At 30.6% G+C, this 72089-nt stretch overlaps 9 protein-coding genes across 18 annotated transcripts; 6 read left to right on the top strand and 3 right to left on the bottom strand.

The window, feature by feature from the left end:
• Positions 1-24947: 24947 nt before the first annotated feature.
• On the bottom strand, positions 24948-33585 carry LOC132948655 (WASH complex subunit 5). Of its 2 annotated transcripts, none has more exons than XM_061019225.1 (21): positions 33243-33585; positions 33002-33195; positions 32590-32692; positions 32332-32523; positions 32059-32270; positions 31609-31834; positions 31392-31532; positions 30407-30554; positions 30197-30333; positions 29621-29738; positions 29413-29532; positions 29112-29347; positions 28550-28801; positions 28299-28481; positions 27938-28245; positions 27202-27364; positions 26980-27082; positions 26487-26670; positions 25766-25995; positions 25526-25682; positions 24948-25259 (listed from the first exon to the last, which is right to left on the bottom strand). In XM_061019225.1, exons 2-21 carry the CDS (start codon positions 33106-33108, stop codon positions 25097-25099), a joined length of 3483 nt encoding a protein of 1160 aa, XP_060875208.1. In that variant the 5' UTR covers positions 33109-33195; positions 33243-33585; the 3' UTR covers positions 24948-25096. The 2 variants fall into 2 exon arrangements, with proteins under 2 accessions (XP_060875208.1, XP_060875207.1); XM_061019224.1 differs by having other exon boundaries at positions 33002-33199; positions 33345-33585.
• Positions 33586-33724: 139 nt separating this feature from the next.
• LOC132948656 (mitochondrial tRNA methylthiotransferase CDK5RAP1) lies at positions 33725-38970 on the top strand. 3 transcript variants are annotated; one of them, XM_061019228.1, is made up of 10 exons: positions 33725-33812; positions 33890-34209; positions 34308-34544; positions 34626-34839; positions 35094-35239; positions 35301-35506; positions 35571-35855; positions 37548-37697; positions 38557-38694; positions 38785-38970. In XM_061019228.1, the coding sequence occupies exons 2-10, from the start codon at positions 33948-33950 to the stop codon at positions 38887-38889; spliced, it is 1743 nt and encodes a 580-aa protein (XP_060875211.1). In that variant the 5' UTR covers positions 33725-33812; positions 33890-33947; the 3' UTR covers positions 38890-38970. The 3 variants fall into 3 exon arrangements, with proteins under 3 accessions (XP_060875211.1, XP_060875212.1, XP_060875210.1); XM_061019229.1 differs by having other exon boundaries at positions 33730-34209; positions 34308-34511; XM_061019227.1 differs by having other exon boundaries at positions 33731-34209.
• Positions 38971-40057: 1087 nt separating this feature from the next.
• Positions 40058-42369, top strand: LOC132948908 (ras-like GTP-binding protein Rho1). Its single transcript, XM_061019598.1, has 2 exons — positions 40058-40173; positions 41423-42369. Exon 2 carries the CDS (start codon positions 41429-41431, stop codon positions 42290-42292), a length of 864 nt encoding a protein of 287 aa, XP_060875581.1. The 5' UTR covers positions 40058-40173; positions 41423-41428; the 3' UTR covers positions 42293-42369.
• A 1721-nt stretch (positions 42370-44090) lies between these two features.
• LOC132949449 (FAD synthase-like) lies at positions 44091-49409 on the top strand. The gene is made up of 6 exons (XM_061020344.1): positions 44091-44219; positions 46834-47254; positions 47320-47522; positions 47670-47811; positions 48960-49081; positions 49173-49409. The coding sequence occupies exons 2-6, from the start codon at positions 46895-46897 to the stop codon at positions 49309-49311; spliced, it is 966 nt and encodes a 321-aa protein (XP_060876327.1). The 5' UTR covers positions 44091-44219; positions 46834-46894; the 3' UTR covers positions 49312-49409.
• On the top strand, positions 44114-46810 carry LOC132949448 (tRNA (guanine(37)-N1)-methyltransferase). The gene has a single exon (XM_061020343.1). The coding sequence runs from the start codon at positions 44114-44116 to the stop codon at positions 45458-45460; it is 1347 nt and encodes a 448-aa protein (XP_060876326.1). The 3' UTR covers positions 45461-46810.
• LOC132949443 (integrator complex subunit 7) lies at positions 49103-52564 on the bottom strand. Its single transcript, XM_061020332.1, has one exon. The coding sequence runs from the start codon at positions 52247-52249 to the stop codon at positions 49403-49405; it is 2847 nt and encodes a 948-aa protein (XP_060876315.1). The 5' UTR covers positions 52250-52564; the 3' UTR covers positions 49103-49402.
• A 3431-nt stretch (positions 52565-55995) lies between these two features.
• LOC132949445 (malonate--CoA ligase ACSF3, mitochondrial) lies at positions 55996-59751 on the top strand. Of its 2 annotated transcripts, XM_061020340.1 has the most exons (9): positions 55996-56168; positions 56250-56371; positions 56891-57099; positions 57172-57480; positions 57764-57920; positions 58009-58209; positions 58269-58414; positions 58881-59111; positions 59171-59751. In XM_061020340.1, exons 1-9 carry the CDS (start codon positions 56166-56168, stop codon positions 59563-59565), a joined length of 1773 nt encoding a protein of 590 aa, XP_060876323.1. In that variant the 5' UTR covers positions 55996-56165; the 3' UTR covers positions 59566-59751. The 2 variants fall into 2 exon arrangements, with proteins under 2 accessions (XP_060876323.1, XP_060876324.1); XM_061020341.1 differs by lacking the exons at positions 55996-56168; positions 56250-56371 and adding an exon at positions 56625-56779.
• An 821-nt stretch (positions 59752-60572) lies between these two features.
• Positions 60573-65508, bottom strand: LOC132949446 (glucose-6-phosphate isomerase). The gene is made up of 10 exons (XM_061020342.1): positions 64977-65508; positions 63703-63796; positions 63170-63361; positions 63025-63105; positions 62132-62347; positions 61824-62063; positions 61433-61759; positions 61163-61367; positions 61014-61080; positions 60573-60927 (listed from the first exon to the last, which is right to left on the bottom strand). Exons 1-10 carry the CDS (start codon positions 65105-65107, stop codon positions 60804-60806), a joined length of 1677 nt encoding a protein of 558 aa, XP_060876325.1. The 5' UTR covers positions 65108-65508; the 3' UTR covers positions 60573-60803.
• Positions 65509-65876: 368 nt separating this feature from the next.
• LOC132949444 (terminal nucleotidyltransferase 4B-like) lies at positions 65877-71861 on the top strand. Of its 6 annotated transcripts, XM_061020335.1 has the most exons (12): positions 65877-66244; positions 66773-66922; positions 67143-67211; positions 68005-68383; positions 68445-68615; positions 68707-68824; positions 69057-69293; positions 69362-69508; positions 69569-69750; positions 69835-70039; positions 70109-70253; positions 70321-71861. In XM_061020335.1, exons 4-12 carry the CDS (start codon positions 68034-68036, stop codon positions 70551-70553), a joined length of 1788 nt encoding a protein of 595 aa, XP_060876318.1. In that variant the 5' UTR covers positions 65877-66244; positions 66773-66922; positions 67143-67211; positions 68005-68033; the 3' UTR covers positions 70554-71861. The 6 variants fall into 6 exon arrangements, with proteins under 6 accessions (XP_060876318.1, XP_060876317.1, XP_060876321.1 ...); XM_061020334.1 differs by lacking the exon at positions 66773-66922; XM_061020338.1 differs by lacking the exon at positions 67143-67211.
• The last annotated feature ends 228 nt before the right edge of the window (positions 71862-72089 follow it).

The raw sequence follows: 72089 nt of genomic DNA, 5'->3' as shown, positions 1-72089 counted from the left end.
TGATATAATATCATTGTATAAGAAAAACGATTCTGAGCGAAAACAGTCAGTCAGCCTATGATATTACCAAGTATATTTGATGATATTATTGTGAATAAAGTAATTTATAGATAACCTATTTACGTGGAGTCTTGTTTTAAATTTTCAATCCTTAGCCATAAAAGTTAAACATTTTATAAATTTTTAACCACAAAATAATTAATAAATTATAAATTTGATAAATGTTGTCAAAATTTGAACTTTAAATGCTTATTAAAAAAAATTGTGCCTATGGATTTTTAATTTTTTTCATCTGCCTTTGAAACAATAACCTAGGAGCCTTCTATTAAATTTTCAAGCTTTTTTACTCAACAGATAAAAATTTATTGATATTTATAGAAAAAAAAACTAAAAAAATTGAAAACTGACAACGTCCGTAAACAGCTCAAAAAGAGTCAAAATATTTTCAACATTTTATGGTGTATAGAAAATGCTAATATAAACATTCAGTCAAAATTTCATGTCCCTACGGTCATTTGTTTTAGAGTTACACCAAAAACCAAAATCGATTTTCTCGAAAACAGATTTTGCGTAAAAATTCCCGTTTTTCCTTAATTTTTCTTTCGTTTTTCACGTCGCTTGTGAAAACTACTGGGAAATTTTTACTTTTGACGCCCCAAAGTACCAACTAGATTCACTTTCCTATCAGAAAAGTTACTATTGAAGAAAATCCAAGCACTTTTACTGTCCTAAAAGGTGATGACAGATACAAAAAAAAAAAAAAATAAAAAAAAAACATACATCATTGTAAAATCAATACATTCATCGCTTCGCTCAGAATCTAAAAAATGCTCAAAATTAATACCAATTTAGGGAGGGTAGTTCTTATTTCTAATTGCATAATGTGACATTAAATTGACACTGTGACGTACAACAAAACCAGGCTGTCGGCTACTGCATGTTAATATATTATTACGATTGAACTCGAGATAACGCCCACTATACAGAAACCAGCAAAAAAGAATGATATCGAATAAAAATCTAACCATAAAAAGGGCCAAGTCACCCCGTCCCCAAAAAAAATCTGCCTATCAAAGTAATTGCTATAGGTTCTAAATTGTGGCCAAGTTTGCTGCTCTTTATATTTGTTTATAGATACAGTGACGCATAGGTACCTACATTTATCTCCTGTGGCCTATCAGTCCATCATAACTTTTATCGTACGATCCTTCTCTATTTATCTTAAACATTAAATGGGTAATACATGTATATATATATACGCAGTAACTATATATTTACATTATTTCAATGTAACTATTGTAACTTGTATTTATACATACTTTTTAGGGAGTAACTTTCAATTAATATATTATATAAGTATATATTAGACACCTATACTATATTATAATATATTTTTTATTGTTTGCGGTTTTGTGGTATTAATACATAATATTATGTATAATATAAATATACCAGGCTAATAACCTGGCTATTATATCTACCACCTATATAGGAATATAGGAATAAACGCCTCGATAAGTAAACGAAACACGTACTGGCCTGTGATGTGATAGTAGGTATATAGATATAAATAGTTACATACATCAGTACATCACCATTCCCATAAACCAATTATATATTTTTATAATAATAATATTATCACGCACAGCGACGAGTGACGTTAAACTGAATAGTTCAGTGACACGACTGGCACGATATTTCTATGTATAGGTATTATATTTTACGACCGATTATACATATATAATAGCATCGTAATATGTATACTGGCAACAGAAAATCTAAAACACAGACAGTAATTTTTTGGATGAAATAATAGCGTGCTTCATTTGCGCATCCCATGATTTTTTTTTATATACTAAACCAACAACGATATGGGTACACCATGATGGTACACAACACCAGCCAATCGGCTGCAACTATATATAATATGTAAGACCTAGGTATTTAAAACCATGAAGCATAATAGGCACACGTAATGGTGCATTTTTTTATATTATGGCCAGAATATAAGAATGATTCTACGCTCAAATATACACTAAAATTGAAATATACAGGTACCTATATAGGCTATAAAGCATCAAAACAACATAGATGTAAAAATGAATTATTATAAAAATAAATATAAACTTTAGTACCTATATAATATACTATATTAGTTATCTACATCATATTATAATATATACTTATTGATGTATAATATATAACTAACACTATATACAATATACGTACAATTTGCAATTTTCTATGACCATTTTTTTATTCGCCACTAATCCACAGAAACGGACCATCTGATTGTGTTGTATTATTTTGCATTTTTGCAGAATTTATATTATAATATGTATTATTAAGAAGGTACATAATATATAGCATGGGGGGACGAGGTGGCCGAGTGGTCTAACGCGACGGATTCGGCACAGCCGGTCCGAGTTCGATCCTCGACCACTGGGCGGCATTTTTCTCCGTGCAAGTCACGGTGTCCGGAGAACAAGTGCCGCCATCCCCCCACCCCGGGGCACGGCAGAAACCTACGGGTGCCCCATTAGAAATTCTGCCAAACACAACACACACGTGTACCAACCTACCCAATATAAAACCTACCAAACCTACCCAATATAAAAAAAAAAACCTACAGTGCCCTCCCCACACCCAATGGCCTATGTTGCCGCGGGTTACCCAATAAAAAAAAAAAAAAAAAAAAAAAAAAAAAAAAAATATATAGCATGTATAGTTGATTGCTAAAATATTCATATCTTATAATATTGCTGGAGTACCATGGAATAGGTTATCAAAAACAAGTTCACGGTGGAAAGTTGCGTCATCAATGTTAGGTACATATATATATACGCGGTTTTTACTCGAAAAGTCGAATAATGATTTTAGAGATTAGCATATAGTCATATAGAAGAACTATAGGTATACATTTCAACACATATTGTTGGAACCACTGTATTTTTATTGAATTCATATTTATTTGGAATCGTAATCCGTGAATTTTAAATATATAGAATATGACGGAAACGAATTCGATTGGAAACGTATTTTTATGGAGAATATTGTGTTGGAAACATAATATATCCATAGAACTTTATAGTATACTGGATAATATTTTATTGAAATCGTATTTTCCCAGCAACGTATTTTCATGAAAAATATTTTGTTAGAAATGTGTATTACTGGGTTATGGTTTACCGCGGTTCCGAAAAAATACATTTCCAACAAAATACGATTATGAACTTACACTATTATGACAAAATACGATTCCAAAATAATATCTTTCGATTGTTTACTTTCCAAACGCATAATATTTTTCTAACGAAATGTGTTTCAAAACCAATACTGCAGTTCCAGATAAATACAATTCATAAACGATTTTTTCCGAAGTTTATTACATACCAATCAATTTTATTTTCCAACTTAATAAAGCACTCTATACTATAATAAATATGTAGGTACCTACTATTACATATCTATAGGTGTTCGACGTGGTAATAACCTAAAATAGCTAGTGTCCTACTCTACATGTGATATAGTACTGCACCGACTGTCAATTGAGTGATAGGTTCTTACATAATAATATGCATATATGAATACATTATACACAATATATTGTAAGTCTAATTTCATGAACATATACACGTCGTTTTACCCTATATGGCTATATCTATCTAATGAGTTGTCACATTCTCGTACGAATTTTTGTTAAGCCAAGATAAATTACTATATCGCTATATTTAGGTATAGATGTAATGTGTAAATGTGTAACTACTGTAACAGGTAGGTATATTTGCACAATTCACGCCTATTTATTAGCTGGCACTGAAATCCACTAAGCAGTAACTCAAAAAACTTTTTCAGGAAACAATTAAACAGTTTTCAATACTAAATGAGTCCGTTGAGCTAGAGTAATATTTTTTTTAACATTAAAAAAATGGTATTATATTATCATATTCTTTATACGAAGAAACTATTGAACCCAAAAAAATAAATTTACATAATTATTTTGAAGGGTTTTAATGATCTTATATCTGTATTACTGCATATTAGCTTAGATGAATCAGTAATAAGTAGGTAGATACACGTCTTTTATTGATATAATTCTCACAATAATAATATTATCTGTTCAAAGTGATGTATTAATATATTAATATATGTGTTTTAAAAAGTAAGAAAAGTAGTAACTCCGTAGTCCATAGATCACATTGCAGATTTTTCTTCTAGTATTTGGACATATAATTATACTGCTTATATTAATTGCTTTTGATCTTAATAAATTTGTATGTGGGTACATATTCTACAGACTACAGTTATTTTTTTCAATCACACCAAACTATCAAAATCAATTTTGTCAAAAACTTGCGTCTTGCTTAAAAATGTCCATTTTTCCTTAATTTTTTTTTTGTTTTCCTCGTCGCTTTTGTAAAATACTGGAATATGCTTTAAATAACCAACTAGATTCACTTTCCCACTAGAAAAGATACTGAAGTTAAAAATCAAAACATTATTTCAACTATTAATCGTGCATGTAGACAAACACAAAACAAAAATCATTATTGTAAAACCATTATGTCTTCATCGTTCCGCTCAGAATCATATAATATAATAATATTATTGTCATCAGTACTTAACTGTTTAATATTAGAAAATTATGTTATTGTAAATAGTTAGGTAGTTAATACAATTATCAATGCAATAAGTCCATATCTTAAAATATTTATTGTTTTTATAAAAAAATAATATTTCTGGTAAGTTAAAGTTTTTTTAAAATTACATAATCAAACTTCAAATAATTTTCCAATACAATTTGTCATACTGTTTTGTGGTTGAAGATAACTATTGCAAAATTACTGTACCTATAGTCTGTAAACTACCTTTTAAATATTAAAACCGCTCTCCTGTACAATATAGGTATACAATTTTTGATAAACGGCCCTCTTATTGTACTGACAGTAAGATGTTACTAACATCGTATAGCCCACAAGAAATTTTTAGTTTAGGCACTGAACAATTGGTTTAAGTATTCGACGACAAACCAATTCGCGCGTGTATTATAATCAGATGTAGAGATTGATTGCATAGTGTAAAATTGCTTTGTTTATATTTAAATATTAATTGAACGTTTTGTTGACATTGATTTGCCTAACTGCCTATATATCATTGTATGATAATCTGTTTTCAAAAAAAGCACCCACAAAAATTTGCTGCCGCCAAAAAAATGCTGGCCGATGAGGAAATTGCCTCCGTGCCCCCCCCCCCCTAAATACGCCACTGATGTTAGGTAATATTTGGGGGACTAACTGACTATAAGCTCTGCAGCCTCAAGTCTCCCCATCATATTTACACCCATGACGACAGCGCGTACCTAAATAGGTACAAACTTTAATGGGAGCCGGTTGAAACAGTCAATATATCGACAATTTAAAATGTCGACGGTCGAACAATCGACAAGTGATGCAAAATCTCGACAGGTCAGTTTGTCGTCAAATTACATTAAAATAAATATATAAATTATGTAAATAAAAAAAATATTATAGGATATAAATAAAATAAAATAGTATAATAGGATATAAATTATAAATTAAAATAAAATGTATGACAATATGTCAATATGTCGACAAATTAAATTAAAATAAATATATGAATTAGGTATGTAAATAACAAAAAAAAAAATACTATAGGATATAAATAAAATAAAATTATAATGTAATATGCTTACAATATTATATTCCTCTTAAAAACTCAATAACTGGAACGTATCACGTTTTGGATTCTATCCTCTCGTTACTATTTATTTTATCATTATCTGTGTATACAAAGCTATTACCGAGTATTCAGTATCCAAAAGAATACTGTTCACTTTAATCTCAACCATTTACTAAGAAGATCTTCTTCACCCGATCTCAACGTTAAACTATAAAATGTAATCTTTTTTTTTTGGAAAATTTGTACTTGTTGATATATTGACCAGTCGACATATTGTACTTGTCGATGTTTCGTACCAGACCCAACTTGAACAATGTAAATCAAAAAATGCAGCGTATCTATATCTATATATGCGCGAGCCAGTGAAACTATACTTGATACGATAGTATTATAGTGCTATAGTGGACGTCGGTAAGTGCAATATCACAGATAATATCGAAAATCCATTTGTACATTTTGAACAATTTTATAAATATATTTATACGTTTCTCATATATCGTCTTAAATGAAAATTGCAATAAACGATTTATTTACATAATAATAATATCAGTCGCTCGTCCGCAAGTGTGATGATAGGTACGGTTATTACTGTTACATTCTTTGACTATAATATTGAGTCTCAAATAATCGAAAAAGTAGTTATATACGTATAAAGTTGTATTTAAATATTTATTGAGTATTAACAATTGTTGGCAATTGCCAAATATTATTATCAGCAAAACCATCAGTCTTGTTTTTAAATATGTATACATTTAGTATATACAGAATACCTCCGTTAATTTTCATAAGTGTCACTACACTGGTAAACCATTATACGTGACACGTTCACGTGACCAAAAATCTCAGTCTATTTTATTGAGATTTGCAATTTAACAAAAATACTGTTGATTAACTCACACGAGCGCATGTTCAGTGGGGTACATTATTCTGTTGAAATAAATAAAAATAAAAATATACTTCTTGACAAAAAAAAAAAGACACAATATGTTGTTTTTGGAAACAATGCGAAGTATATAACTTTATTATATAATTTATAGAGAATTGCGAAACAAAATTAATAAATGACCAAAAAATGGCAAAAATACAAAAAATAATTGTAAAAAAATGTATTTTGGTATTTATGACTTTAACTTTTTTGAACCGAACAAAATATTAACTACAGAAATGAATAATAATGAGATAGAAGAGATAGAAAAAGAAAAAAAAGAGCACCAGACAAAACACGACAAGCTTAGGCGAGTGGTACGTGAACACGTGATGGCGAAGTGATTAAGGCCACTGCAGGTCACCTCTATACATACGTCGTCCCGCGGGCGGACGAGTGCAGTCGATGGCGCGTTTGCTAGCGGGTGACGACCATCGTGACGGTGCGCGAGGTCCGACCGCGGGACGACGTATGTATAGAGGTGACCTGCAGTGGCCTTAATCACTTCGCCATCACGTGTTCACGTACCACTCGCCTAAGCTTGTCGTGTTTTGTCTGGTGCTCTTTTTTTTTTCTTTGACGATGAGACGGTTGCGGACGGGCGACGGCGATAGGGCGACTATAGTGCGTGACGACGATGTACGAGTGCTGCAGGAGACGAGACTGTTGTGTCGAAGACGATGGTGACCAAAAACACTGAGTGAGCGAAGACTGCAGGTGCTTGCGGAATCGGCGGCGCGCGACTCGACCGGCGGGATTACCACTGGACGAAAAATGGAGAGAATCGGTGCCGTGTACTATACCTGACACTCTACGTGATTTTCGTCTTGGCAATGCGCCTCGGCCGCGTCTACTTCCATTGCCGCGCCGAGGAGTCGCACACCGCTGAACCCTGAAACGTTAGAATATAATATAGTTTCCGCGGGTCCGACGATGCTGACGTCCGTGTTCCTAGCATAATATATAGGTCCATCGCCCACCCGTCGTGCTCAACGGTCTCCGCCGCCGCCTTTACGAGTCGCGTCTTATTCGTGCACGCTGCAATCGTCGTCGCATTGCAGCTACCCGCCGCCGCCGCCGCCAGACGGTGTCGTCTCGTTCCGCGGGTGACCTGCAGCAGAGAACTGATGGGCGCGGACTTACCACCCCGGACACGGTGTATAGTGCTCTTTCACATACCACTCCCCGCGTCACCGCTGTCTTGTCTGGTGCTCTTCGGCCGGGGCGGGGGCGGGGGTTCGGGATTCTGCTGGCCGCTATTCCCGTCGGTGACCTGCACAGCAGCGTATAACGGACGTCCAGCCCGTTTCACGCCCTTCCACGCCGTGGATACGATAATAATATATGCTACACAACGCGTCTGTCCACGTCGCGGAGACGCGTCCGTTTTCTGCTGTGGCCCCCGGAACGATAGACCTCCGGGTTGTCCCGATGTCGTGCAGGTAGTCACCGGTGCCGCCGGCCCGACCCCGCATTGGTTCGGATGATGTGCAGGGGCTGCGCCTGCAGAGATTCGCCCAAAGCTACGGCAGCGCCGACAATCTCAACCACAAAGTCGTCCGGCATGTTTTTTAAACGCCTTTTCGATTATGTCTCGTCGTTCCGCGGGTGACCTGCAGAGAACGTATGGGCGCGGACTTACCACCCCGGACACGGTGTATGGTGCTCTTTCGCGTACCACTCCCCGCGTCACCACCGTCTTGTCTGGTGCTCTTCGGCCGGGGTGGGGGGCGAGGGTTCGGGATTCTGCTGGCCGCTATTCCCGTCGGTGACCTGCACAGCAGCGTATAACGGGCGTCCAGCCCGTTTCACGCCCTTGATACGATAATAATATATGCTACACAACGCGTCTGTCCACGTCGCGGAGACGCGTCCGTTTTCTGCTGTGGCCCCGGAACGACAGACCTCCGGGTTGTCCCGATGTCGTGCAGGTGTTCCGCGGACACTTCCGCGTCGCTGCAGGTAGTCGCCGGTGCCGCATTGGTTCGGATGATGTGCAGGGGCTGCGCCTGCAGAGATTCGCCCAAAGCTACGGCAGCGCCGACAATCTCAACCACAAAGTCGTCCGGCATGTTTTTAAACGCCTTTTCGATTATGTATGCCCCGCACATTTCGGGTTTCGTCGGTTGATCTCGTTCGTATTGGCGTTCGGCTTCGGATAACAATATGCACGGATGACGTCAGTGGCGGTAAGTAATCCCTAAGGATTTCGTCGTCGTACCCACAGAATAATAAGCCATCACGAAAACGTTGTGTGTGTATAATGCGCGTTTGGACACGGAATTGCAAACAATGAATACGAAATTACAATTTCGTCCTAAGGTTTCAGCGAAAAATACAAATATTTCGCAGACGACGGGTTGTTATTATTCTAGCCAGCGGTTCTACAATATGATTTGATCGATCAGCGTTAAGATTTCGGGCTGTTTATTTTTTTCAAACCCTTTATTATGGATACCCATATATGTCCCTAAACAGGGTGTACCGTGTACTGTTAGGATATCCTCATTAGCCGTATAGGGGGACTCGCCACCCAGACAAAAACTGGTTTTTTGCCGTTTTACTTATACACTAAAAATATTGTTCATAATCATGAGATTAATGAAAACAAAATGTCGAAAAGTCAAAATATTCATAAAAATAAACTCTATACAATAATGGCTATCTTCAATTGTTTAAAAATAAAAAATAATAACTTTTTAACTTTTTAACCAAAAAACGTAATTAAATTAAAAAATAAAATATGTGTAGACCTTGTCTCTGTGAGTCTAATAAAAAAAAACAGATTTATGATAATATATTTATTATCTCAGGAGATATTGCTATGGGTAAATCCTCGATGTACCTATATACTGTTAGCCGTACATACAGCCCCTATATTCTTTCATTAATTATTTTGCTATCTATTTATATATGAACTTCTTATGAGAAAAATCTTCATTTTTATTACGGGAATCGATAGAAAATTAAATAATTGGTCCCCCACCCCCAAAAAAATTATTTTAAATATTCATCGTATGGAGTGAACAAATGGGGGTAATCCTCCTATCATAATTTTGAAAAAAATATTTATATTTAATATTTTTTAGGTACTTGTATACTTATTTCTATAAACATATAGATCAACATTTATTATGGGTTTGTGCAGATTGTAAATTTATCTTGTACCGGCTACCATAATATACAATTGTATTACAAAAATGTTCAGAGAATTTATTGTTTAAATTATATGCATGGGCATATCATATACTTAATAGTATTATGTACCTATATTTAACATATACCTACCTATTTTTTCAACATATTATATATTGCATTGAATGTGGTTTCGGTATGGCTGTAGCCTCCTCCCTTATATATATAACCAGACTGCTGACGTAAACAATGCGCCTAAATAAATATTGAAACTATATAAGGTATATATCTACTGAAGTATTTATATTTAATATAAATACTTCAGTAGATCAGCATATTATAATAATAGTTGTTTGATTGATATAGATTATAGATATATATAATATATTTAAAGTAAAGCAGGTACAATATATAGGTTACACTCATGTATACGTAGGTAGGTACCTATAAGTAGGTATTATACTGTACCTATAGGTACAAAACATAATTTCATAACGAATTCTATATTATTACCTGTAGATATATGATTATATATATATATATATACCATTATTGGAGCATATACCTACTTGTGTGGGGGCGATCCCCCTACCCCGTGGGCCGGCCCATAGATCATTGCTGGAAGGCGGTTGTAGCGTGGGCGGTATGAACAATAATATAAATCGGTTTATTATGTTTGAGAAATGAACAATTTAGGTACTTACTATACTTATAGATTTCTACTTATTACGTATATTTTAGTTATATTACCCCTCCCCCGACAAATGTCCGAAAAAGGTTCAGACAAAGGTCACTAACAAATGAAAATTATCGTAATATAACGTTATACAGACAATGACAATTATTCTAATATTATTATTTATTATACATTTAAGGATGTAAAAATAAATGTACAGCAGTCCAAATTAAATGGTTCGGAAGGATAACCAGGACTAAGATTTTTATAAAATGTACATATTCTTGTAAAATCGATGCAAAAATAGTAGTAGGTAGGATACGAAATACGTGTTTGATCACTTTGATGCAATATTTTTATTTTGCATATTTTATACATATAAAGTTGTATAAAATATAACATGATATGGTAGGTTTATAAGAGGCTATATATACCTATAGGTATACTTATTTCAGATTTATTTAAAACAATTTACCTATGTGTTTTTTGTTAAAATTTACACGAATTTCGTATTTTTCATCATAATTGTATAAATTTATTGTTTAAATGTGTTATAAATTATAATGTGCAACAAAAACTGCACCGATGATGATGTCTAGATTATTTAGATTTCAGATTACTGACGCATACCTATCTATTATCTGTTTTACTATTGAATTTGTGGTGATTCGAGATAAAGTAAGTACCTACCTATTAATCGTCAAAATTGAAGTGTGCTTATCGCAGTGATAATATAATAAAATGGACCGACAAATGTGGAAATATGCCCATAAAAGTATTTATGCGTTGACCCCATTAACCAACGTAGGTAGTGAGTCCACAATGGCCAGTAGACGATTTTTTCCTATGCGTTACTAGATACGTGAACATCGGGAACAGCCTGTTCGAGTCCAATATAGCCAATATAGTCAATCCACCGCTGGTTCAATAAGCGGCGACTACGTAAAGCGGCAACCGCATATAACGGCACGCTCGGAGCGCTTCGTAGAAACGCAGTACACGTTTTTCCGACGCGTCCGCATCGGAGTCCGCGCGCCTGATAAAATGGAACACACCGCGGCGAAAGAACGGCAACCCTGTAAGACGAAACACAACATGGCGGTGAGAACATGCCGCGATCTGCAGCTGCGGTTGCCGCCGCCGACAGGGTATGCCACGCACACGCACACGCACGCAATATTAATAATAATAATAATAATAATAATAATATAGTCGCGGTGTATAGACGTTCTATATAGTTGTTGCGGCGGCGGTGGAACAGCTATTGTATAGTCGAACTGAACAGCAGGGCCCCCACTCGTCCACCAACTGCCGCCACGTCGCATAATATAGCGATGTACCACCGCGCGAAATGCTTGTGCGTGCGTGCGTCGCCGTTGATATAGGACGCGGCAACCTTGAAAGGCTCCGGCGGACGGCCCGAGCGAGACGGGAGAGAGCGAGAGGTTCGCTCGTATAGCGTCGCGCGCGCGGATGATGCGACGTTGCCGCTGACTCCGTTCGACCGCTTTGCGCGCGCGCGTGTGCATTTATAGGGTGCGGCTACCCTACCACCGCCGCATGACCCAGACACCCGCTCGCCCACCCACCCGTTAGGCGAGAAAAACGACGCGGGCTGTGTCGTACGCACGCACAAGCGCATTTTTCCAACCACCGCGCGCACATTACAGTGTTGCCAACTGCTATCGGACGCGCGCCGCGCCGGCGCGCACACACGCACACGACTCAACAGCTCCGTGTTTCACGGCTGTGTGTATCAAACTATCAACGCCGCCAACGTCGCGACCACCGCCGCCCTGACACGCACCGACCACCAACCGCGTGTTGTCAGAACGAAAATTAATAACCGCGTTTTCGTACATACTACGCGTCCTTTACAGCCATATAAGCGAGCTATCGGAACACGATCCTGTACAGTTAACTACAATATTGTATACCCAACGTTAATGTGACGCATTGTCGCAGACCGCAGAATATCGTTGAATAGGTACATTGGCTAGGTGGCTAGGTACCTACTTAATATAATATGTATTTTTTTGTATTTTATCGGAACCCGTTAGATTATATGAATATACTTATTAGGTGCAGTGGCGGATTGAGTTTCTGAAATTCAAGAAGCAAGTCTTATAACATTGTACCCATACCCTCCAGCCACCTACTAAATGTACAAGCGTTAACACCATACTTAACCGGTATATATACCTATATACCGGCTATATCACAAGTCCTCAATGTAAGCAAATTTTCCTTGTAGATATACGCACCTATACCTCCTATCTACCTATATAATTAGATACGTATTTACGTATACACCTAATTCCCATAGAAGACACGTCATACACATTCCTACTCATGGCCATATAACACATGGCCCTTTTTGGAACAAGAGGTTCATGTAGCCGGCGGAAGGTATATACATATATATAATCTAAATGTCCCCACACACTGCAGCAACAGAGCGGTCAAATGTGTCCGCGGGCACAATTTACCGCCACCAACAAGACAAGATAATTTTACCGCCATCACCGCTGCAGTGTCTAGGGGACCTTAATTCCTATGCCACCCCCGCGGGTTAAAATAATCGGCTGCAGTCTACAGATTCCTATATTATATTATGATCTGTATGACTGTATTCAGTAATCACTAATCTGTATATACATATACATAGGTAAGTATATATATAACAGTTATACAGGTGTACAAGCACTGTACTTGAAGTACAATTATTACATAATTTATCATGTACCCGCAGGATAGGCACCTATATATATAGTACCTACAATGACGTCGTTAATATGATTTAATTACTACAGTTAAATATGAGTTTCAGCAAAGGAATATTTTACATGGGCAACACGGGCAATAGGTTCCACGGCCTTAACAGAAAAAAACATTTAACTCAAAAATTCTAACCAACCCAAGGTTACGATATTGTGCAGCTTGAAAAATGACATATAATGCCCTATAATCTATTTATGTCCTATATAGGATAATTACTATAATATTTATATAATTATATATTATCTCCCTACTATAATACACGTCTACACCTATATATCCACGGCTATATGTATACCTACTGGCTGCTGTAGATATATATTTATATTTCTGTAGGTTACCTATATATATGTACGTAATAATATAATATATAGACGTTTTACCGCTTATTATAATATAAATGTCTATCTCTATTTATTTAACAATAAATGTATAGGTATAGTTCTCTATAAACAAAATACTTAAATATTTTTCGTAGACTAAATAATATAATAGCTAGGTACCTATACGCAAGTCTGGTAGTCTGCTGCATGTATGGTGATCGTGATAAACGCGTGTTTTTATATTAGGTAGGTATATGTATAATGTATATTATGTATTATAGGTAGGTACTGATGCTGTGCACTATGTGTCTATATAATATATGTACCTATTTGGTGTGGAATGTACTAAGTCAAAAAGTCGAAAATAAATAAAATTGTTGCATTCATTATCATCGATAACCAATGTCCGCGCAAAGACTGAAATGTATGTTATACGTACATCGCGTATAGGTAATTATGTAAAAAACTGTAATCACCTACTATTAAAACAATACCATAATCGTAATAATATTTTATGGGCGATGCCTATATGTCCCATAATATACGAATCTATATATTTAAATAGTATACGCTGAAAAATGAATAACGGAAAAGTATTATTTTTACATCATAAAAATATATTGCACAACAATATTAAAATTTGGTATAGTGTATACTAATAGCGTTTCATAAAATGGTTTACCGACGTCTGTAACGTAGCCGCCGCCACCGGAGGTGTCCGTGTCGGTGTCGGAACGTTTCATTTTGCGGGGCGTCGATCATTGGTCGACCCGGCCGACCAACGGCCTGTATGACTGGGCGCGGCTGGGCGGAGTCTATCGGTGCACCGGGCGCGCGGTGGCGGCCGAGCCTGCGCCAGTTCAGCGACTTAAATGTATCCCCTCCGCATTCGGCGCGCCTATACGTATCGAATACATAAAAACAACAACAGCAAAGGGTTCCCAAAACGCGCGCGCTACGTTTTTCGTCGTAGCGTCCGGCTACTTTATAGTTTATCTACAGTGATGCGGTATATTGGTATAATAAATTATTGTACCTACATCGCATATTATACCCGTCACGAGAGGGTGTGTATTATATATTGTGTGACGTGCATCACGTTGGTATACAGACAGTGGCGTAGCCAGGGTTATGGAATTGGAGGGGAGGGGGGGGGGGGTTAAAAACAAAGGTTTCTTTTACAATTTTCATATATAAATAATACATTTATTAGGGGGGAAAATGTCAATGGTATATATATATATAAGTACCTATATAAGGATGGATATTTTATGCATTTCGGAATGTAAAAAAACTTTTTTATATAGGCAACGACGCGTATATCTTCTGCATATTATGTTAGTATAGTAGTGTATACTAATATAGGTACTATTATATAGATTACTATGAACCTATACAGAGTGTAACAGAAAACCTGACAAATAAACTAACATTTATTTTAATCAATATTTAAATTTTTTATTTTTATTTTTAAAACTGAAAATAAAAATTTTAAATCTGATATAATAGATATATTATAATATTTTTGGAAATATTTAAAATGGGTATATTTGTTAATCTAGTTTTTATAAAAATGTTGATTGTAATTGATTGATTGATATTTAAGCCATGTAGTTTATTTTTTAAACATTTTTTGCATGAAATTTTATTATTTTTGTTTAGTTAAGTTGATCCAGTCGCGAGTCGTAAAAAAAATTATAAACTTTTTTTAAATATTTAATGAGAATCTTTAAACGTATACCTATTTAATATTAGGTACTATATATTGTTAAAATAATCTAAATAATTTTGAAAAAGTTATTACTTTACGTTTACAAATTAATGAGTTTGAAATTTGACATTTAAAAAAATCATATATTTTCATACATCTACTTTCAATTATAAAAGCAAAAAAAAAAGCGGATAAGTGGATGTCGCTCTACTATACAGTGGGTTACAAGTGGGTCAATGTATAATTTAAACTTAAATTCAATGATATATAATATCATAATTATATTATATAAGAAAAACGATTCTGAGCCGCGGAGACTGTTTGCCAGTCTGGATATTTTATATAGTTATGATTTATTTATAGGCTGTAAAAGTTGAATTAATATTATAATATTATTATTATTTTTATTCGTTTCTACGGTGATAAGTGATAAACAAATAGTTATAGAAATTAAAATCCCGTTTTTAGCGGTTTTTCGTAATTTGTCAGTGGTTTTTCCCGTGGCATTAAATAACTGTTGAGAAAATCAAAAAATTACCTCTTAAAAGTACATATACCAAATTGAAACAATTTGCTAAAAGATAAGATACTAGGTATATAAGTTGAAATCTAAGCACTCCTACCTGGTAGAAATCTTGTATACAGAATTAAAAAATAAAAACCATTGTATAAAACCACTAGCTTCCTCGCTCCGTTCAGAATCTAAAAATAAAAATGTTATATAATTATAATACGTGTAACGCACAAGTTAAAAATGTAAACATAAAAAAAAATTAAAACATTGATTGCGTAGCGTAAAAGTTATTTAATTTGTCAGGTCTTTCCTGCAGTTTGCAGTATTTACAGCTGCAGGTCTGCTATATAATATAATATATATATATATAGAATATTTTACCTATGATTTTTACCTATACCTATATAGGTATAAAGTATACATACGAGTTGAATACTTAAATATGTATAAATATATATAATTGTATTTTGTGTTTTTCTTACATATTATATTGTTCGCTTGCATAACATTTTTCAATAATTTATTTTCGCGTGTCATTATTAATAATTCATAATTATAGGTACCTATCTATATCTATGGCTATATAATATATACGCATGCAGGTGTATTTTGTCTTAGGCCACAAATCGTTATTATTATTTCATATTTGATTTTTCACATGCAAAACTATTATGATAGGTAACGAAAATTAGTACGTATATAGTCATCTATATATTATACAGGTATATCCAAAATATATAGAAGAAAAAACAATATTTGGAGTGACGGCATTTAAAGGTATGGGTATATAACCTAACTATAACAAATACTACATAGATTAGAATACGGGAAGCTCTTAGATTTGCTAGGGGACACTGTAGCGCTCCAAATTATAGTAAGTTGCCTATAGAAGCCCCTTAATATTTCTTTTTTAGACACTGATAACTATTAACTGATCAGTTAACTGATCAGTATTAACTTATCGATAAGTTATTAGTACAAAAGAACAACTACTTAGCTTTTTTCTAATTTTTAAATTAAGTCCAATAGTCCATTAGCCTTTAGGTACTTAATATTATATAGTGTTATTAGTGTTAAAATATAAAAATATATACATAGTTTATAATAAAACGTGCAATACATCATTACCATTTACCTGTATCAAATGGGCTATATGGATTATGGACACTGGATTACTAAAACAAGGTTTATTTCATAGAGTAATACTTGATGGTTAGCTTATTGTTTTTACAATAATTTGATACAGTTCTACACGGTTATACGGGTCTTAAGTTTTAAACATTTTAATGATATCGATAGTTGTGAAAAAATTATTATCTAATTATCACAAAATATATTGATTATACTAACTAAAAAATATGTACAGTGAGAAATTTGTGACATAAAGATTAATACAAAATATTATTAAAACAATATAAAAAATGTAGGTACCTACTAAATATTTGCAACAGTGTACACCATCATTACAAGTCATAATATTATGTACAATGTACAAATACAAAATAATAAAAGAAATAGAACTTAGGTATGAGAACATTATAAAATATGTATGAACAATATTTTTATATTTATGATATAATACGTTAAATTAATAATTAGTTGTATAATATAATACAATATAGGTAAAATATGGCGCCAAATTATTTGTATTAGTTAACGAGTAGATAAAAGCGATAAGGAGAAAGGGGCTGAATAGGCAATCACATACATTTTGGAGCGCTATGACGCCAGCAGGTTTCTACAGAGCTTCTCGTATTATAATCTATAGTATTTGCCTATAGATATAACCGTATATATAGCACCGCCGGTTACATTATTATTTGTTGTAACGTTAACATGTTTTGTTTTTGTTTCCGTCAATAAACGATGGGGGGGGGGGCGGAGGAGAAGCAATGCCAACAGCAGTTTCTCCCCCAGTGGTCGGTTAGGTTAGGTTAGGTTAAAAACTACCTGACCTGACCCATTAGTAGGTATGTATAACAGAAAATAAAAATGTATTTTGCGTGTAAATGTAAAATATATTAGAAATGCAAATTTATGTATGACGTATAGGTAGAAGGTGGTAGGTAGCGGGCACAACTACAAGATACACTGCAGGTTGGCCCTATAGCTGTCTTTTTAGTTTTTATTCGGCACCTGTATTATGCCAGCATTGAGTCAACACTGGCTGCCAGTACTGGTGTAGTACTGGATACAATTTCGGCCCGTACTGTGCCTGTAAGGGCCAGCCGACTTTTGGGTAGCCAGTAAATGCGCATTACTGCGCCCTTTGTGAGTGTCGGCGTAAGACGTAAATTTCCGGTTGGGTATGGCTATATACCTAGGTATAGGTACTGCAGAGTAATAGGGATAATTTATTTAATTATACAAAGGGTATACCCCGGTTTCGCGCGGACACGGATAACATTGAATTGAGTCCCAAATATTGAATTGAGTCCCGCAAATACTTTTGGGTTATCGGAGTTGAGTCCGACCAATATTTTTAGGTTGTTCGAGTTGAGTCCCTTCAGCCTATTAGCGTTACCCAGGAGACACCACGTTGAGGTTGGCTGAGTAGTCTCCCAAAAAATGTGTGTGATTGTATTTTTTAATCATAATAATAATAAGTATAGAGTTAATTAATTAAAAAATATTAAAAATAATAATTATTATGTATGATTGCATAGGTACACTGTTTTTTTTAATCATATAATAAATAATAATAAGTAGGTATAATGAGTCAATTAAAAATAATAATATTTTGTGTAATGTAATAATGTTTATAATTAAATAGTTGCTGGTAAAAATTTAAATGATACAGATTTTAAAAAGTCAAATCTGCCAATTTGCATATTTATGTATTTGTTTGTCTGCTCTCGTAAAAAATTTTCTTTTTCTAATGTTTTTTTACATGGTCTTTTTGCTTCGCTTCTTAGTTTTATATATGTATCGGACTGTATTCCCAGAAGAGTGTCCACAAGAATAAAAATATTTGGATGTCCCGAATGAAAAAAGGCATTTAATTTTGCATGAAAACTTTCACAACTGTTAGTGGTCCGATTAGTGGTTGCTGAAAAATCACTCCAAACTTTGGGGGGAAACTGTGCAACATCATTGTCAACGTAGTTATTTAAAATGTAATCTGTAAAACTATCAATTTTTTCGTCATCACATGGTCAACAAGTAGTTATGACATTTTATCTATACGGACTCAATTCAAAGATATTAAGATAATACCCTGGACTCAATTCAAACACATAAAAGTAGCATGGACTCAATTCAATATCACCGGCGGACACACGTATACGGTATAGCAGGCTATAATAGTACTGCGCATCTATAGATACATATATAATATGTATATAATATAAGGGTGTCGGCATCTTGTTCGTGCCGTTTGCGGTCAATTAATTTTTATCAACCAGAATATCAAATTGAAGGTGCTATAATCTATATATGATTATAAAATAATATTATACATAGTATATAATAATATACATATTTATTATTTTATAATAAAAATGTGTTGACATGGAAAGTTTATAAAGGTGTATTGTTATTGCGGATATTATATAGGTACCAATTTGTTGCTATTTGGACATAATTGGTTGTTTATGGGTATCATATAATTATTCGTTATCGATAACATTTAATAATTTAATATAATAAATTATGATTTATAATAATAAATAATAGTATATTATATAATATTAATAATATATGATTTAATTTCAACTATTTGCGCATTGCCACGTATTTGACATACTATGCCTACAGTCTGCATGCGCCAAACAGTAATACTCTCTCGTGGGCCGCAGTATACATACTGATTACTGGCCACAATATACACTATAGGTACTACCATATATAGTTTATTAATTATTGTATAGGAAACAAATAGTTTTTTGAAACCCGTCATTAAGCGTTTAGATTTCGTCCTGTTCATATAGTTTTCTATTCGCCGTCCGTTTAACACGCCTTATACACTGTAAGATATGGACGCCACTAACGCCCAACAACGAGGGTCGATCCATAGTTGACGTTCTAGATTTGGCAGTGAACCTCAAGATCGCGGTCGGGTCACCGATACTGCGCCGCGAACACGCTGCAGAGAAGAGCGTAACCGGTCGTCGCCGAAATACGGAATTAACTCACCCGTATACGTGCCGCAGGACTACGCGCTTATCGGCGGACCGTCGTCGGAGCCTGCTGCACCTCTTCGCGCGACATCCAACGCAGACGGTGAAACCTCGTCGATTGACGCGCTGGACGTGGCCGTCGATCGTAGGATCACCGCGGCGGTTAGGTCCTGCAGCAGCTATATACCGATACGGCGGAGCGAACATTCCTCGCGGTCGTCTCCCGAACTGCGAATCCATCAGTCACCTGCAGCGTGAAGACTGTACCGCCGGTACCTGCTGGATTCCCGGAATACCCGGCAGCGCGGTCCGCTGTCGGTCGGCGGAGGTCTGCCTGGAAGAGGACCAAACGGTTAGTTTGGAAGTCGTTGGCGAACATGGCACGCCGCGGTGTTCGCTTCTGTCGGACCTTCGTAGACGTATAGAGTATAATGTTCACACCAACATTTCAACCTCTCCCCCATCGCCACTGTCCCCTCCCCCCCACCATCACCCTTAAAGCTTGTAATATTATCGTGCGCGTTCGGCCGTCCGTCCGATGTTTTTCGCTCCCGCGTTTGCGGCTGTTGGTACGCGCGCCGTTTTCCGCGGCACGCGTACTAAAATTATACCATTTATCTTGTTTTTGTAATTGTGTCGACCAATTATTTACGTTTGTTCCGGACGACAGGCCCTAGGTTTATATCATTATCATAGTTCATTGGAAATTATGTATATTATTATATGGGACTCCTGTCTAAACAAATATGTATTATTATATGAGACTGCTGTCTAAAAATTATGTATTATTATATGAGACTGTTGTCTAGAAAAATAAAATCTACCTATGTATCACATTGCGTGAGACTGTTGTAAATATATTACTTAGCCATGGATTTATTATTGTTTTGTATATGGTAATACGATTACAGATTGCCGACACGGCGTGATGGATGATAAATAAAACCTATATATTACTATATTAGTATGTCTTTGTAGTTGAAAAAAATGTTTATACAGTGTACCTAAAATAGTATTGAAGTCATAGTTGATCATCACGATTATTTTGGAGTATTTAATATTTATATATTAGTATTATATTTTGGGGGTTATTATATTTTAATTTATTTCATTTTATTTTTACGAACAAATTGGCGTATAATAATTGTCCCTATATCTTTATGAAATAATTCGTATATTATATAACCTGCAACCAAAGACAACCATATTGATATAAACAAAAAAAAAGTTACAATTTCCACCGCGGTGAATCTTAAGATCCCTCTGTTTGATTACCTCTTTAAAATATTAATAGCAGAAAATCCTCTCTTATTGGACATCTAGATGATTAAAGATCACTATTCCAAATATCAATTACATACATTTTGTATTCTTACAACCCCTTATTTTTCCCTTTAGGGGCTGAATTTCCAAAAAACCTTTCTTAGCAGACACCTATAAATCATAATAGCTATCTGTGTGCGCCAAATTTCAGCCCGATACGTCCAATGGTTTGAGCTGTGCGTTGATAGATCAGTCAGTCAGCTTACTGTTTTATATACATACAGATAATATACAGCTTATACAGGAGTACAGGACACACACACACACACACACTGCATGACCTGGCAAACCGAACCTATAATATAGCCATATAGGTAATATATGTGAATATTACATGGCTTCGACTACAGCTTTTAAGGTTTCCGATAAATTACTGAATGCTCTATAGAGTATATATATACCTACATAACGGCATAACGCACTAACATGTATATTATATACATAGGTACACCTAATTGAGTATCTATAATGGCTAATAGGTAAATTTAATATATACGGTATACGTATAGATAGATATTATAATATATGGCAGTATAAACTAAACTAAGTTTTTAACAGTTTTTGTATATAAATAATACATTTATTATATTGGAAAAATGTCGATGGGGGGAGGGGTGGGGAGTTAAGCACCCTGCAAAATCTCCCGTGGCTCTGCCACTGATAAGTACTAACAACCACACTTTTTACTGCATCATACAAGTCATAATTCATAACCATAGAACATAGGCACGAATTTCATACTATACCTATATTTTATCAAAGAAATAATGCATTTCGAACGGCGCGTTGCATATTAGTATATGGTATATACCTACCGCCACAAGATATTTCAATTGTCACATTCCAGCTGCATTCTTCGGCGCACCTTACTGCACGTTATAATATAGGTATAATCCTATTGCCTGTTGCCTGTATATAATATATTTATATATACATACCTAGCGTACCAACCTATATAATATTACGTATATAAACGGTGAAACTGACTGTACCTACCTATATTACTTGGTTATTTTATTTCTATAGGTACATAGAGGTACTTAGTGTAGTTTATAAGATTGATGATTCAAATGATTCAATGTAGGTATAGGTAATATCTTATACAAGTGTATTTGACTATACCTATATAGGTTTGTATTTGAAATTAAGTTTTTAATCATTGGCCATCACTATATGTATAGTATATGCCTCCTGCTACTTATATATCTATATACAATGTATATGAAACACTGCTGAAGAATAGTAAATTAATAATATTAACAAAAATACTGCTATAATACGAGTAAGTTAAATAATTGGGTACAATTTTTATTTAACTTCTATAGGTTCATTATATATAGATATATAGGTTCATCGAATTACGAAATTATATTATAATAATAATTGACGCAATTGTTAAGAATTTCAATTTTAAAGCCGAAATACAATTAATATCATTATATTTTATGAGGTACCTACCTATAGGTTTACATACCTTTAAAAACTATAGACTATACATTATTGTATACCCATTTGGTTGACCTACCTATATATTCATTTTTATCTCATTGTTATATTTCAAAATCAGCTTAGCCATAAGCCATTATTATATAGCGTACGCAGGATTTTAGTTCGGTTAGGGTTTTACCTGAGTAAATAATTTACATTGTTTTTTTCTTAAGAGTTTTTATAGGTATAATTGATTATAACAAATTATAGTTGGTCTCAAATTTAGACACTTGAGTGTTTAACCTGGACATCTGGTCATCTATAGAGCCTCTTCGGGTCGTCATAAACATGTTAATAATCGATGGACGATGTCACGATGATACACCATATACGATGATTATGGCAGACGTTTAGCAATGTTCTGAATCAGCCAAAAAACTATGATTATCGACGTCTTGTCTTAGTCATATTTAACAGATTTTTTTTTTAAGGTACCTAACTATTAAAAATGACCAACAATTGATCGACTCTGTGTGTTGAAATGGTGATAAATAAGATTTTTTTATAAAAGGAAGAAATTTTAGGGGGCCCAGACATTGGCTGTAATCGGGAGGGGGGGGGGGGCTCAAGGGGACTTAGCCATCCCAAAAGTCCGTCAAGCTATAGACGTATAGTCAAGCCCCCCTCCTTTTTTAGTTTTGTAGGATCGAAGCTCCCCCGCTCACAGTGATGTTAATAATGTTAGCCCCCCTGAAATTTTAATGGATTTCGACCTATATGGGCCCAGAACCCTTACCCCTGCGTACGCCACCGAGCTTAGCACTCACGGACTCAATTAGGTAATAGGCATAATAAAATATATTTAATAGGCATGTATCATAGCTGCCACTGACCACTGTAGGAATACAATAATACAATATACTCGTATTACGTTATTTTTGTATTATTCGCTATTGTTTGGCATAATATCTTTGATGTGTATTGGTTAAAGTGGGTGGGCCAAGTTCATGGACGTCATGAACTTTAATAAAATATGATTTCCGTCTTTCACGATGAATTTTTAATTAATAGATATGCATACTTTCAATGATACAAATATGTTTCAAGGAGTAGGTACGTACCTATATAAACGAATATATATATATATAATCTGAAATATTCCTACGTCCTAGCCACTCCTAGCCCCTAGGTACCTATATCCGGCTAAACCAGCGAAAAAATAAACCTATAGACCAACCTATATTATGAAATATATCAATATATATATATGCTATATATTATTACATTAAACATATAATGGGTATTGAATTAATTTAAAGATCCAAACATGGTAAAAAGATATAGGTATATGTATATCGTATGCATATAACTATATAAGCTATAATAGTATATTATATATAGGTACCTTCCTACCATTAGCTATTAAGATTCAACATTTTAATAACAAATAAAAACTTATATACTTTTATATTAACGTCACACTTACCTATATATATGTACATCAATACATAGGTACTATAGTACCTACCTATATTATATAACCTCATGTTTAATTATTATAGGTATATTAATTATAGTATCAGGTATAAAATTGATCAAATTATTTCAAGGTGCGTAGTCAACTTTTATTATTTTATTATTATCTAAAATAGTATTATTTATTCACTTTCGTAACCGTAAAGCGATTTCAGTATTTCACAAATAAAAATTGATGATTGGGGGATTTGAATTATACATGGGATTCTCAAAAAGTTATTTTCTACGAAAAAATTAGTGCAGCAGATGGTGCAGCTATAGATACGTAGGTATATCATATATCTCTCTAATATATAAAATTCTTGTGTCACAGTGTTAGTGGGTCACACTCCACCGTAACGGCTTGACCGATTCGTATGAAATTTTCTGTGTATATTCAGTAGGTCTGAAAATAGATCGTAAAGTATTTTTCACTCTCCTACCACCCATCCGGGGAAGTGCTCAAACGGGGGATTTGAGATTTACGGTGGAAATTTTTGTTTATAAACGGTTGCTATTGGTTATAGAAGAAATAGTTAGTACCTAGAAATTAGTGTTTATTATTTGGTTGCCATTAGTTAATGCAAGCATGCATCATATCAAATTTTCGCACATTGTCTACTTGATATGATGTTGCACATTGTCCGCGATCCGACGTAGGTAGTGGGATTGCCTAACAGGGAGGCCAAGTTTCACTCAAAAGGAGTTGAACAATCATAACTTTTTAAAAAGCTGTAATTTTTTATGGGCAACAAAGTGCGCGGTATCAACTAGTATGTATAAACTAATTACAATTTCAAATAAAACATCATAGTTAACATGTAACTATAAAAAATATATATTTTATTTTAATAAATTGGAATAAACAATGTATAAAATTACAATTTATATGGTAACAATTATCTTTTTACCTTAATATTACAATGCTAAATGCCTATTTATTATAACTATTACTTCATTGATAAATTCTTCAGATGTTCAAGTGTATCAGTTAAAAAGTGTGGTACCATTTCTAAAAATATTTGCTGATTTAATTCTCCGACGAAAATAAACCTTTCTACATAAAATTGAGTGACATAATATTCATTAGGTATTTCAAGTTTTTCAATTGATCTGTCGAACAAAATATAATTAAAAAATTAAGTACCTATATTATTATATTTTATACACACAATGATATTTTTAAATGGAATTTTTTTTGCAAAAATTAATTTATTCTACTGTACTACTAATGTATAAATAAGATAAATTACTCTAATAGCCAATAATATCATAAAATATACTTGGAAATATAGGCTGACAGATTGCCTTAAAATATTTATCCACATAAAACTAAAAACAAATACATAAATTAAAAAAATTTAGAACATAATACATACTTGGTACAGTGGTTAATGATTGATTTGATGTATTGAGCTAAATACTCTAAATATTGTGTCGTTATGTCTGGATGAAATTGTTTTAGGAATGTCTGCACACCTATATACAATGGAGCACCATCAACAGGATCTCCAATTTTTTTCCACATCAATAAAGCTTTAATGAAATTAGATAAATATATAAATAGTAATTAAAACTATTTTTTACTGTTTTAATTAACAATTTTAAAATTATCCAACCTAAATTTTCTGTATATTGTAGTTTTGAGAATTGTGAAATAGTTAATAAAAATGCAATTAAAGATATGTATTGAGTAGTGTTTGTAGTTATATAAATTTTTAAGTATGGATTTCCAATTCCTGCCCAATCCAACATTTTACTCAGTTCTGGTAATAGTGGGTTGTCATCAGCTGGGTATGGTTTGTTTTCTGGGTCTCTAAAATGTGCTTTTACTTCATTTAATACAGCTCTAAAATAAAGTAACATTTTATTAGATAATTTTATTTCATAATATTAGAATGAATTGACCTATTATCAAATTTAAATGCAAAAATATTATTTTGGATATTTCGAGAACTTTTATTGATATAACAATTTTGAATTGCTCATATCATATTACATTGTTCAAAATTTAAACATTAATAATAAGCTATGAGATGCTAAAATTAATTGCCTTTCCTTAAATTTGATAATTGGTTATTTCAATAAACATGAAAGCTAACAAAACAAAATTGGTTTTACTGAACGCCTACTTGCTGTATTGTAAAAGATGAAGATAATTCTTAAGATTTATTACCATAAACTTATAAGTTATAAACGTACAAAGTAACACATACGTAGGTGAGAAAAATGTAAATTTCAAAAATCTTCATTTTTGTAATAAACTAACAGCTCATAATTTTAGTATAATATACATAGTAATAAATTTATATACGATCATAAAACAAACAATAACATTACTTGTTCATTGCTTCTAAACAATCAAATAAGTTTCTAGCATTTAATTTACATGAAACTTCAAGTTCAAAAAATATTTGCTTGCGTATGATCTGAAGCTGTCCAATTCTCATGATAGAATCCAAAATAGTAGGTATTATTTTTTGAAATTTTGAGCAGTGTTTTTGATATGTCTTAACTGGATTACCTAAAACAATATGTTATACAAATTAATAATACAAAAATTTCTACCAATTTATGGCTCAATTTCAATTAATTTATTCAAGTAAGTTGATGCTCAATTCTATTTGATTTAATTTATTGTCTAATGTTTTTTTTCTAATATTGCATAATTTTTTATATATTAATAGTTTATGTCATTATAATAATAATGAATCATACATATTATTATATACTTTTTAAAAGTAAATTTATATGATAGTATGTATAAAGACAAATACTGTTTTTAAGTAAATTGTATTTTAATACTAATTATTTTATTATTCTTATTTCTTACTTATAATACTGCCATTTGAAACCAATTCTTTTGATATTGTACCAAGAATTTGTAACCACTCTCTATCTTTAATTATGTTTGTATGTAAATAATCTAACAGCTTCTAAAATTATTTAAAATAATAATTTATTAACTTCGCAAACGTTAATTTGATAATTAAAATCATTAAAACAATAACAAGATACAAATTAAGCAAAAATAAGCATTATATTTATAACCCACCTTAAGTTCAGAAACTATCATAAATCCAATGAGTTTATCTAAGCCAGTAAGTCCACAAACGTTTATTGAGTTAATTATATTTGAATAAAATCTTATATTAATAATCTCCTCATTTGTCTTAAAATCATACCATGCTGTAGTTTGCTCTTTATAAACAGCAACCCTATGAATAATATATTATAATAATTAGTTTGATTAATAATCAGCAGGACTCAGATTTTAAGGCACTATAAAGTACCATGATATAATTACATTTAATAAACATTGAAATATGCACTAATACATTTAAAAATATAGAGCAAAAGGAAGTTTTTTATTTATATTAATTATTAAATAATTAATTTCTATTAGATAATAATATGTTAAAATAAAATTGTTACAAAAATAAAATTCCCAAATAAATAGGTAATCGTCTTAAACTTAATTGATCATTAAAGCAATACTTTTCATAATTATCCAAGAAACAGAACATTATTTTGTCTTTTTAACTTTCCTAATTAAATACAATTAGTGAAAAACAGAAAATAAATCTGATATTGAACTCAAAATATCAAAAATTTCTTAAAACTGAGAAAATATCACTAAATAATTTAGTATTTGGAATTGATGATGTATAAAACAAATTATTAGCTTACTGTTTGTTTTATGTGTATTTCATAATATTTATCGAATTCTATAGAATCCGAATCCTGATGATTAATATAACTAGATAATTTTACTAAGATAAATCATTTACTTTGGATCAGTAATGCGAATCAGTTCTCTAGCAAGCCGGCCAATAAATGTCATAGATTGACCATCACAAGGCTCAAATGACGGAACAGGTATAACTTTACTCTGGTAAACGCTTTGCCAATCTAATATTTTTGCACGCATAAAGCTATTACATTCCATTTCAACATTATAGCCAATGATTCTACTTAATTCTTCTTGCCATATCTTTAAGCCATAAATACCAATGTAATCTTGTATATACTCAAATGAACGACGGTAACCAGCCATAGTGTTACTAAGAGCATCAAGTTTAGGTAATAACTCACTAGTCTGAAACAATTATTTGATTAGTTATAGCAAATTCAACTTTTTGAAAAATGTACCTTAGCTTTAGGGTTGAATATAAGACCATTGTGGAGGGCAACTGCAATGTGTTGAACTAACTCTTTCCGAATTCCATCTTCGAGAAGTTGTTTGGGATCAATTTCCACAACACCAACTAAGGTGCTTTTCATACATAATACACCTTCTGTCAGCACAGACACAGCATTAGTCAGCTTGGCTACCTACAAATATTTTTAATAATACATTTATATAAATATAACATTTTAACAATTTTATTTTATTATTTTACCTCAAGTCTTTCATCAAGTTGTGCATAATCATTAAGTTTATCCTTTTCTAATCTAGTAGGTATTTCTTTAATAACATCTGTTTGTAGAGTAGCTATTTTAGTCATATATTTGAACATGGTCTCAGGAATTATATGGAGTACTTTACGTATGTATTCTATTAACTCATGTGAATAATATTTACTAACTGACATTAAGTTTTCACTACCAGACTGATTAATACGAATAAGAGGTACTTCCATACATGACACTAGCTAAAAATATAAATAACATTATTATTCAACACATTGAAATTTAAAAAATCATTATTATCATAGTTACATATGTTTATAATTTTTATATATTATATACTAAACAAATTTTATTGAAAGTAAATTCATTTTTCCAAAAATTTGATAAAGATATCATTTGATTTCAGTCAGAAAAAATAAACTAGTATTTGGTTTCCTCTAATGTCTAAAGACCTTACCAAAAAGTTGGACACATGCTTAAAATGCTCTCAGTTACAGAGTATTTTCTATTTTGAAACTAAATTATTGAATCAATACTTATAATAATTAATACCTTTAAAAATGTTGCTCGAAGTTTGATCACAAATGAAGGTTCTTCTTTTATTGTATTTTGCATCAAACCAGTGAATCTATCAATATGATACCAAGCATAACTAAAATCTCCGATGATTTGAAGATCTATTAGGACATTATCTTTGACACTTATCGTTTTCATCATTTCACGAAGATAATTATGTGTATCTTTAATAGTTTGACTCACTTGATAATTATTAGCAAGTTGATGAAATTCTATTAACAATATAAATTTATAAATACTTGGCAAATTATGTATTAACTATGAAAATAATTAATACCTTGAACCTCATCTAGAGCTTTGATTATTTGGGTGATTTTTCTACTAGTTACAAGTTCATCTTCCATAGAAATTTTTTCAATCTGTTTCCCAATATTAATAAACCAAATCTGTAAATTTTCTTTTAAAAAATATTATAATAAATAGTACAAATATTTTAAGATATATATAACACACAATTCTATAAATATTATATTATATGTTATTACCATTTTTTTTTACACGTGACATAGTTGTTAAACCCGAAAAGATTTCTGATAATTCATTCATACGTTCAACACAGTCATCTTTCCGTTTAAGCCATCTAGCCTCTTTTTCATCCAACAACTAAATGAAAAAAAAAAATACAAATATCAAGTTAATAACATTTATAACACCTAAAACTTTCATTTCTTTCTTTAAAATAAATTACAATCACATAAAGTACCATATTCTTTGCAATTGGCATGATACAAATAAAATGTTTTCCAATTGAACAAAAGAACAAGATGAATAAGATTTATTTTAGCTTAAGAAACACCTATGATATATTTTAAGAAATAGCTTGGAATGCTTGTTAAAATAATGTTTAACAACTTTGATGATAATTTGAATGCCATTTCAAATTAAAATACACTTTCTCCAAACAACTCAAAATTGGTATCAACATTTTGCTACGAATTTGCTACATTTTGCTACACTATTTTTAGAATTTGCTACAGAATGAATAAAATTACTCTTATATAAATAATTAAATACACATGTTATTTGATAGACTAATGTTTAACTTTAATAGTAAAACTTACACTTTTAAATGTGTCTTTTATTTTTAATTCAAAGTCTGCAGTAGTTATTAATAAATCAAAAATTAGACCATCATTATATAAGCTCTGATTATAAATTTGATCACAGATTTGTTTACTTTTTTTGGTATTTTCTGAAACTGAATTATTAAAAACATTTGTGAAGAATAGTTATAATATAAATAATGACTGATTATATTAGTATAAACTTACGAAGATGATTTGTTGACGTATGTAATAAATACCATCTTAGCAGAACATTACAACTCCGACAAAGATTCATAACAGAGTTAATATTATCCAATATTTTTTTTTCAATATTAGGATTTCCGAGTATTTTTTTTATCTCAATTATTATTTTCTAAATAATAAACAAATTGTATCATTATTATTCATAAAGTAAACAAAATATATAAATAAATAAATATGGAATCTGTGTTGGTAAATCATAATTTTAAATTTTGTAGTAATAAATTAATTTTATAGCAACAAATCAGTAAATTAATTATTGATACACTAATTGTATTATATTATGTAACAAAATGTTATTTGATAAAAATAAATTTGTATTGCTCTTACTATTGCTTAATTTCTGTTTAGTATACAATTGTTATTTTTATTGACTTTCAGTACAACTTATAACCTTTTTAAATTAATTAATTCAACTTAACTATTTTAAGCTTACACATAATTAATCTATGTCAGAACTTTCTTTTCGGCCTTCACTCCCAACCATATGAGGTAAACTATCTTTGTCCTAAGCTTCCATTGGGCCAGTGGCATATTTAGGTTTTTGTCATTGGTGGGGGGGGGGAATATGATTTTTTATCCAGTGCCTTTTAAGTTAAGAGGCTTTAAGTTAGGACTCCGAAAACTTATGCATATTATATACAACCTTAGGGGGGATTGATCTCCTTGATCCCTCCTGTAAATATACCACTGCATGGGTCTGTTCATCACCTCTACTTTACCAGTTATTTTCATGTCATTGAGATTCTATCTATCCATTTCATCTTCAGTCTTCTGACAACACTTCTACTTTAACCCTAACAAATTTACTTCTTATAATATCCTACCTAGTCACTTCACATACTTCTCTTAGCATTCTTCATCTCTGCTTCAACATATTTAATTCATATGATGTAATACAATACCTATACTAAATTAAAATGATTTATTTAAATATCAACATCATTACCTGGAGATTTACAGAACGAGAACTTGCCAAACGACTTATTTCTGCCGTTTGAATTGTATTATTTACAGCTGTTTTAGCTGCTTTAAAAGCTTCCCATGAATCAATTATATTTATTGTTACACCCATGTAAACATTAACAACCTTCAACAAAATGAATGTGATTTTATTTTAATTTTAAATTTATATTACAAGTTAAATTAAATAATTAGGTAAGTACCCAATTATCTGGAAAAAATTTATCAACTATTTCTCTCATAATAGCAAATTCTTCATGTAATGTTTTAGGTTTGAAAAATAAACAAACAAACAACATTGCAGCTTGACCAGCTAGTGCAATACTTCTATGATCTGGATTTGGATATGATGATAATTGATTGTATATATCATCTGACCTTAGTCTTCCAATAGACAAATTTATTAAATTTTTATTAACTGGTACTCTTCTAAAAATGAATTAGTTAATTAAAAATTACATTTATTTAAATTTTAAAAATATTCCTCTGTTTAGTCAATTGATTTTGTAACCACATACACTTTACTGATATCCTAATATAATGAATTAATTAGTTAAATTAGGCAAATTTTATAGATTATTCATGATTTACAATTTACATACTATATTTTTATATTACATAATATCATAGTTTTAAAATATAATATTAGTTACTTGAAATAATTTTCTGGGTATGATGATATAGATTTAACTGAGTTCTGTTTTGTACAACGTAATAATTTACAAATATCATCAATTGGATTTTCACTATTATAGTCTTGTGCATTGTAACGGTGGTAAGCTACCAACAATCTCTCTCTAATAATTCCTTCAATGTAAATGTCAATAAATAATAATATAACACCATACAAATACAATGATTCACACTGAAATGTTTACAAAAGACATAGGTTAAAATGTACAGTAGTTTTTACAAAATATAATTACCAATAGTTGTTTTCCTTCAATTGTAAGGAACATAGTTTCAATAGTGTGTTGAATATATGACCCTTCCTCAACTTCATCGAGATATTCATTTAAATCGCGTATGTATTTATATACATTTTCAAATAAAAAATAGAATTGGTTAATGGTTTCCAAATTATTTTCTTTCAATTCTTCATTTAAATCCTTTAAGACCTAAAATATCAAAATAAATGTATAGGTATTTTTCAAATTTCAATAAATGTATTAATTTTTTTTTACTGGATTTGTTTCAATTTTTTTTTCAACTTCAATTGAATTATTAAAATATGAAAAATCTAATATTATTTGACCATATTTTTGTAAATCTTGCTTGCTGTTTAGTCTAAAACCACAAATAAACATTGAACATTAATAATTTTTTCATGTAATTGAACCATTGAGTTTTTTTTAAACTGCAACCCCGACTGTAACTAATTTTATTATTATTAGAAGCCTATCCACTATTATTTATAACTATCAGAATAGTGCTTAAGAATTAAACCACTAATCAAAGTATAAAAATACTAAAAATAGCAATCCTCTATAAAAATAATAAAATTACCAACAACTGGGCCACTGTAAAATGTTAACACATAAAGTATATTTTATAACCTTATGCAAGTAATTGAAATATTAGTTTAATAAACATTACCTATAAGCTGGAGGGATGTAATCTTTAAGCCGTAATATTTCAGCAATGATAGCGTTTCCTCTAGATACTATTCGTAGCAAAGCCAAGCCGCAAGGATTATTTTCCATTATATTATTTTCCAATGCAATTCAAAACTGGTATCCATAAATTGAATCGATGAGTGTAATATGTTTAATAGTAAATTACCATAGTATGTTTCTAACAAAATAATGATTTGTGATTTTACAATTTGATGAAAAATAGGTAAATAGACATAATAAGTTAAAATAAATTATTTTTGTAATGCGCTAAGTACAGCTGCGACGCTGCGTATTACTAAGAAAATAGTCTGCTTAGTGCTTACTGCTTAGTGCCAAGGTATCACAGATATACTAATGAACAATATTATTACACTATAAAGTTAACTAAAAGCATAAACTTTCTAAAAGTCTATGACTAAAAGTTACAACACGAATAAATATACTTCCAAACGACAAAATTGGTGATATTAATACATTATATAAATATATAATGTCATTCAGTATTCCTCATATTTTCCCAATAACAATTTTATCTCTGATTTTATCATTATATTTGTAGTTGGTACACTAAAAAATATTTTTAAAAAAATACAAGAAGACGTGTATCAACATTTGTGATAAATATGATTTGTTATCAACTCCATGATAAAGAAAGTGAAATTATTGTGATAATGTAATCAGTCATAATAAAATTTAATTTTTATTTTAAAACGACAGGCTGATTTCGATAGAAGTTCAAAAGATAAAAATACAAAATTCTGAATTAATTTATGTTCTATGTTCGAATTAAGGTATATAGTTAAATATATAGTTAAATATAAAGTGTATCTTAATTTATGATAATAACTAAATAACTTACAAATTTTAGGTATATTCAATATTGTATATAGTATTTATTTTTTCTTGTGAATGTATTACTTCTTAAAATGATTTTAAAAAAAATCAATGTGGCTTATCGTTACTCCAGATTAATTTCGAAACACAAAAGTATCGTATTATTACACACAACAAATATTGTAAAAAGTTGTAGCACAACTATTAAAAAAAAAAATGAATACAAATTTGATGGACCGAGTTTAAAAGACTTTATTGCAAAAGATTTACCTCAAGAACAAATTGAGCTTGTTAATAATGAAGATAAAATTCCATATGTGGATGATATGGTTGATTTAGGACAAAATAGAAAAGGTAAATACCTAATTAAAAACAAATATTTTTGTTAAAAATTAAAAATTAAAAATGTCATATTGAATTTTTTTATTATTAAATTTCTTTGATTTGTTAAGTATATATTGAAGTATATGGTTGTCAAATGAACGTTAATGATGCTGAAATTGTATGGTCTATATTACAAAATGAAGGTTACATTAAAACAAACAGTATTTATGAAGCAGATGTAATTTTACTTGTAACATGTGCTATTCGTGATGGTGCTGAAAATAAAATATGGACACGTATTAAACAATTACGGTCAGTTAAACGATGGAGAGGTAAATTAGATCCATTAAAAATTGGAATTTTAGGTAAAACTATATTGTATTAAAAAATAAAATTGTTCATTACTTATGTTCATAGAACTACTATCACTGTTATTCCTGTTTTAGGTTGTATGGCAGAGCGATTAAAAGAGAAACTGGTGAATGATTCAAAGGGAGCTGTAGATCTTGTAGCTGGTCCTGATAGTTACAGGGACTTGCCAAGACTTTTAGCTAAAACTGAAGCCGGACAAAAAGCAATTAATGTCTTACTTTCGTTTGATGAAACTTATGCTGAAATAAAACCTGTTAAGTTAAACGATGACAATGTTACTGCATATGTGTAAGTTAATATTTTTTTTTAACCAAAAAATTATTACCATTTATGTAAATAAATGTTTAATTATGGGAAATAAATATACCTATATAATAAAGAATTATATCTACCATAATGTAAAGCCCAATTGTCCGAATAAATAATATGACAACTCAAAAATGTATTTTTAATGGTTTATAATATCAATATGAATATTATGTTTTATTATTTATTACTATATAAATATTAAGTAATATATATGAAAACATTTTTTTTTCCAGATCTATAATGCGAGGTTGTGATAACATGTGTACTTATTGTATTGTTCCTTTTACCAGAGGTCGTGAACGCTCTAGGCCTGTTGAATCAATATTAGATGAAATCAAATATTTATCAGAAAAAGGCTTCAAGGAAGTAACTCTTTTGGGTAATTGTAAATTATTTTTGAATATATCATCATAGTATCACTCATTTATTTTTAATATTAGGTCAAAATGTTAATAGCTATCGTGATTTGAGTACTTCTTCATTTTTTATGCCTTCAACTAATACATTAGCATCAGGATTTAAAACTGTTTACAAAGAGAAGAAAGGTGGTGTTCGATTTGCTGAACTACTAAATAGAGTATCCGATGTTGATCCGGAAATGCGAATAAGATTTACTTCACCACATCCAAAAGATTTTCCTGATGAAGTTAATACTTAATATAATTGTTAGTATCTAATGAATCATTTCATGTTTTATTTTTACCATCCAGGTCTTGGATATTATTTTGGAGAAACCTAATGTATGCAAAAATTTACATTTACCAGCTCAATGTGGAAGTACAGAAGTTTTGGAGAAAATGAGAAGAGGTTACACACGTGAATCGTATTTAAGCTTGGCTCAACATATAAGAGATCGACTACCCGGTGTAACATATTCTAGTGATTTCATAGCAGGTTTTTGTGGTGAAACTGATGAAGAATTTGAAGATACTATTAGCTTGATGGAAACTGTAAAATATCATAATGCTTTCTTATTTGCATACAGTATGAGAGAAGTATGATGGATTACATGTATATATTTACATATGTAAATACCATAGGCACAACTTGGGTGAAATTTTTTTTTTTTATTTATTTAAAGTAACCCATTGGGGGCTTGTATCTAAATCAATAAGGGATATTTTTGGGGGGCTAAGCCCTCCTATCTCCCCCTAGTTACGCCACTGGTAAATACATAATTATATTATATATTATGTTAAGCTAAATTACCCAAAATTCTTCAATGAATAAAAATGTACACAAAAAACATGTATATGATATTTAGATATGACCTAATACCAACATTCTTTGTACTTAAGTAACACTTTTTTATTACCTAACTTAATATTTTATAATTTATATAAATAGTGAATAGTTTTAACATTTTGAATCCCCAATTAATACATTAGGTGGTATATTAGTTGCCTTCTTATTTATTATACCATGAATAGTAGTGATTTTAAATATAATGTAAATATAGATAGACATTAGTTAAAACTTAAAAGTAACTCATAATTCTATGGATTTATGTTAGTTCATGACTATATTTTAGCTTATTTATCCTTATATATATAAAAGAACAGGCCTTTTTTATGTACCAATTTTGTGACGACGCTATTTAACTTTTTTCCAATTTTTTTTCACAAAGTTGTTCCAAATACCTTCGTGAGTGTCACCACGTCGCCCGATTTTCAAAATTTTGATTTTAAAGGGTTGTAATTGGCAAAAATAAATTTGTACGTGTAATTTGCATATCTATATTCATATAATAAATAACAATAGCAGTCGGCCGATAACGGGAAATACGGTACGGCACGGCGGTCCGAAGGTTTCCGTCTACCTGGACTCTGACCTTTTTTTTGTGTGTGTTATGAATTGTTCCGAGGCTATATAATAAACTATTTAATGAGTTGTATAGAAAACACTGACTAAAAATAATAATACATTTCGTCGGTCGTAACACGTTTATCCCATTTCGACTAGGCTTCGTGTCACCTCTCTTACAAAAAATGTAATCGAAGCTAAAATTTTGACTGGATGTGCTAAGGGAGAAAAAATATTTTTACCGAAAATACCATTATATCCCAACGATTTTCCAGTTAAGTTTAGAAGAGTTCAGTTTCCAATAAAAGTCTGTTTTGCAATGACAATAAACAAAGCTCAAGGTCAGACTTTAACTTATTGTGGTGTAGATTTAGAAAATAACTGTTTCTCACACGGACAATTGTATGTGGCATTTTCTAGAGTTGGAAGACCTGACCATTTGTACGTTTATGCACCACAAAATAAAACTCTAAATGTAGTATACCAAGAGGTTTTGACTTAAACCATATTAGAATTGAGCAACTACGTATCATTTGTAAATATTCATAAAAAAAAGTTATATATAATTATAGAAACATTTTTTAATAACAATATGTGTATCAGAATCATTAGTATCATTTGTAAATACTATTATTATTATTTTTGTTGTCTTTATAATTCAGCAACTACTACTTTTTGAGCACTTGATAGCATTAAGTAAAATACATTTTTTCTTCTTTAAAACACAACAATTTGTGTTGATTTAAGAATTTAATTTTGATAAAACAAAAACTACACACGGGCGAAGCCGGGTAATTCAGCTAGTAATATATATAAATAATAATATAAATATAGATATGATGAATCTGAAGCTATCATTTTTTAAATGTTATAATGTTTTCCAGAAAACAACAGCATATCGTCGTTATAAAGATGATGTTCCACATGAAATTAAAGTAGAAAGAGTAAAAAAGATGTTTAATGTATTTAGAAGAGATGCAGAAATTTTAAACAAACAATTTGTTAATACTGAACAGCTTATGTTGGTTGAAGGTGTAAGTTAATTTTATCGTACTTTTAATTATTATCCATAGATAAAATTAGCCATACATATATAGTTCTTAATATATTTATGAAACTCAATATGTTACATAAAAATTACAAATATTTAAAAATTTACTCTTACATTATATTCTAGTTTAAACTGTCATAGGTTTTATTGTATTTCTCTAGCTTAGGTTAGATTAGACTGAATGAAAATGTATAATTAATGATTTGACTTCAACAAGGGAAAACAGGGAATATAAATTGCCTCGATTATTTGTAGTTTTAGGGCCTATATCAATTATTTTAAAATATAAAATGTAAGGCTACATTGACAAAAAAAAAACTATAATTTATTCTTGAAGCGGCTTTAATTTGTGTTTGAAGGTTTTACCTTTGATATTTTGTGCAAGCAAATTATCTTACATTTAAAAACATAAACTATTATTTGAATTTGTTCATACTAAATATCTTTCCCAATTATTAGCATCTGCCCAAAAACTGATTGACACATCTCGCAACATATTCACCAGTTTGTTGGTCTATAAAGCGTTGAGTAAAAAACAACATTGATTATTGTAATTTTAAACAGTTATTCATTTGAATCGATACATTTGATTTTATATCACAAACAAAATCTTGTGGTCCTTTCAAAAATCTATGTAAATCAGTTGCACATACAGAAATTTCCAAAGGATGGAGGGTTATAACTTATAAGGGTTTGTATACAAAATGTAGATAGATGATAAAATAAACTATAAAATAAAGTTTATTATAAATACAAGTTTGAAATATTTCTAATTTTAAATTTATCATAATATATATAATTTTATAATTTTTTATCATACTCATAATTATGTTTAAATTTAGGAAAGTCGTAGAGGCCCATCTGATCTATGTGGACGAACAGATGGAAACATAAAAGTTATTATTCCAAATACTAAATTACCACTTGAAGAATCATCGTTAAATCAAGACATTAAACCTGGTGATTATATTACAGTAAAGGTTAGTACTTGATATTGTAAAATTACAAGGTATAACAATAATATGTATCGCAAATAATTGTATTAAGTTTTAATTAAATTTTATTTTCAGATAATTGAATCAAACTCGCAAGTATTAAAAGGCATGCCTCTGAAACATACAAGTCTCCGAGAGTATGAAAATAATAAAAATAAAAATAATACCAACATTTATTAAAGAACAATAATGTTAAGTGCACTTTTTAAATGTATTATATATTGATTATTGATTGAAGTATGAATAAATATTTTATTGTTATTTGTGCTTTAGTATACAATATAATATATAGGTATATATAACACCAGTACATACTTATTTGTTTTAATACAATTAATGTCAACAACTAAGTCATGTAGTAGGTATTGATACAATTCACCAGGGATCACAATAAATATTTTCTGAAGGCCTCTTTAGGAATTTAGGATGTTTACGAGGGCAACAAAAATTGTATGTACTTGCCTATACAAAAAACTAAATAAAAGAATTTAATTAAAAATGGTGAAAGTCTCATCTAATTCACAACCAATAAAATTAATTTCATGTACACGGGCCACATAAAGTTTGTCCATGGGCCACCATTTGGCGACCTTTATAATAGGTACTGTGTAGCTATATTTATTGAATTTAGGCAATTAGTGTTGGATAGATAGTAGCGCACGTCCTAAATGGCTAAATAGTATTTCGAATTTGTTTAATTATACATGTGTACAAATGTAACAATTTCAAGACAAGTTTTATTACTAAATACTAATTGATAACAAAATGTTTTTTCCCCGCAAATCGTAAATGTAAAATGTTGTACCTACATTACCCACATCATAACAATTATATTAGCTATAATTTTTTCTATCACATATTTTAGAAAAAATCCATTTTTTTGCTTAACAACTGACATAACTGGCCCTTGACTCCTGGGGCTTAACTTACAAATTATCAGGAGGGTCACCTGTCTGTCACCCCTCCCTGTCGTGTTCAAAATGTGTATCACACTTTATTTACCTATTGGTATTCATTTTATACAATAATATTGTACACTTATTATTTTATACTATAGGTACTCACCTATAAGTCATTTCCGATAATTTGGAAAGTTGAGTCTCTTACGTGCACTGCGATTTTCACCACACGTCAACGCGAGTGCTCTATGTCGTAATCCATAAACTAGAATTTCCATTTTCAATACCATAATTTATTTTCGTATTTTTACTGTCATTGTTGCACTTAACAATTAACATATTATTACATGCCCGCACAATTATTTAACAAACAAGACTATCTATTATTCTATTTAATTTTATTTGGTTCTGTAATAAAATAGTGTATTTATAACTCGCATAAATATTTATCAAACTATTTGTTGTGTTCCTGAACGTGCGCTTGTTGACAAAATATTATATAGGTATTACCTATAGAATATTTGATCAAGATATATTAAAGTATCGAGAAAATATTGAGTTGAAGGTTGGTAATTTAAGTTATATTATGTAGTCAACCAGTGGTGGTCAAATAGTGGGGTGACGAGAGGGGGTAGATCTTCCTGTGACCTTTTTTTCAATGTGAAAGATCTAATAACCATAAATTAATCAAATAGTGCATATTAAAAAATCAGCCATTAAAATCATTTGGACGTCGTCCGTCACTGTTGTAAACAACTTGGGAAGTTGTAAATTCCCGTGAATGTGTAAATGACAAAATAATACCCACTTACTACGCCGACTGGCCTGAATCGGAGTTTCATCTATGACCGTCTCCGCTCTGAATCGTTTTTATCGCATAAAATAATTTACCATTGAATCCAAATTTTACATTATTTGTCGGGACATAACAATTTTACGTACCTATGTTATAAATTTTACTATACCTACGTAATGATGTACAAATATTTAGATTAATTTTATTTTTACCTATTATATACTATTGAACTCATTCTCACTGTTCTACGGTAAGGTGTTATTGACTCAAAACTCAAAAGTTAATAATAATAATCATATAATATGATAGAAATATACACTATTATAATAATTAAATATCGATCACTTCCCCATGACCACCTTTTTATAATTTTGCAAAATCTCATATGGGGTTATTTTTTCACGGAGTTATTTATTCGGGGTTTTTTTTTTTGGGGGGGGGGGGCTAAATTTCCAGAGTTATTTTTTCGCGGTACCCTAAAAATATATACATATTAGGCACATGATTAGTATAGCTGGTATACCGTCTACAAAATACATTTAGACTATACATAAATACATAATTACAAAAAATGTATCCATTTTAATATGCATAACAATAGAATAAGATCTCATTGTCTTGTAAAAGAAAGCTTTGATTGTCAGCTATACCTACATAATACGACAATACATATACATACCAAGTCATATAACCGTTGTCGTTGTCGTATATAATATTACGTCTATTATTTTCATAAAAGTGAAAAATAATTTTTTTCAAATTTCATACCTTTAAAGGGTCTGATATGGTGCGGTGGTTGGCCAGAAACACTCACGTGTGCTGCGGTCAAGCATCTTCCGGGATCACCGGCTTCCGGATGGGTGACCACCCGGCTTCGTGGCGACGAGTTCTTGTCCCGCATATAACACGCGTTTCAACCGTAACCCTCCATAGTCTATACGCCCGATGACCCATGTTGCTGATGGTCACAAAAATAAATGCACAGACCTAAAATTCGTTTTATATATGTTTGCTGTAGGAAAACATGTCTCCTATTAAGAAGAAAGTGGTGATCGTCGGCGACGGCGAGAGTGGTAAGACATGCCTATTGCGCGTGTTTTTTGAGGATATTTTCCCAGAAGTATACGTGCCAACTGTGTTTGACTACTATTCAACCGTGATCGAAGTTGAAGGGAAAAAGGTTGCGCTCGACCTGTGGGACACTGCTGGTCAAGAGGATTACGACAGACTGCGACCACTGTCATATGGGGCCGCCGATGTAGTGATCCTATGCTATTCAATCGATACTCCCAAATCGTTGATTAACGTAATTGATAAATGGGTGCCGGAAGTGCGGTATTTTTGCAAGGAAGTGCCGGTGATATTGGTTGGTAATAAGAAGGACCTCCGCGATAGCCATCTGCAGGGCATTGATCCACCGCAGTCTAACCAGGACATAGGCAACGCAACCGAAGTCACTGTTGGACAAACGATTACTGAAAACGACACGTTGACAAGTATTGATCTGCCGGGCGAGACAGAAACAGTCGAACGGCTGCCGGTACAGGCGAAATCGGATGGCTACAGTGGCGTGATAGTAACAAGACAAGAAAAATTCGACGTATCGGAAATTGGCCAAAACAATATTATCAGACAAGTACCAGAAAAATCAGTAGTTACTACAGAAAATCACAATATGGACACACCGAAAAAAACTACTATTCGGATACCGGAACATAATGTCATGACTACCAAAGAGATCGGTCAGTCAGTGGCCGAAGATATCAAAGCTTTCGCATTTTTAGAATGTTCTTCGAAGACCAAGGAAGGAGTCCGTGATGTTTTCGTTGCCACAGTGAAGGCGACGAGAAGGACTTCCAAACATAGTACGCAGTGCATTTTACTTTAAACACAAAATAAAATATAATATAGAGATGTATAGATAAACATATTCATGTATTCCTATATACTATATGATATGTCTTATACCTTCTCATCTATTATTGTAGCGTGTGTTGTAAGGGGGGGGGGGATACGGATATTGTAATATATTATTATCGTAGGTGGAACTGTATGGGATATGCTTTAGTACACCTGAATCACCATCCAAATATTTTCAAATCGGGACAAATTATTGTTATTTTATTAAATTAAACTAATTTCTAGTAAAGCCATATAAAAAATAAAAATTGTTTACTGCAGTTGTTACGTGTGTGTTTATTTGACGTTTTGTATATACAAATACAATGAACTATTATATAATATTATACTTATTGCTGCGCAGTAATTACGTAAGTATAAATTCCAAGTGAGGACAGTATAACTAAGCTGGTTACCAAACAATTTTAATACATTTTCATTTTTTTCTCCAATTATTTTAAAAAGCACTGAGCATTTTCAATTTCGACTGGAACAAAATAAAAAATTGTAACTAATTTTCAAGACCCCCCTTCTTATTGAAAAATCCTGCGTACGCCACTGGGTATCGAATCCCCTTAATCTTAAATGTTGTATATGTGTTTCCACCATGACTGAGTTAGATGAAATCTGCACCCCACGACTGTAATTAAAAGTCCAACAACTTTAGAAGCTACATATTATGGATAATATACTTGGTTTGAAATTGGATACAATAATATTGACGGATTGAATTCAAGTTCAAAGCAAGAGCATTTTTTTTTAACATATTAAATAATAATTAGTACATTTTCGATGGTTTGTTAGGCAGTAATGTTAAAACTTATGGAATATAATGTCCGTTTCTTACACAGTGTATTGTAAAAAGTTGTAAAAAAACTTCCTCACAGTATACAAATGTTCCGTCTACGAAAATGTTATCTCGGGAAGTCATTACTCATCGTTAAGGTTAAGTCTAAACACATATAATAATATTATATTTAATATACCTATATTATTTTTGTATATCTTGATATTTATTTTGAAAGTCGAACACAAAGTCAAATAACAATAAAAAATAAAATCGTTATGTCATTCCCTATCATTCTGGTGTTTTACGTTTTACTGTCTTTCTATTTTCTAATATATAATTTTCATGTAAAATATTTTTTATGGATTATACCGTTCTGTAAAATTGTGTTCTATTATATTCCATTCTGGAATTATACACCCAGCAGAATTTCTGCATTATTATTTTCTGGATTTTACGTTTTTATTCTTATCATTTTACATTCTGTAGCATTTATTTTTGTTCATTTTATTTTCTATTTCAATATTTTCTGGAACTTTTACATTCCAGTAGTTTTAAATTCTGTTTTTTATTTTCTATATTTAAATATTCTGTCAATTTGTATTCTGGCGTTCTTTTTCCTGAATATTGCAACATTCCAACATCATAATATGCATCCATCTACAACGTGCTATAGCTATGGATTGATGATAAGTGATAAACTGATAACTGATCACTGATTGTGTGAAAGTAGATTGTGGAACGTGGAAGTGGCACACCAGTCACCGCGGCTAAGTCTGTAGAACTCGCGGACACTTTTTTCAAAATTATTTTAACTTGTGTGTAATTAGTTTATGTTATTCACTAAATCTATACTGCCAAACTTAACAAAAATATTTATTTTGTATTGCCTTCATTTTATTTAATATTATATATCTTTGTGGACATACTTGATGAGGTAAGAACTTTTATATTTTTAATAGGTATATATTTTTTTTTTTAATGCATTGTTTTATTTTAGTTAAAGCTGAAAATTTAAGTTTGATGAATCTAATTTGTCGTCAATCGCTACGTCATTACAAAAAAGAAAAATTTATTCAATCAAACATAACTATTATGAACGCATTATTGCCACCAGATGAAGTACGAGGTATGACAGTTTTTAAAATTGATAAATTCACAAAACCTGTAACTGTTCCTGTTATAGTAATAAATAAAAATTACGTCGAAAGTGCTAATAAAGTATTAAAAAACTATATTATTAAACTAAACAACTTCAAGCCAATTCGTAGTGGCTCTAATGATTCTGAATGTGTTTTTTATCTTGATCCAGCCAAATTTTCTTCGTGTGAAGATCTTAATTTAACCTTTGTTTCTGCTGAAAATTTGAAATATGTACAGATTGAGGTAGGTTATAATAATTGGAACCACGATGAAATACTCAAAGCTGTTCTCCCTGAAAAATCCATGTTATCAAGTTATTCAGCAATCGGATCAATTGTACATGTGAATCTCAAACCAGAATTGTTGGATTATAAGGATATTATTGGACGAGTACTTAATGACAAACTTAAGGGGTGTAAAAGTGTTGTGAACAAAATTGATAATATAAATAATGTATATAGAAACTTCGAATATGAAATTATTTATGGTTCATCTGATTTAAAAACCACAGTTAAAGAAAATAAATGCTTATTTGACTTAGATTTTTCAGAAGTTTATTGGAATCCAAGATTATGCACCGAACATGAACGTATTTTACATAAACTTAAATCAGGTGATGTTTTGTATGATGTGTTTGCCGGAATAGGACCATTTTCTATACCGGCTGCAAAATTGGGGTGTATAGTTTTAGCTAATGATTTGAATCCTAATAGTTGTAAATGGTTAGAAATAAATAAAAAAAAGAATCGCATTAAAGATGAACTTTTAACAATCATCAATAAAGATGGAAGTAAATTTATTCAAGAAGATTTGAGGACCCATTACATTTTGTGGTCAAAGAAAATCACTTCAGAAACTAATGTACACGTGACAATGAATTTACCAGCAATTGCTGTTGATTTTGTTAAATATTTTAATAATTTATTAGAATGGGAAGAAATATCTGATCATTCTTTACCAATTTTACATGTTTATACGTTTGTAAAAACTGATAACAATTATGAAGAAGGCTTAAAATCAATAATGGAAGAATACTTTAGTAATATCAAGGATGATGACATCCAAGAAATTATAAGAGTCAGAAATGTAGCACCCAATAAGGAAATGGTTCGAATTACATTTCAAATGAGGAAAGACATATTGTGTAAATCTGAAAGTATTAAAAAAAGAAAATTAAATGAAATTAAAATTGAACATGATGTCAAAAAGAGCAAAGATGATTCATAATATTTGTAATTTTTATACTAAATATTTAATAATATCTATAATTAATAATAAAATATAATTTTTTATTAAGTAATAATATTGTTGTATTTTTTTAACTCATATTTTATAATCATGCTTATTTTATTTTACTTTATTTTTATGAAGTTCTAAGTGCCAAAGCAGGTTATTTTTGCCTTTAATTAATAGGTATCTAGTTTGAATATACGTGTAATTGGTGATAATTATTCATGTGTTAATGTTAAAAAAATATTATAAAAGAAAATATCAGTGGAATTTTTTTAATTATTTCTTTTACAATTTAATATGTCTAAAACAGTCCTATGTTTACAGTAGTGTTACCAAAAATTAGATTTGTATTTTTTTATTTGTCATTATTCATTGTAATTATTATTTTTCATGAACTTTTATGAACTTTCATGAATTTTTCAGGATTTAGAATTTAAAGCCCATACAACTATCAAAATAGGTGCTTCAAAAATAACTTAAATCTTCATTACAAGTAGTTAAAAAAATTAAAATAAGCAATAATTTACATCCACCCCACCCCCCTCAAACATCAACAAATAAAAAAAATAGGGTCATCCCACAAAATCATGTTTTTCCTGTTATTTTATAAAATCCTAGACATTTGTATCTGTATTGATAATACTTTTCTATGACTACAAAAACCAATTAGCTACCAATTAGCTCTCAAATTAGAGAAAAAGAAAAATTTGTAAAAAGTATTTTAAAACATTAATTATTTAAAATTAAGCTCTTAACACGTTTATTACGGTGACACCAAATGGCGTAATTTAACATCGTTCACATATGCTGATAGACATCAATTAGCGTCATATAATTTGTTATTAAATGCACTATAATTTGGTCAGCATTACAATATTAAACTATTAGTTTTTGTTAGTGTCTTCTATAAGTATTAACTATAGGAGATCTAAACATAAATTGAATAGTTTGATTGTATTTGTAAGTCGTAAACTAATATTTTAATTTTTCAATTTTTAAAAAAAATCCGATTTTTTCAGTGTTTTGATAAGCATACTTAAATAATTTGATACACAACAAACGTGTTGAGTAAAAATTAGCACTTTTAAATTTCATATTTGAAATTATAGTAAGATTACATACATCTTCATAACACCGCTAGATTTTATGTCAATCCAAAAGAAATAAGCTAATGCCTAAGTCCCAAACTGAATAAAATTAATACTAATTTTTGAGTCAAAGAGAGGTACTAACCATTAATTTCAATTTTAATTCAAAATATTTAACGTTCATAGTTATGATTAGATATTAAATTATGTAATTAAATATTTTTTTTTGTACTTTTTGAATTAACAAAATAATTTATTAATATATATATTTATTTATAGAACTAAGAATTGTTGCATGTTGAAGAACTATCAAAACTCAATTTAAAATGTACATGAAAAGATGACAATAATGGAAACTACACCTGACTCTGTGTTCAACTATGTGTTTAAACGAATTATTTATTTTGATTCCAATCGCAAAGATTTAGTCATCAAAACTTTAAAAGTAATAAAGGATGAAATATTGAAAACGAATAGCTGTGATACATTTGAATGTATTGTCTATATAGATTCTTTCGGAATCTATTGTAATAATGAAAATGTAATCAATCAGTTTGAACGGTTTTTAGTTAGTAAATTACCAGATAATACACTTATATACCCACATTATACAGTAAATTCAGTAAATTTTGAAGATATTAGGAGGTTTCAAACACATACACATTTACCTCTTGGTCGGTGTATTTTAGAAGCGATACAGGTACTTGGTTTTATTTTTTATATAAATGTAATTTAGTATGAAATATAAATAAACCATATTTATAGGTAATTAAAGAAAGTATTGACAAATTTACATTAGAAAATATATTTTTGAGTTTTAATGGTGGAAAAGATTGCGTCGTTTTATTATACTTGTTTCAAGCTGTGCTTGAAGAATTAAAATTTAATGGACGAATCAAAGCTGTTTTTTTTCAATCAGATGACCAATTTTCTGAAGAAGAAGACTATGTACAATCTACAGTAAACAGGTGCATTTATCATAATTTGGAGATAAAAATACTTCAATACCAATAATAATAAAATAAAATATAATAATATATTAATTCAGAAAAAATTTTTTTTTATTATGAAGTAGTATAATTTACTTATTATTTTGTTTTGATCATTATTTTTAGGTTTAATTTAGACTTAACAGTAATCAAAGGTGAACTTAAATCTGGCCTTAATGACTTTTTGAAGGAGAATCCTCAGTTTTGTGCGTCTATCATAGGCACAAGACAATCTGATACGGGTTCTACAAAACTTCAGTTCTTTCAAGTAAAATAAAAATGTTTGATTTCATATTAAATATTAACGCTATTAAAATGCTATACTTATAAAAACATTAAACTAATTTACTATTTTCAAGGTAAAAAAAATAGAATTTTTTTTAAAATATTATAATTAAAATTAAAATACATTTCATGTCTTTAATTATTAAATATTGGTATTAAACTAATACACAATTGTAGGAAATCAATTCATGTTAACAATAGTAGTTATTATCTAATACAATTTAAAAATATTTAATTAAATAATAATATTTATTAATATGTAAAGTTATTGAGTTTAAAACTGATTATTTTTTATGAATATTTTCTAATAGTATTTTAAACTTAAGTGTTATCTAATGACATTTAAAAACCAGTATTGGTAAGGTATTTAATTACTGGTTACCTAACCATTGAATACTGTATGTATATTTTTTTTTCTGTGATCACTTGATAAACAACATTAATACTAAAGACCCGTCTAGAACAAAGAAAATTTTTTCATCAACCATGTTTACGATTTCCCGTCATAAGCAGTAACATAAATAATATTGTCGAAAACATTTTTTTAATTAATAGTTTATTGCATATATTTTAGTAGGTATATACTTCACTATCATACAATATAATCTTTATTTACTTCATTTTAGGTCAGATAATAATAGAAACATTTTTTTAATGATAATGCTTACATTTATTAAGAGATTTTTTTTTAATTTACTCAGATACTTTTTAAAAGTATTTTTTACAACATAGTAAAATATAGAACTTATTTACTTCTGTTAACCATAAATACAATAATGGTAGGTACTATACTACTCAACTATTTATGATATTTCTAGACATCATTTAAATAATGTATTACAGAAAACTAACTAATAAAAAAGTCAAACGGTTTTTTAAACAAATATAATAACATTAACTGTATAATGAATATTCAAATAACAAAAAAAATTAATTGTATCTATTATTGATAAATTTGAAAAAATTAATTTATCTTTGGATTTGTAAATAATAATATTGAAACTTAAGTATCTAATCCATCTAACTTTTATCAATTTCCATTCTACCACTAAAACATACAACCTTATTCTGCAAATATATTAATATATCTTGCATACAATACAAATGATACATAATACATTATTGTTTTAGAAAACTGATCCAGGCTGGCCTATATTAGTAAGAGTACAGCCTTTATTGCACTGGAATTATGATAATATTTGGTCATTTTTGAGACAATTCTCTATACCATATTGTAGCTTGTATGATAAAGGGTAAGCAACTTAAAAATCAACTGATAAAAAATAATTTTATTATGTACTTAGATTATATAACTACAAAGTACAAATACATCTTATTTTATAGATATACATCTCTTGGTAACAAATCAAAAAGTCACCCTAATCCAAATTTAAAATATATAGATGAAAATACTGGAGAAGTTAAATATTGGCCAGCATTTTTGCTTCAAGATAGCAATTCAGAACGAGAAAATAGATTGTAACATGTTAGATGTATTACATTTATTAAATTAGATGAAGGTGTACAATTAGTTAAAAAGAAAAAAATAATAAACCAAACATTTTGTTATTTCATTAATGACATTTTATAGTTAATGTGTTGCGCACTCCAATTTGCCAAACAGATGCAGTATCATCAATAAGAGCTGCTTCAATGTGTACTTGATGTTGACTTCCTTGGTTGAAACTCAGACAAAATTCTGAAGCAAAGAAGTCCTTATGTGGTTTTACTGTTTGTGTTAACATCAAATTTCCTTCAGTTGGTCTAGTATCGTGATTTCTAGTCACTAATTGTGACATAATTGTTAGTTGAATTCCATCAACTTTACGGAATTTAGCTTTGGTTCCATGTTGTACAACTCCTTCCACTTTAACTACAAAATTACTCCCCATATTTACTGTAATTGGTTCACCATTAACTCTAGGCTGAGGTGATACAGCCAATGTTATTGTAGTAGATTGTAAAGTTTGGAAAAAATAACGTGGAAAACACATTGGTGTAGTTACTAAGAGGGAAGCTTGTTTTTTGAGGGATCGTATATGTTTATGAGTAATTGCTTTTTCTTTTACTGTACTCATTATTTCTAAGAGCTCTTGTCTACATTTGACAATCAATTGTATCTCTAAAGAGCCTTCTTTTTCCAATTCAGAATCTAAGACAGGACTCTCACATTTATTTGGAACTGCTACAGATTCAATATTATGAGCCATCAACAAACACAAATGCTGTAAAAGCTGTAAGTGATATAATGTATTAGGGTCAGCATCAAATGCTGATTGGTATAATCTCCAATATAAATCTGCACATCCCTTAAATTCCTTTGCTCTTTTTCTCAATTGATTTGTAATATGACCGTAACTTTGCATTTCATCTCTAGTAGCTTGCACAATTGCTGAAGCTATAGCTGGCGGCGGAGTAGTGCAAAAACTGTTGCATGTAGACAATAAGCGCATGAAACATTGCAGCAGTTCACAACGCAAACGTGTGTATTCTGTTTGGAATATAAGCATTAATGATGCGGCTTTTAATGCAGCGATTGCTCTGTAGTAAGTAGATATTGATTGACCTAAGTTACCCAATAAATTTGAAGGATTTGAAGTCAGTTGAGATTCTGCTGTACTAATGGTTTCTAATGCAGCTAACCAAAAATGCATTTGTTCTGAACCAACACGGTTATTCAAGCTACCAAAAATTCTAGAACTTATGTAAAAATGACCATATCTAACAGCTGCTCGACCAATTTTGTAATTGGTCCATAGATCGGTATTTTTTATTACATCATTAATAACTTGTTTCACATCATCATATTCTTCATAGCCAGCCACAGCTTGGAAAATCACAGTACATAACAAAACTTTTGTAGCTATGGACTCATGATTTTTAATTTTATTTAAATTTGTCAATTGTTTTATAAAAACTGGAAGAAATGGTAATAAAGTACCAGGTAATATACCACCAAAAGCAGCAATAGCTTCACATATTAATGGATTTAGTTCAAATCCATCTTGTTGCAATGGTTTAACAACAAGTGAAACAAAATCTGGGATCAAACTTTTATTTGCCTTGCATAGCATAACAGACGAACGTAAACCATCACGAAGATAGTTTGATCCTTTATCAACGTTTTCAGGAGTGGCATCATCAACATCCATTGGCTCATCAATATTATCCAATTTTAAAATATTATTAATAAGGATTTTTTCTTCGTTGCTTAAATTTTTGATATCATCAAACTGTTGTTGTCCAGCTGATAGTACAGACAAAAGATAGCTTTGTATGCAAACCTTCAATATATTGGCATCATTTTCTGACATAATTTCTTCTTCAAAACAATAACACGCTATGTTCGTCAATACCTTAACAGCATTTCCAGCAACTGACTGATGCAATGAACTCGATTCAGCTATACACATTTTTATAAGTAGACTGTCTGTACTGTAATGAAATTGGCATATAGCTGGAGATTTTGTTAATGGTACGAATACACTTATAGCGTCTGCTTTTAAACTATTGTCAACATTCAAGCTCTGACAAAAACTGACCAAGTTGTTAATGGTTTGTTCAGACCAAAAATGTGCACCTTCTTTGGCAATCTGATAAAGGCCGGATATAGCACACTTGCAAACTAAAGGTCGTTTATCTTCAATCAAAAATTTCAAAAGCAATTCTATTTGTTTTGGAACATCAACTAAAATAGACAAAGCTAATTGATTGAGAGTTTTTAATGTAACAAGAACAAAATCTTGAGCTGGATATTTCTCTAGCAAATCAGTACAAAGTGTTCTGACCATTGTCGCAGTAGTTGTGTCGTGATGCATATGTTTTAAAATAGGAATTAGTTCAAGTTTCATAACAACATCAGTTGAAATACCTCTGATCATATTTGAAATTTTACTGCACATACTTACAGCAAATGATTTTGATTGGGCTGCAAATTGTGCTGCCGCATAAATCGCAGATTCCACTTCGACAGCATTGTGAGAATCTAAACTTGTACGTATACTGTGGTGCACTTGTCCTCTTTCTGGTATAATTCGTGCAACGCTGCCCAATGTACGTAAAGTCAACCCTCTAGCAACTGGGTCGTTGGAGTAAATTACACTATAAATTCTACGAACAAACTCATCAATATTTAAAATTTTATCAATGTGCTTTTCTGTCTGCTGGCATACTCGTAACACCCAAAGTCGAAGGAAATTATTGCCGAGACGAAAAACATCAGCAAGTTTCAAGAACGACGAATTAATAAGAATCGGAAAAGGGTATTTTTCGATTAGTCGAGGAAAGCGTACAATGGCCTCGCATTGTTCCCCAACACGACTGGACCGTAGGCCTTTGTCGAGTTCAATTAAAGCAGAATTGGCATCTTGATCAGGTTCTCCTAGGAGGGTTTCACAAATGGCACTCCGAAGAGCCGGCATCTCGAAACAGCGTGTTATACACAATTAAAACTTATTCCTTAATTAACTACTTAATAACTGGAATTAAAAAAATTGAGAATGTCTGCTATTAGTAAAACACATACCGATCAATAACTGTATTCATGTAAATAATAATATGTCAGTTGTCTTGCTAGTAGGCACTAATAACTATATTAAGTAATAAGCCCGAAGCCACTTGTAATAAGTTATGGTTGTTGCTTAGCTTAAATAATGTAAATAATAATAATCACCGACTAAGATATAATCATATATTGTTCTATGATATATATAAATATATAATACAAGCGTCTAGCGACCATAGAAAATATAAGAATATTAACCTAACCTAAGAATATTCTTATATTATCTATGCTATCGACAGGGAATCCGAACGGCTGCAAGATGGCCGACATCGTTATCAGTTATCACCGATTTTATTATCACTTTATTTTTAAAATAATAAATTTGAGTAATTTCTTTCTTTAACCTTATTTCCAACCAAGTTGTATATTATAAATCTGTTCAAGTCTAATATACTAATTGCAAGTCCATTATACTATAGTGACAGTGAAGTATCTGATTAGTCTATCTCATTTTAAATATTCACCAGATAAAACTCAGTACATCCAGTACTTCTTACAATATTTGTGTTTTTACTAATCGTTAAAAAATTTGCCCAAAAAACTGAATAAGACGGTTCACACTGTATACATTTTTATTTTTTTTAATTATACAATTTAAAACTATAACTGTTATTCTATTGCCAATAATTAACCAAAAATACCTGTTACATTTAAATAAATTACAGTAGATACGTCTTTTCGTATTTCATAATATCGTAGATACGTGTTATCTCTATGACTCTATTGATGTATAATATGTCAGCAATATTACAAAATATTATAATATTTTCCAAATAATAAATAAATAATATTTAAACATTTAGGATATTTCTGTAAATTTAACATGTTAGTAATTAAGTAATTGGCCATAACATAATATTATCATAGGACATAGGTACTTATCATAAGTTCTCTCGATGAATTAAAATAATTGTCAGAAAGCTACATAAATATTTAAATATTCGCCTCTGAAAACCTTCAAATCTACTCATAACTCAAAACTTATACTCAAAACTCTCATATACAAAACATTACTAAAACCAATCAGGACGTACGGTATCCCACTATGGAGAAGCGCAACAAAGACAAATCTAAGTAAAATTCAATCCTTCTAAAACATTGCGCTAATCAATGCTCCATTGCTCCCCCTTACATATCTAATCATACTTTCCACACAGACCTGAAATTAAAAACAATCCATGAAGAAGCCAAACACTTTTATAAAAGATTCCACAACCGTCTTTCCTCCCACTCAAACCCTTTAATTAAAAACCTTTCCTCCCTCACAATCCCAGGCAGCTCTCGTAGACGCCTAAAATGCAAATGGAGGAGACCTTTTACAATTTTAACTTTAAAAAAAAACATGTCTAAATAAATAAATTAATTTTATAACTTTTATAAATCAACAATAAAGTGTCATCATTGGGTGGCTTCTTTACTCGCTTCTTTTTTTGTAATCTCATGTTAACTGATATATATCAGTTATATAATTTATTATACTTATTATGTCATCCGATATAGATTATATATTTTGACTTAAAATAAAATAAATATATTTTAATTCAATGATAAACCACCATTGCAGTATACGAGAAACGATTCTGAACGGAGACGTTATGTCAGCCTAGAATACTTGTATAAATAATTAAATTTAAAAGTTAAAAAAAATTATGAAAATCGAAAATATCTCACAACTATAAATAGCGTAACTTTCCAATGAACTTTTCTTTTTGATAGAGATAGTAATATTTGTTGGGAACCTTTCAACCTTTTAATAAAATTTATAATGTGAGCTATTAAAAAAAACAAACTTGTATGAATTTCTAACTGACATTTTTTTATGAAAATTTGATATAAATAACTCATCAAAAGTTAAAATTATTGGAAAATTTTACCATGTATAGAAAATACTAATATAAATATTTGGTGAAAATTTCAAGTGTCTACGGTTATTCATTTTTGAGTTAAACAAAAAAAATTAAATCAATTTTTTCAAAAATTAGGTAGTAAAACTTTAATATTAGTTAAATTAACGTTATCACTTTTTTGTTTTTTTTACGCTTTTTAAAACTACTTATTTTCAATTTTTACTTCCCAAAAGTACCAACTATATTCACTTTTCTATCAAAAAAGACGCAGTTCTCGTCGATCTCGAAAATCGGAGAATTTTTATTATCCAAAATGTTGCTGACCGATGGACAAAAAATACACATTGTAAAATCAATACATTCTTTCACTCCGCTTCGAATCTAAAATATATTAATTGTAATAAGTACCTATATATGTTTTAGTTTTAATAATATCCAATAAGTTGTATCTATTTAAATAAATCGTCAATTAGGAATAATAAAATATATCACCACTGTAAACTGGTAATTGGTATCTGAAAAGTGTCTAAAGACTGTCAGCTATTATATAAAACAAAATATATCAAGTGTAAGTATTTACCATATAGTTCCAAAATCACCAAAAATATTGCCCAGGGCCCCAAAAATCAAAATACGTAGTCGTGCCGTCACTGCATAATCCGGGTTGTGAATAAAACTTGGGTACCTATAAATTCTGCCCAGCAAGAGAACGCGCCGCGATTCTGTGCATATATACGCGACACCCAGCCATCGAGACCGGTTCCATTATGTCATGGTGCCTCGTGGTGAATATGGATATTGGATGCGCTGACGAACGAACCGATTTTTGTCGGTCCGCAGCGGGGCGTGTTTTTTCGCCGGATAAACTACAGAGCAAAGCCCAGCTAACAGCCGTCAACAGTCGTCAACTTTAATACCCACTTTATTGGCGTGAAGAATACGAATAATAGAACCAATTAAACCATTTATCGAAGTAACCCGTACTGGCGTAGTCGCAAGCCAAATCAGACATTACCTATATATGTGGCTATGTTAAAATTTAATTTTTAATTTTGAATCCTTCTGTTATAACAACCCGTCTATATATTATACGTCTTATTAGTTTTCACGTAAGCACAAAACGTCAAAGCAGACACCTGTTACCATTGACTACTGAGTGACTGAGGACTGAGTAGCGAGTAGTGAGTGGACACACACTTCTGGACTCTGGATTCTGGTTGTTATTTGCTTCTTAAACAATAAATTATAGACGATCCGATTACAGCAACATGTTACACAGGGGGATCAATTTCATGTCTGTTCAAAAAAGAATAAACAATAAGTTGTTACTCTATTATATTATAATAATATTTATAACCACAGTCCAAAAGACACAGACTAATACAATATACGGAATATAATGTTATATTATATTTCATATGTCATATTATATTTTGTGTTATAATAATACGCTTTACACTTGGCTAGTTGTAAAAGTATTATTTAACCATATGATATACCTTATTGCGTTATATCTATCATTATTTCATTAATAATTAAAAACATTAAAATGTTATTCAGTCACTGTCCTACTATAAAAATAAAACAAAAATGTGTATCATTTAACGTTTTAATCGTAATTCGTAGCATCATTAAAAACGAACGTTGTCATAATATTAATTATTATAATATTTTATCAAAATATGTGGACTGTGGTACCTATTATCACTGGTTATCCAGTAATCACTACACTGTGACTCCGGGCTCGGGTTACTGTTTTTTTTTATTTAAATCGTTGGGCTGCTGGAGTCGTATTGTTGACCTTCAATATTTTGCAAAGCATGCAATCCTAGTAGGTACACTTGAATACGGGATATTTTTTATTTACGCAAATTTAACTCGGTGTGCTGCCTACGGCCCACCTATACTGTGACTAAGTAGATCCAAATGGTAAATTAATGTCTTATTGTTAATATATTATTATAATACGTCTATACATACTAATTTAGTTAAAAATTTTAACATGTTTAGAAAATGGTGTTGTGCAGGAAATTGCTTTCCAGACCTTTTTACAGTTGTTGTATTCGACAGCTTTCTTCCGAAGCATTCAAAAACATATGCAAGGATGATTCTTCTCTATCACCTATATATAGGTATATATGAATGATATGATATTATTGCACCTAGAATACATAATAAGTTAAACCTATTTAATCTATTCTGGTTCTAGTGTACCTACAGTATTTTTAACCAAGAAAATTATACAGTTTGATTGTTAGACTTTAAAATGTTGAATATATTATCACTTTGCATAATAATTGATCAAGTTTTAAATATACAGTACCCTAGTACAGTAGTACATACATTAAAATATTAAATGATTAAACTATAAAAAAAAAAATGGTTAACATTATAGTGTAATGATTAATGAATAATTTATTACATAAAGACCTTCTTATCAATAGATCAATTAATATTAAAGAAAAAAAAATAATAACTGTGTCATTCCTGAACATTTCTTAAGCTTTCCCAATTCTCAGCATGAATCGTCCAATATTTAGGTTATTTGTATTTTTTTTCACAATATTTTTAAGAGCTCAAATATAGTATTCGTAATGGTTAGGTTATTGTACATTTTTCTTAGTTTAATCATGATTATTTGTACCATATAGGTTGGCTTCACAATGGCCAAACAACATTGCAGTTGTAGACAAGTCTGGAGAACACACTTATTCCTCAATATTCAACAGCAGTGTCACATTGTCAAAAATAATAGAAAAATCTTTACATGGAGAAATTCAAGAACGCGTTGCTATCTTATGTCCAAACGATGCGTCTTATGTAGTTGCTCAGTGGGCTTCATGGATGAGTGGGCAAATAAGTAATACATTATTCAATTAATGTTTATTATGGTTTTAAAGTAATATTATTTACATTAAATTTTTGTTTGTAGTTGTACCTTTAAGTCCACTTCACCCAGCTGCAATGTTAGAATATTTCATAAGCGATAGCGATGCTAAAGTCATATTAACTACTGCTCAGTTTGAGGATATTGTACGTCCTTTAGCTGAAAAATTTAACCAAAAGTATCTTTTACTTGAAGACCATATTACTATGGATTTTAAACCACTTGGTAAAACATCATTTGAAGAAAATGATAAAGTAGAAATGTTAAATATTGACAATAATTTAAGCGACGAGCAATTCTTTGATTCAAATGCAATGATAATTTACACATCTGGATCAACCGGTTCCCCTAAAGGTAATTAAATATTATATTGTCATTATGGTTCTTGTACCATTGGTTCTCTTGGAAATATAGTTATTTATATAGTACTGAAATATGTAATTAATAATTCTTAAAATAATAAGATGTATAAATAAAACAATCAATTTACTTATATTATGAAAAACAATAGCAATCTCAAACTTGTAATATGTAATAATATGAACGTATTATACTAATTTATATTACTAAAATACTCTTTGTGTCATGTTCTACATACTTTTCTTGAACAATACATTGTATGTTTGTACTATTTTAGGTGTTTTGTTGACACATCATAATTTAAATGCACAGATCAACTGCTTGAAAACTGCTTGGAATTGGACTAATAAAGACGTTATTCTCCATGCTCTGCCTTTGAATCACATCCACGGTATTGTTAATGCACTTATGTGTCCATTACACTCAGGCGCAAGGTACTACTGTGCAAATGTACATACATTTCTAAAAACTGCTTTATAATGTTAATTTATAAGCATTTTTATTTGAGGAAATGTTTTTCAGATGTGTTATGCTACCAAAGTTTAACGCTACTGATGTGTGGACATGGCTCTTAGCTATAGAACAATACTATGGATACAGAGTAAACATGTTTATGGGTGTACCAACTATGTATGTAAAACTTATTGAAAATTATGAAAAAATGTTTGAAAAAAATGATAGAATGGTAGAATATGTTAAAGCTGTTTGTTCTCAAAAAATCAGGCAAGTTTATATTTTGTAATCAATGTTTATTTTTTAACAAATATAAAATTATATTTTAGATTGATGGTAAGTGGCTCTGCACCATTACCCGATACACTGTTTAGCCGTTGGGAACAGATTACTGGTCATAAATTACTAGAACGATATGGTATGAGTGAAATTGGAATGGCTCTTTCTAATCCTCTAAATGGTGAAAGAAAACCAGGTTAATATAATTTTACAATTTTTAAAATAAGATTTCATATATTTAACCTAATTTCAGTCTTAATGATATTAGATTTAATAATTTACTACAATTTTTCAACCTACACAAAAACAAGTTAAATAAATTTAGTACATGTTCCCCACATTAAAAAAAATATATATGAAGTATGAAAGACATAGAACTCTACTGGTTCCTTCATTATAAAATAATACAGAAATTAGTTATATTAAGTGCTGTACTCTCTTACTTCTTCTACAACTATTTTCTACATTTTCATATAATATGTAAAATATAATCACTAATTAGTAATTACTATTAGGTATCTTGGACTAAATTAATACAGTTTGGAGCTGTAACAATACACATACTGAATTATAATGTATTAATATGCATTGTGACTGATAGGATAAGATATTTCTAAAATAAAATAGAATGTTTTGAACTGTGCTACTTCTTGTTATCCCAGGTTTTGTAGGCCAACCTTTACCTGGTGTAAATGTCCGAATTGTCAAGGATGACATTATATTACTGGAAGGGAACAGTAAAAATATAAAAATTGTCAATTCAGTAAAGTGTGATAGCATTGAAGGTTATAGTGGGGATTTGCAAATAAATGGAAAGAATGTGTTTAAGGAATATTGGCGTAAACCTGAATCAACAAAAAAAGAATTTACTGAAGACGGGTGGTTTAAAACCGGTAAATCTATACATAAATTATGTGTCCTGTCTCCCGTTAATAAATTATTTTGTTTTTAGGCGACTCCGTGAACTATGTTGATGATAGTTTTAAAATATTAGGCCGAACATCAATAGATATAATCAAAACCGGAGGTTATAAAGTTAGTGCTTTGTTTGTTGAAACTATTATGTTACAAAACAAAATTATCAAAGACATCGCTGTGGTTGGATTACCAGATAGTACATGGGGACAGCGAATAGGTGCTTTGATTGTAATTGATGAACAACACACAATTAATGTTGAACATAAAAAATTGAAAAAAGATTTGAAATGTTGGGCTGAAACTGTATTACCACCATATAGTATACCAACAGTAATTAACATTGTTGAAGAAGTGCCAAGGAATGCTTTGGGTAAGGTGGATAAAAAATCATTACTGAAGAATTCTTTTTTAAAGTATTTGGAAATTTAACTGAATTATTTTTATTAAGACTTATAACAATTTATAACTTTACAGACTTACAACATTATTATTAGATTATTTGTTTTGTTATTTACACATGATTAATATTAGATTTGTTTTGTTTTTAATGTATAATTAATACTTTATAATATATTATATATTTTATACTATAATATATGAGTTGTGGATATATTATGTTATTTATAAGAATATTGATGGGCTATGTCTCCAATCCCAATTGTTTTGCCTACATTGAGATTGTTTATTTTATACATACTATGTTATTTAATTAGGCTGAATTTAGAGCAATAAATAATATATTCATTATACGGGACTGCTCGGAAGTTGAATAACATTTTTTTAGTAAGATGACAATTTAATTAGAAAATGGCCACATTTTTAATAAAATGTACCTATGTTAACTTGCGGGTTTGTTTCAAACAGCAAACAGGTGTTGGGTTCTAATGCATTGTTGGTTTTTTATCAAAATAGTTATTGCTAAACTAATATATACTTACTTACAACCACTATTAACTATAATTGAATATGTATTATACTATTATAGTCTTTGTATATTATCATTGTATATTTGTATATTCATATATATTTAATGATTTTATCATCTACCAATTTACATGTCATTTGTCTGATGACTTTACTATGATTAACATCAATCTGATTTGGTAAACCAACGTCAAGTATTATTTACATGTTTCTGGTTAAGTTAAGTTCAAGTCAATAATAATTTTTGATTTTATAGCATGACGGAAAAAAACATTTATTTATTCTGTTTTAGAATAACTATTAATTTTAGTTTGAATTTATTCGCAGTCAAAAAATTATAATGTTTCAATCCCAAATGAAATTAAAACAATATAATATGTAAGTAAAAGACAATGTTTCTGCTAAGAAGTTAAACTTAAAATGAGTAATATTCAGTTGTATATAGCAAAATTGTATTTTCTTTTTCACTTTATTTGGCTAAGCTAATAATATACTAAACAAATTTTCAAAGATTTGAAAATTATATGCTTTTTAATATATTTTAACTATAAAGACTAAATATAGCAATACAAATAAGTTAATTAATAGATTGATGTTAAGTGATTCAAAATCACATTCTAATAATTTATTACACAACAATTAAACAAATAATAAAATATAATTTGTTTACATATAAATACTAGCCTTCTAAATAAACAATTTAATAAATAATAACAAAATTGGCTGGATTAATCCTGTATAGTTTATGACCAATTGGATTTGATAAAGTTGATGAGACCATTGGTAGACGAGTCGTGACTTGTAATCTTGTTTGGTGTTTGAAGTTCGGGTTCAATTTTTTTGGCTAGCTGTTTGCCCAGTTCAACACTAAAAAGATATCGTTAATAAATTATCCAAAAAAAAAAAAATGTATGTTGATTTTAAAAAAGGTATGATTAATGTAATAAACTTACCCCCATTGATCAAAAGAGTTAATATCCCAAATAATACCTTGGACAAATATTTTTTGTTCATACAAAGCTATAAAATATATAAATAATATAATTAAATAACCTGTGAAAAATATCTATATAATATTATAATATAACAAAATTGTATTCACCGATCAATAAACCCAATGTAAATGGAGTAATTTGCTTGAATACAATTGAGTTGGTTGGACGATTTCCAGAGAATGTTTTGTGTGCAACTAGCTTTTCAAGTTCAGCGCAGTCTAAATTCGACCCTTCAAGCTCTTTGCGTGCTTCATCTGGAGTTTTACCTTTCATAAGTGCTTCAGTTTGAGCCAAAAAGTTAGCCATCAAAATCTATAAATAAATTATTAGTATAATTTTGATTTCAATTAAACTTAATTGCAATGAACTTAAGCTACCTGGTGGTGAATTCCTTCACTAATACAACTGTGGGTGACAGCAGGAGCAATGAAATCCGCAGGTATGAGACGAGTACCTTGATGAATTAGTTGGTAAAACGCATGCTGCCCATTTGTACCTGGTTCACCCCAGACAATGGGCCCAGTAGAATACGATGAAATCGGAGTACCATTTAAAGTAACTGATTTTCCGTTAGATTCCATGTCACCTTGTTGGAAGTATGCAGCAAACCTATGCATGTATTGATCATAAGGAAGAAGTGCGTGAGTTTCAGCACCGTGGAAGTTATGATACCAGATTCCCAATAAAGCCAAAATAACAGGTGCCTAAAAACAAAAAAAAATACAATGATGAAAATAGAATGCAAGTAATATAAAAAAAAAAACTAACATTTTTTTCCAATGGAGCGTTGACAAAATGTTGATCCATAAAATGTGCACCACTCAATAAAGATTCAAAATTTTCAAAACCAATAGATAAGGATATTGAAAGACCAATAGCCGACCAAAGTGAGTAACGTCCACCTACCCAGTCCCAAAAACCAAACATGTTGCATTTATCGATTCCAAATTCGGTCACCTTCTCTTTATTAGTAGAGAGTGCAACAAAATGTTTAGCAACACTGGATTCCTACATAGAATTGTAAATTAAAATTAGCGTATAAATGGTAAATAACAAAAATGTGTATATTATTTTACATCTTTAGCAGTTTTCAAAAACCATTTCTTAGCGGATGTTGCATTTGTTATAGTTTCTTGAGTAGTAAATGTTTTGCTAGCAATTATAAATAACACAGTTTCAGGTTGAACCTTCTTCAATACTTCTTTTAAATGTGTTCCATCAATATTAGACACAAAATGAACACGGGGACCTATGGCATAAGGTTTTAATGCTTCTGTCACCATTAATGGACCCTGGAAAAAATCATTGAGTATGAATAACTAGTAAAGTAAGTATAGTCCATAATAAATTCATAAATCATTCAAATTACTCAACTACTTATTAAAATATATTAATTAATTAACATTGCAAACATTTAAAGGTGAAACAATTATACTGTAAATTGGAACTAATAACCAATTATTCATTAGAAAGATAAGATAATATCAGAATTTGTCTAAGTTTAAACAAAAAAATATTTTAGCATGGATTCAATTATCTGAGTACTGAATAGCTGAATAGCGAAGTCAACTGGTCTGTAACCTTGAAAAAGTTGAAGCTCAAATCACGTGATATGAGATAAAAACGCTTTGATTACCATATTATTGTTAGTCTTTGGATGAACTATTATAAATAATGGGTAATAATTATAACAATAATCAAACAAAAACAAAATATTATGTCATACCTAATGAAGTGACTATTGAAGTTAAAATACAATAATGATAAAATTAACACAAAATAAATTTACTTAATCTGAATACAACTTGACCCTCATATCTAATTTAGTTTGAATTACCAACTTATTGTGTACACAATTAGGATCAAAAAGAGAAATCTTTATTCTTTTGTTAACATTTTAAAAGATTTAAGTTTACCAAATAGCTTGAGACTAGAATGATTATGAGTTTATGAAAGTTTTAAAACTTACCAAATCTGACCCTCCAATACCAATGTTGACTACATCTTCAATAGGTTTTCCCGTGTATCCTACCCATTTTTTTGATATTACCTGCACATTAAAAAAATGTATTTAAGATTTAAAATTTTCAAAATATTTAAAGTACAAGTATTACTTGTTCAGTGAATTCTTTCATGTGCTCCAGAACACTGTTAACTTCTGGCATAACATCTTGACCATCAACTACTATTGGCTTATTAGACCGATTACGTAAGGCTATATGCAACACAGGTCGTTTTTCTGTTACATTGATTCGCTCACCGCCAAACAAAGCTGATCTAGCTTCTTCAACTTTACGAGCTTTTGCCTAATTCAATTAAAATTAATCATTTAATATAATAGAAAATATTAAAAGTAATTTTTTGCTAAGAAAAAACATTATATTATATAACTTTTAATAATACTTTTATTCACATATAAATTTATTCAACTTATTAGTTATTATGGTTGGTAGTTTTTCTGTTTTAATAATAATTTTTTACCTCGGAAATATTTAAACTTAAGAATACTTGTATGTAGGTATGGCTGTTTTTCTATAAAGCTAAGATAGTAAAACAATAAAATAAGCTTTTAAAAACTAATTTCAAGGGCATTCATATTTGATTTTTTTTAAAGGTCAGTGGACTAAAAAAAAAAAAATTTACTTACCAAACTAAACAATAAATCTAAAGTTTTTTCATCCACACGATTTTTTGAATAATCAAGTAACACTTCACCATCATTTGGAGTAGATAATCGTAAGCTAAAAAAAAAAAAAAAAAATTAAGTATAAATTATTAATAAATAAGTATATATATTTATTTGATTACTTTTATTTTTATTTTAATTCAAAATACTACTTTTAAAAATGATTTAAATTTTAATTTATATAACTAGGTCTATGTTTGAAAATATATTGAATTATGAAATACCACGAGTTGAGTCAATATTAGAACGCAAGGTTACATGATCCAGAAAAAAATCATTTTTCACGGTCAAAGAAATAATAACCTTGAAAAAAGTGATCATTGACCATAGCCCATAGGCCATATTGTTCCTTTCTTTACATAATCCTTGATATAGACAATTCACTTTTCATATTTATATAGGTATAATATACATCTAGGTACTTAATTTTAGCTTTATTTGAGGGTCAATGTTTGAAACATGGTTTACAATTTACATCTAAAGTTGCATTTTCATGCAGAAAACAAATACTTAGTAGTAACACAATGCACAAAATAGGTATAATTAAAAACTTATAATACATTATAATACATATTATTTAGAATTAAATCAGTTTTAGACCATAAACTGCCTAATATTTTAGTAATTAAGTAGGTAATAGCACCTATTTTTAAATATTATGATAATTTTTCATCCAGTATAATAGATTGTATATACCTAATTAGTATGAAAATTTAAAATCCACTTAATTAAGAAATCTAGATTAGAGGATATTCCCAAGATTATCTGAATGTAGATAAGAACTACGAGAAAGAGGTGAAGAAGGTGATACTTATGAGTAGATTCACTAAGTATAAATATATATACACAAAACAATCAAAATGTATTGGAAAATTCAAAATACTTGCCCAGAGAAACAGTACATCAATGACACATTTAGAGGGGACTTAAGGGTGATCATAACACCCTGAATAGGTTTTCTTATAATTGATTATGATTTAAGAATAAGTAATGATATTATTTGAATTTATTTCGGAGATACCTAGGTTTTGTTTTATTTTCATATTTCTTAATATCAGAAAGTACCACCGTCAAACGAATACTCTGGTTGAATACCAGATACTGATCTAAGTACATATTCCTGTCGAAAGGTCGGTTACAGCATTGGCGCATATATATAATATAGTGATGGACCAGATGGGATGAATCGTAATTCGAAAATAATTTAAATGGTACTAGATACAATCGTGTCTCACCTGAACTTGTCGAAACGGTCACTGCTACAGGCGAACAGATTCTTCATGTTCAGCGACGAACCGGCGGACGCGTAGTGTTCGGCGAGGGCCTTGTACGCCACGTCGTCGGTGAGCAGCAATTTTCCAGACATTTTCCAGTTGGAGGTTCGTTTGGGGGTTGCCGGAGTAAGCGAGTGTGTAGACGGTGTTGATGATGGGACCGCAAACGTTCCTGTACGACGGTTTTGCGCAAAGTGAATAGAGTGGTGCGAGGGCAGACGGTTTTGTAGAGGATGTGTCGACTGTCGAGATCTGAGATTGGATTATTATTATTAAATATTATATTTATTATCTACGGTCGTGATCATGAAGGAGAACTCGATTTTCTCGTATTCGCTAATCACACCTACACCGAAACGAAGTTTCGGTAGTTCGGTCGGAGGGGTGGAGAGGGGGAAGGTCGACCGGCACGCCGCCGCAGCCGGACTATCGCACGAGCGCGCTATCGATAGAGATTATGGGTGGGAAACCAGTCTGTCGCCATTCGCCAATACGGTTGAGAAAATCATGAAAAACTCACGCAACATACGTGTGTGCGAGTGGTGTACGTAATTTAGTTATTTAAAATTTTTTCCACCTCTCCCTCACGCAACAAATCGCTCCCTCTCATCCGACAAATAATAATATTTTAATAACGCCGTCAACATAAATTACATTACAATAATTGTTGTGTGCCGAACGCGGAAATAGATTTTCGGCTCAAATCTCGCGGCGCGTCGTTACTCGTTTGACAGAAAAAAAAAAAATACACGGAATCGCTGCCGATGTCTTGCCGTCTTATCATAAGTTTTTTTTGTTTCCAAGACGAACAATAGTAGAGTAGTAAACTATAATAATAATAATTATATATATATTATATATAGTAGTAGTGGTCGTAGTAGTGGTGTTTCCTTTTTGGCTCTATCCGAAAACGGGCAATCAATTTTTTTTCCGGACAACACAATATTAAAATATTCTGATTTTCAAAAATCAAAAATCACACGCACACACCCACTCACGTAAATAACACACATACACATGTACGGTGCACATTATACATCATATTCATATACACGCATGTGTGATATTATTACTGTTTTGTTTTTTTCATTTTAAAAATGATAAACGTCCGAATGGCGTATTAAGTTTCACGAGGCCTTCGTCGTAAACACGTCGTCCCGGAGGCCGGAACAGTCGTGACCGGACCGCACGCGCCAGTCGACGTTCACGTCGAATTTATCGTACCACCGGTAAGTAAGTATATCTGGGCGCAAAATGGCCGTTTTAGGTGGCCACCGGCCCGTCGTCCGTGCGTGGACACATGACTCTCGCGTCCACCCTTACGCCGTGGCCACCGACACTCGTGGACCACACGCGCTTTTATTATCCCCGCCCCGTCATCAGCCAACCGCGTCCGCCCCGTGGAAACTTTCGCACCTCACCCCCGGCCCCCTCCACCCCCGTCGAATGAACTTTTTTGTCCCCAGATTTTTAGTGTGTACTTAAAACATCATATTATTAATTATATCCATTCATTTGCCAATCGCCCTTCCTCCCCTCTCAAGACGGTGTCATTATTGGGGGTACCGAGGATTGGCTGCAGTAGCTATCATCCTTGCCCTGGTTTTGCATTCGCCACATAATATAATATTATATATTTATATTCGTCATATTTGGTCGGTAAAGTTTCTCAGTTTCCCAGACTACCATTGAACTGTGTGTGCAGTATTCTCTCCGTGGCCTGGAGCAGTTTTTAACCTTCGTGCAAACTGTTGCAGGTGGTTGTATTTTGAAAGCTTTATTCACAACTATTTGGTGATTATATAGCTCAAAAAGATTTTATTTCAGAATATATTTCTTAAGGAGATATAGGTCGTATACTGCTATAACTTACATGTCACTGTTGGAAGAAATCCTTCCTTATTTCGGTAAATTTTATTGTTATTTAATTCATAGAAGTTTTTTAAACCTCAATTTAACAGGACATATATTGGGCGGGGTTGTATACATTTTAATGAAAACAAATCATTACAATTTAAGAACAACAAGATAATAACTTTGGATGATTTAGATACACCCACATTAAATATGTTACTTAATAAAAATTATTTAAAAATATGGTTAATAGTGTGAACATTTGGGTTTAAGGTGATTGATATTCAGAAAATAAGAATTGTCCTCTTCAGGCGCAATGAATCCTGCTGTTAATATTTCTAGGTATTTGAATCATGTTTATGTAAAAGTATATTTTCAGTTTTCTATTTATTACCTATCACTTTATATCATATAACTATTATTATTATTTCTTCACTTGCATCTTTACACTTTTAATAAGAAAGACTTATTAAACACAAGCTTTTTTTTTTTTATTCTTATACCTTCATTATTTTAATTTGTCAACTTTCAGCTTTGATACAAATTGTGAGGGTCATATGAAGTACTTATTTGCTTAAATTCTTACATAACTAAAAATATGCATGCATTATGCTTGGAAAAATCAAGGAAATTCAATACTTAGTACTTAATATTTACCTACAGCTATTATCTAATTAGTTTTAGTTTTACATGAAATTTATTTTAGGTTAATACATTTAAAATCTTTGCTTAAAGCTTCTCAATAAAAGTTAATAGTAAAAAGTATTTATTTTTTTACTTCAAATGGCTTTCAGAGTATTTCTTTAAATATTTTATATATGTTACTAAAACATTGCACAAAATTATAAAATTAACTTTTGTAATATTTTATTTCTATGAAATTTATTTTAGGTTAATACATTTAAAATCTTTGCTTAAAGCTTCTCAATAAAAGATAATAGTAAAAAGTATTTATTTTTTTACTTCAAATGGCTTTCAGAGTATTTCTTTAAATATTTCATGTATGTTACTAAAACAGCACAAAATTATAAAATTAACTTTTGTAATATTTTATTTCTATTAAATTTTGGTTGCTTCATTTAATGTATATACATTTCTATAACTATGCCTAATATTAAATTGTACTTTTTTGTAGTGTGCGATACAGCATTAGTGATGAATTAAATGGATCCTCAGATAGGTTGGCTGCAACCAGAACAAGTAGGACCCGCTCAAGAATTTTGGTCCAGAATTTTGGACTTCTCTGAAGATACAGACAGTAACGACGATAAGTATAGTACTGAAACTGTTCAAGAGGAAGAAGACGACGACAAATATTCGTTGCCGTTGGATTGGAAATTTGATTTCTCTATAGACGATCAAGAAATCAAGACTAGTAATCTATATGAGCACGGCTTGTTCACAAATATAGCCAGTACATACGACATGAACAAAATGCAAGCTCATTACATTGGCAAATTTGGTGGGTGTCCATGGAGACATGGAAAAAGTTATGACCGCCAACCAATTTGCACGTATGTTCAAAGTGAAATTAAAAATAATAATTTAATTCTAATCATTTTTTTAATAACTTAGCCTCCACAAAGAGATAGAAGACTTTTTTGCGTATATGTCAGCCACACCAGAAGAGCATAGCATGCGGCTCGATGTACTGGAACGTGTTACTAATGTTATACATGCTGAATGGCCTAAAGCTAAAGTTGAAGTATTTGGTAGTTTTCGAACCGGACTTTATTTGCCCACTAGGTAAAGTATCCCATAGATATCTTTTTTTCAGATTTAATCTTATCATCTAAACTGTTAATATATTTGCAATTTACTATTGTTTATACTTAAGTGATATGGATCTGGTAGTAATAGGTGAATGGGATACATTACCATTGCATTCACTTGCTCAAGCTCTACTTAAAAATAGTGTCTGTAATGAAAACATTCAGGTTCTTGACAAAGCATCGGTGAGTTATTACTAATTTTACTTATTGAATATTGTCATACTATTACCGTTGTTTATAAATACTATAGGAAATAAATAGTACCAGGATCGCTAGTAAATTAGCGCACAATATTTTCTACTGTACTGAGCGATCTGTAGTATTTATAATCAATGTTATTACTGAAATTACTAATATTTTGTTAGTTGGTAAAGTGTTTTAAACATATATTTATATTTCCATGCTTTTTTCTTAGGTTCCAATCGTCAAAATGACAGATAAGGCTACTGATGTTAGAGTGGATATTAGTTTTAACATGAACAATGGTGTCAAATCAGCTGAAATGATAAAACACTATATGGATGTTTTTCCAATGCTTCCTAAACTTGTGTTAGTGCTAAAACAATTTTTAGCACAGAGGGACATGAATGAAGTGTTCTATGGAGGCATATCTTCTTATAGTTTGATCCTTATGGTCGTCAGTTTTTTGCAGGTACCATAAATTATAAATATTGCATGTATATATTTAAAAAATATCACTAACGTTTATTCTGTATATAGTTACATCCTAGAGGAGATTTAAATTACCCCACTGCCAATCTAGGTGTATTGTTAATAGAGTTCTTTGAACTTTATGGCAAAAAATTTAACTATATGCATACAGCTATACGTGTGAAAGATGGTGGACTATACATATCTAAAGACGAAGTAATAAAACATGCCATATAGTTCCTACAGTATAAGCATTATATAATATACTATTTACAGGTCCAAAAAGACATGGCTGATGGTCATAGGCCAAGTATTTTGTGTATAGAGGATCCATTAACCCCGGGAAATGATATTGGTCGTGGTTCTTATGGTGCTCTTCAAGTAAAAAGTGTATTTGAATATGCATTCACCACATTAAAGGCTGCTCTTGACCCTCAAATTGTTTCACCTAGTTTTAGGTTTGTTTTTAATGTATTTTACTTTTATAAAATATAATGTAATGAATCATTCATTTTAATGTAAATAACTACTTTTTGTCACAGTATACTCGGACGAATAGTACGAGTTAATGACAAAGTTATACTTTACCGGCAGTGGGTTAGAGATACTTATGCCTTACAAAATACTCAAAGAGTGATAATTAATAATTATTTGACCACTAGTAATATTAGTAACAATGTTAGTGTGTCCACCACTACTAGTAGTAGAGCTTCTACAGTATCTTCTGGTTCTGGATCAGCTGAATCTGTAAGTGTCAATGTAAATTTATTTTATTCTTCTGTTTTCTTTATAATTTATGTAACATTTATTTATTAGGACTCTGAGAGTAGTATAGAGAAATTAAGTGATGCTGGCGACCACAATGATCAGAATAGTAATTACCAACCCAGGCGTAAAAATCCACATTATCATAGACATAATAGTTGGAATAATCAACAAAATTATCAAATGATTAACTCTGGTAATTATCAATGAAAAATATTTTCAATTGATTACAAATTAATGTTCAGTGATTTAAACAATTTTAGGTAATCACCCACCTACACGAACTCAAAGAATAATATGCACTAGTCCAGCTAATAATTACCAACATCGTGGTTTCACAAACAACAATTACAATAATAATTATAACCACCATCAAAATTACAGGCCAAACGCGGGCAATAAACACCAGTATACGGGAAATTACCAACCAAACTTTGGTAATTTCATATCACACAAACGGCAAAAACGAAAAAACCAAACCCAAGATGTAAGATAAAATACGCGCGTCCAATCTTAAAACTTAAAAAAAATAAACGAGACAAAGTAAATGATAACTTAAAATATAAAAAAAAATAAAAAATAAAATTCAAAAAAAAATAACAAAAATACCAAAAACGTAAAAAAAAAACCATGAGGGTCGTCCTTTTTCGACGATTTTTTTTTTCTTAAATCTAAAACAATCATATTTATTATATAGAAAAAAGTATATTTAACAAAGTTATATAAAATTAATAATTAGTTCTGAAAAAATATTTTAAAATTAAATTCAAAAATAAAAATTGCGTTTGCTTTTTTTTTTTGAAAAAAAAATTAATATAATTAAATAGAACTATACAGCGATTTTTTATGAAGCTGTCAATTTTTTTTTTAAATATTCACATAATTTTTTTTTTATTTATTTGTACATTTGAAAATGTCTAAGTTAGAAGACAAATTCATTCAACTCGGTTAACATCCTGTTGGTCCCGCGGTATACATATATTTATATAATTTTTTTTCATATGTATATAATGAATATATTAAAATATATGTGTTATATAAAAGCATATGCTCCACTTATGTAGTTAAATCGTCACTGCCACAAAATGCATTGAAAAAAAATAAAAGAACTGTGGCGTTAACATTTTAAATCGCGCGCGTCAAAGCCCACTGTGTTCCTAGTCATTTTTATAATTAAATTTTAATTTACATGTAAATTTGTAGTTGTAAAACAAATATTATTATTTAATATTTATTATAAGAGTGCAAATAAATTGAAAGTTATTTATGTACGGACACGCTGTCTTTCAAAAACTAATAAACGCATCAACGTGGAAACATGTTCATAGGAGCTTATTTTCGTCTTTACTTAATGCTAATACTGAGTGCTATGTACAAGTTGTTTTGGTTTTTTTTCTCTTTCTTTTGTTAGCATTGTTTAGATATAAGCGTGAAGTATGAAAAGTTTACGGATTGTTACTATGTTCATAAGTGTTACTTTACTACAATGCACTGCGTTGTTCTCACACCGTCATGAAAATTAATAATTTATATTTTTCATATATATGTATGTGTATATTTTATTTTATACATATTCATATATATGTATATGCATGTGTATAAGGAAGAACACCAATAACATTGTTTATTCGGTGAAGTGTAAATAGATGTTAGATTATGATTTATGACGCACAGGTATCCCAACGCTGTGTATGAGTAGTAAGCAACTATAGTTACTATGGAGACTGTTATCTATGTCGCCAGATTATGTAAAAAATGTATATTTTTTTTTTGAAAGGTATAAATAATACGTTTTGTTTTATTACTTTTTTCTTTTTTTTTTTTTGTAATAAACATCTTTAGGCCAAAATGTGTGCCCTTAATAAATTTAAAACTATCCCCAAATTCATTTCCAACCATTGTAATATTTCCTATTCCTTAGGTGCCTTATAAATCTATTTTGTTCTTAAAAATCAACTTTTAAGCAATTAACAATTGTTCATGTCATTAACTGTTCCATGATATATAAGGCCATCAAGAAAGTCTTAATTCA

This window comes from Metopolophium dirhodum, chromosome 7, assembly GCF_019925205.1.
Source record: "Metopolophium dirhodum isolate CAU chromosome 7, ASM1992520v1, whole genome shotgun sequence".
NCBI classification, from domain to species: domain Eukaryota; kingdom Metazoa; phylum Arthropoda; class Insecta; order Hemiptera; family Aphididae; genus Metopolophium; species Metopolophium dirhodum.
Note: the sequence above shows the minus strand (reverse complement) of the source record. Positions and strands in the feature narration are given on the sequence as shown.

What these genes read in the sequence shown, in the direction of transcription:
- LOC132948655 (XM_061019225.1), bottom strand. Translation starts at nt 33,108, where the DNA reads ATGGAAAATAATCCTTGCGGCTTGGCTTTGCTACGAATAGTATCTAGA. An exon ending in TTGAAGGAAAACAACTATTG is followed by an intron (nt 32,271 to 32,331) that starts GTAATTATATTT and finishes TAAACATTTCAG; the next exon opens with TGTGAATCATTGTATTTGTA. An exon ending in AACTTGATGAAAGACTTGAG is followed by an intron (nt 28,482 to 28,549) that starts GTAAAATAATAA and finishes AAATATTTGTAG; the next exon opens with GTAGCCAAGCTGACTAATGC.
- LOC132948656 (XM_061019228.1), top strand. Translation starts at nt 33,948, where the DNA reads ATGATTTTAAAAAAAATCAATGTGGCTTATCGTTACTCCAGATTAATT. An exon ending in TTGCATACAGTATGAGAGAA is followed by an intron (nt 35,856 to 37,547) that starts GTATGATGGATT and finishes AATGTTTTCCAG; the next exon opens with AAAACAACAGCATATCGTCG. An exon ending in AGCTTATGTTGGTTGAAGGT is followed by an intron (nt 37,698 to 38,556) that starts GTAAGTTAATTT and finishes GTTTAAATTTAG; the next exon opens with GAAAGTCGTAGAGGCCCATC.
- LOC132948908 (XM_061019598.1), top strand. Translation starts at nt 41,429, where the DNA reads ATGTCTCCTATTAAGAAGAAAGTGGTGATCGTCGGCGACGGCGAGAGT.
- LOC132949448 (XM_061020343.1), top strand. Translation starts at nt 44,114, where the DNA reads ATGAATCTAATTTGTCGTCAATCGCTACGTCATTACAAAAAAGAAAAA.
- LOC132949449 (XM_061020344.1), top strand. Translation starts at nt 46,895, where the DNA reads ATGACAATAATGGAAACTACACCTGACTCTGTGTTCAACTATGTGTTT. An exon ending in GTACAATCTACAGTAAACAG is followed by an intron (nt 47,523 to 47,669) that starts GTGCATTTATCA and finishes CATTATTTTTAG; the next exon opens with GTTTAATTTAGACTTAACAG. An exon ending in CAAAACTTCAGTTCTTTCAA is followed by an intron (nt 47,812 to 48,959) that starts GTAAAATAAAAA and finishes TTATTGTTTTAG; the next exon opens with AAAACTGATCCAGGCTGGCC.
- LOC132949443 (XM_061020332.1), bottom strand. Translation starts at nt 52,249, where the DNA reads ATGCCGGCTCTTCGGAGTGCCATTTGTGAAACCCTCCTAGGAGAACCT.
- LOC132949445 (XM_061020340.1), top strand. An exon ending in CCATTACACTCAGGCGCAAG is followed by an intron (nt 57,921 to 58,008) that starts GTACTACTGTGC and finishes AATGTTTTTCAG; the next exon opens with ATGTGTTATGCTACCAAAGT. An exon ending in GTTTGTTCTCAAAAAATCAG is followed by an intron (nt 58,210 to 58,268) that starts GCAAGTTTATAT and finishes ATTATATTTTAG; the next exon opens with ATTGATGGTAAGTGGCTCTG.
- LOC132949446 (XM_061020342.1), bottom strand. Translation starts at nt 65,107, where the DNA reads ATGTCTGGAAAATTGCTGCTCACCGACGACGTGGCGTACAAGGCCCTC. An exon ending in TGAAAGAATTCACTGAACAA is followed by an intron (nt 63,106 to 63,169) that starts GTAATACTTGTA and finishes TTTAATGTGCAG; the next exon opens with GTAATATCAAAAAAATGGGT. An exon ending in GTGAAGGAATTCACCACCAG is followed by an intron (nt 61,368 to 61,432) that starts GTAGCTTAAGTT and finishes ATTTATTTATAG; the next exon opens with ATTTTGATGGCTAACTTTTT.
- LOC132949444 (XM_061020337.1), top strand. Translation starts at nt 68,034, where the DNA reads ATGGATCCTCAGATAGGTTGGCTGCAACCAGAACAAGTAGGACCCGCT. An exon ending in TGGTCGTCAGTTTTTTGCAG is followed by an intron (nt 69,294 to 69,361) that starts GTACCATAAATT and finishes TTCTGTATATAG; the next exon opens with TTACATCCTAGAGGAGATTT. An exon ending in TTATCAAATGATTAACTCTG is followed by an intron (nt 70,254 to 70,320) that starts GTAATTATCAAT and finishes AAACAATTTTAG; the next exon opens with GTAATCACCCACCTACACGA.